The 72,089-nt window shown below is 34.8% G+C and overlaps 1 protein-coding gene across 1 annotated transcript; it reads left to right on the top strand.

Moving 5' to 3' along the window:
* Positions 1–30,820: 30,820 nt before the first annotated feature.
* On the top strand, positions 30,821–31,408 carry LOC131874319 (uncharacterized). The gene has a single exon (XM_059217636.1). The coding sequence runs from the start codon at positions 30,821–30,823 to the stop codon at positions 31,406–31,408; it is 588 nt and encodes a 195-aa protein (XP_059073619.1).
* The last annotated feature ends 40,681 nt before the right edge of the window (positions 31,409–72,089 follow it).

Raw genomic sequence — 72,089 nt, 5'->3', positions numbered from 1 at the left:
ATTCAAATTCCAACTTATGTGGCTTTAGGATCCTACTTTGCAGGCTCTTGTAGCGGAGTGGTGGAGGAAAGGGAGGCCGGCCTTTGGCACTGCCATGCACTCTTTTGCCAAGCAACTGCAATTTATTAAGTTTCAGCTCAAACAGTGGAACTGACAGGGTTTCAAGAACATTTTTTAGGCCAAAAAAGATGCTCACATTGTGCTGAATGGGATCACCAGAGTAATCAGAGAGCAAGGTTTGTCTGAGGACTTTCTCAAGGAGGAAGAAAGGTTTGTCAAGGTGGTAGAGGAATGGGAGCTCAGGGAAGAAATTTACTGGAAGCAGAGAGCTTGTATTGATTGGTTGAAGGAGGGGGACAAAAACACGGCTTTCTTTTTAACTCAGTGAAAGCTATAAGACATGGAAATTCCATCCCTATTCTGGTTAATGATAGAGGAGAGCAGTGCTTATCCTTGCAAGATATATCTAGGGAGGCGTCTCAGTTTTTTTGGTCCCTCTTCAGGGAGGACTCCCAGGGGGAAATGGGGGAGGAGAACTAGGTTCTCGATTGCATTCCTTCTCTTGTCTCAGGGGAGATGAATGAGAAGCTTTTGTATCCTATTTTGTTGGAAGAACTTGAGAGGATTGTCTTTCAAATGAGAAAAGAAAAAGCTCCAGGACCGGATGGGTTCGCAGTTGAATTCTTTCAAGAATTCTGGGATATTATCAAGCTGGATTTACTAGAGGTGGTGCAGGAATCCCAGAGGAACAAGTAGATGCTTAGGGCACTAAATGTGACTTTTATTGCTCTTATCCCCAAGTGTGAGGGGGGCTGACCGATTAGGCCAGTTCCGCCCCATCTCTCTCTGCAATGTTATTTATAAAATCATCTCTAAGTTGATAGCGGATAGATTAAAGAAGTGCTTGGGGAATGTTATCTTTGAGGAGCAGAGTGGGTTTGTGGAAGAGCATCAAATTTTGGATGGGGTGGCTATTGCTACGGAGACTATTCACTCTATGGCAACCTCCAAGGAGAAAGCTATGTTTATCAAGCTAGATATGGCTAAGGCATACGATAGAGTTCAGTGGTCCTTCCTTCAGAAGATCCTTAAGGCATTTGGTTTTGTAGACGAGTGGATCCAGTGGGTTATGAGCTGTGTTATGACTACTTCTTTCTCTGTGCTTATCAATGGAGATCACACTGAGCTGTTTGGTGCGTCTAGGGGCCTTTGTCAGGGGGACCCCCTCTCCCCTTATTTATTCATTCTTATGGCTGAGGGTCTGGGGAGGCTGATTAAACGTAATGTGGGCCTGGGTATTATTTAGGGTTGGAGATGGGGTAAGCACTTGCAGTCGTAGTCCCATTTGCAGTTTGTGGATGACACGGCTCTTATGGGGCTTGCTCGGATAAGAGAAGCTAATACTCTACGTAAGGTCTTGGATTTTTATCTTGCGGATTTGAGCCAACTAATCAACAAGGACAAATCTTCTATCCTCTTCTTCAACACTCCTGAAACTATTCAAAGGAGGATTTCTCTTATCTTGAGATTCCAAGTTGGCTCCCTGCCCTTGACTTATTTAGGTATTCCTATATCTCCTGGTAACCCTCATAGGGATTCTTGGCAGGGTATCTTGGATAAATTCCGCATGAAGGTTGAACACTGGACTCATAGATGGCTATCCTTTGCTGGGAGGGCTTAGTTGATTCAGTCAATGGTACAAGCTCTTCTGATCTATCGTTGTATGCTTCAAGTGGCTTAGTTGATTTACTACGGGGGGCTACATATAACTTCCAAATCAATTTAGCCCCCAATGCCTTATTTTGAATAACCAGATCTCGAATACCCGCACCCCCCAGCTCCTTGGGACGACAAATTTTATCCCAAGCAAGAAGAGGAATCTTATGTTTCCCACCTAAATTATCATTCCAAAGGAAGGACCCGAGGGAAACCTTAATCTTCTTAACGACTTGAGAGGGAGCATGTAGGATAGACATGAGATATGTAGGTATGGTATTCAAAACTGATTTGATCAGAAGGATCTTACCAGCCATTGTTAGCCACTTATGATTCCAGGAGGAAATTCTGGAGGTGATAGAATGGACAACTTTTTTCCAAAAGGACATCTTATCTGATCCCTGAAAGAAAGGAATGCCTAAGTACATACAGGGAAAAGACCTAACTTGAAAACCCCAAAAGCGAGCAAGTTTGTCCCAAACTAAAGTGGGGACATTCACAAAAAAGATTTTGGACTTCTGCTTGTTAACCTTTTGACCAGAAAAGGCTGAATAGTCAGAGATAATTTTCTTAATAACTCGAGCTTCCCTCATAGAGGCCTCCCCAAACAAAAGCATATCATCAACGAATAAGCAATGAGATTGTGAAGAAGGGAGGCCATCCACTTTGATACCTAACCATAAACCTGATGTTGTAGCATTAAATATAGCCCTACTTAATGCTTCCACCAAAAGAATAAACAAAAAAGGAGATAAGGGATCTCCTTGCCTAATTCCCCAGGAGGAAGCAAAAAAACCCGAGGGAGACCCATTAATCAATACTGAAAAATGAGCAAAGGATATACATGAAAAGACCCACTTAACCGAACACCGTGAAAACCCTAAAAGGGTCAAGACTACGAGCAAGGACTGCTAATTAACATGATCATAAGCTTTGAGCATGCCTAGTTTACCTTCAGGAGTTTCCCATCTAGGCACAAACCCACCTTGCTCTAATGAAATTATCTGAGGAAGGAGTTTAGATAATCTAACCGAAATTGCCTTAGTAAAGATTTAGTATAAGGTGGTACACAAGGCAATTGGACGAAAATCTGAAAAAGAGGTAGGGTTATCTACTTTCGAGATAATAGCAATAAGAGTAGTATTAATTTCCCTTAGAATCACCCTATTCCTTCTAGACTCCTCCAAGGCTTGCAGCACATCTTTCCCAATAAAGTCCCAACATTTCTAGAAGAATAATGCCGTAAATCCATCCTGTCCCGGTGCCTTTTACGGGTGCATGGAAAAGACTATCTCTTTCAATTCAGCTAACAAAAATGGGGCCATAAGCATCTTATTATCTTCTTGAGAGACTAAAGAAGGGATCGAATTTACAAACTCGTCATCAGCCACCACCGGCTCAACTAAGAGAAGAGATTTAAAAAATCTAACAGCTTCGGTAGCTATTTCGTCCTCATCTATCAGAGTATTACCATTAGAGTCAACAATACAAGAGATTTGATTACGAAGTCTCTTGAGCTTAGAGGAGGAATGAAAGAATTTGGTATTTTGATCACCTCCAGAAAGCCAAAGATCCCTGGACTTCTACCTCCAATAAGATTCTTCCCTAGCTAGGGTCTCGCTCAACTGTATGTTTAGCGACTTAAGCTCATCATACATTGCAGAAGACATACCTGAAGCAACAATTTTTTTATTAAGTTTCTCAATTTGCTCCCGAATCCTAGCCTTTTCACCAAAAACATTCTTAAAATGCCGCACATTCCAATCCTTTATTCTTGACTTCAAAAAACCCAGCTTCTTAACTAGTTGAAACATCCTAGGCCTAGGAATAAAAGGGGTTGAATTCCACCAATATTTTAAGGAAGGCAAAAAAGATTGATCCCTAAACCACATTGGCTCAAACTTGAAAGGTAACTTTCTAGGAGCCCTATCCTCAAAAATATCAAACTGAATAGGGAAATGGTCAAAACTTAACCAATTTTTTATATTAGGCAACTTTCAATTTTAATGTGATATAGATATTTTTGTTAAAGCTTGTATATTTAGATTATTATTTTCATAATTCAATTCTCTTATTTGGTCATTGCAAAAATTTATATATATAGCATATTGTAAATCAATCTATTGTCTAAAACTTTTTCTAGGTAAAATCTATCATGAAGGGTTTGTTTTTAGACATGAAATGATAGTGTTGAGATGTGGAATTCAAAGTTAAGAATGGAAGAAATAAATTATATTCCTCCCTAGCATTGGATTCACATCATCAAGATTTTGTGGCTTCTCCTCCAACTCTCCTTAGCATCTTTCTGACCTTGAAGAAATCAAAGGATTTCATCCATGATGGTAACATTTCTCTTCTTTTACTCATTCCATGGCCAATGTTTTTTCAAGCAAGATGTTCAATTTGGCCCATAAATTGGTCACATTTTGCATGGAAAGGCCACATCTGAGTAAAGAAAATTAGTCATGTTAAGTTTTATTTTGAGAAATTCTCCTTCATTGAATACTTTAATAGTAAATTCGTCATATGCTGGAGTTAAAAATGAATAAATTAATAGATCTAAAATGGGCATGTGAAGAGGCAGAAATAAAAGTGGTGAATTACTCTCAAACAAAATTTTGTATTTTTTGTTTATTTTAATTTAAAAGACTATTTTTTAATTGTGGTTTTAGAATACGTAAAAATCTATTATATTTTAATATTTGAATATGAAATAGATCAATAAATAATATGATTAATGAACATGATAATTAATTAAAATTAAATAGTTATTCATACATTTATCTTGATTAATTGAATTGCACGCAAGACCTTCCTCCATCACCATTATGCAAATTGTAGCTACAACACTTGCAACCAGAGCATAGATTTGGTTTGCACATCAATAGGCAACCTTTATTGTTATTGTATTTCGTAAAAAGCAACATCTTTAACATTTAGCGATCAATGACTATTGAGGTTGGACAAATTGGACAAATAATTGTAGTCTAGAAAGGATTTTTTTTCCAAAAAGGTGGGTTCAATTTTGGTGAAATGGTGATATTTGGAATAAATTCCACTTTAGTAGAAAATTAATAATAATTTAAGATTATATTATTTTTTCCTTTTAAATATTATAAATATTAGACCATAATTTATTTTTATTATCAATTTAGAAACTAATTTTTAATATATATATATATATATATATATATATATATATATAAGTAGATATACCACTAAATTATATTAATATTTTTTAATTTTTACAAGGTGTCTGGTTCAATGAGCATTGAAGGGTAAGAACCAGTAAAAAAACCCTTCAATATTGCTCCAAAATTATAAAGCCTACCTACCCATTACAAAGAGGCCACCTAGGCACATTCCAAATACTCCTCCCAATATTACATAATCTTTGAATTAGATACAAAAGAAGCTACCATAGAATGCATACAAAAATATAGAAACAACATAATCTTCCCTTCAGAACGGTGTGAAGAACAACAACCAGTTACAATTGTAGAATCAGCAAAAAAGGACATCCTCGAACAAACCCAAACTACAAAGAACAATTCTCCAAATCATTTATTAGTATGAGACAAAGTACAAGAAATGAAACCATTGCAAGTGAGCCAGCCAAAATGAGAACCGTGATCAAACAAAGGATAATCTAGATAAGAAAGAGAATAGGATGCTAGAAACCCGAAGGAACCAAAATGAGGCCAAGCCAAAAGACCACCCATAAAAAGAGCCGAGCAAACAAGAGAGAAACAAGAAACCATCGCATGTACCAAGTCACCTAAAATTTTCTAGATCTCGAAGACAACGACCACCTACCAAGCCTCAACAGGAGAATTCACATGAAAGATATCGCACCCCCACCCACAATCCTCATCTTAACATATGAGAAAGACAAAACAATAAGGATAGAGAAAAATAGAACCCGTATATAACTCAAGCTAGGTGAGAGAGAACATCATGCCAACAACACCTTGAAGTGAAGCACGACATCACACAGGAGCTGCAAAAACCAACTCATCGAAACATAATGACCAAGCCCATGATCCAAAGGAATGATCAATCAACAATATAACAAGAACATCCCAACATGATTACCAAACCAAACAACTACACTGCATAAAGATTAATGCTAGAGAACAATAATTACTGAAATAGAGCGAAGCAAAAACCATCCAACTATAATTACCAAATGAGTTACCCAAGTGGTGTAGCATGATAACATCATAATCCAATAAATAACCAAATAAGACCGATCTATCAGACAAGAGGCATACCATACGGGTGAAACTCCATCACCAACCCATTTTGTAGAGGAAATACTTACCAAGTATGCCATCAACAAAAGTATTAGCACAAGATGAGATAACATCCTCCCTAATGTAATACAGGAAAGAATGTCCCCGACGAATAGGTAATGTGATGAAAGAATCAACCCGAAAGACAAACATAAAGGATACCACCAATCCAAAGAAATGAACAAATCGATCACAGATCAGATTACATATCAAGAAAACACATGCCAGATCCTATAAAAAACAAGAAGCCCTTGAGCCAAAGAATAAGCATGAAATAACGACCATAGAAAACTAAAAGGGAATGTTAATACAAGAAGAGGGAATATCCATAGGAGACTTCCAAGAGTTCCACGCCCTCAACTACAGCCTTATTAGCAAGAAAATCAGTGATACAATTAATTTCCCTATAACAATGTGAAATAGAAAAGGAATTGAAACACTTTAATTGAGAAAGAATGCAGTCTAAAAGGTATTGTAAGTGCCAGGAGACACATTTCTTATTGGAGACTAAATGAAAGACCAACATTGAATCCCCTTCAATGATAATATCATTAATACTAAGAGAAATAGCTAAATCTAGCTCGAATGATAAAGCATATAATTCAGCAGAATTATTACAACCAACACCAATAAATTTACAAGCAGCTTTAACAATCTTTTAAGAATGGTCAAAAATGACAACAGCAATCCCAAATCTACCTGGATTTCCCTTGGCAGCCCCATCAAAGTTTAATTTAAAAGAAAATTGCGGAGGAGGGGACCATTTAGCAAGGCTATGCTTGACAAGAGAGGATAAAGCTAATGATACAACCCCATGAGATGGTATGACTCAAAGAGCGTCCCATTTCCATGTCACCCATTTACCCCAGTGGGAAAAGGAACACAATTGTTTCATATTTTTTTAAATATAAGAAAGCACCACTTCGGACATGGAAGATTGAATCCTGTCAAGCACATCCAACAATGAAGCAGATTTATGCTTGAAAATCCTAGAGTTCCTCTCAAGCCAGATATTCCAAATGACAATAGATGGAGCAACAATTCAAAGACAGGAGTAAAATAGAGATGAATACAACAAAGGTCAAGCCAAAAAGTGAGTTAATAAGTTAGGACCAATAGCAGAAGAGCATCCAAGCATACCAAACAACCAATACCAACAATCTAGAGGAAATGGGAAATGCAAGAACACATGGTCCATGGGTCCATGAAGAAGCCACAAAACACACTAGGAAATGTCATTTTTATCCCAAGCCTATCTAATCTTATCCCTGTAAGGAGTTTATCTTGAACTGCAAGCCAGGCAAAGGAACTATCTTTAGGGAGACAAGTTGAATGACAAGTTGAAGGCCAAGAGGGGATGGTAGAGGAATGAAACAATACCTTGTACCCCTCCTTTACCATATAAGAACCAGAAGCACTCTTAGTCCAAATCAAAACATCCTCCTTATACTGATGTACTAGCAATTTCTTCTGAAGCTCCTCTAAATAAGCATCTTCGAGTTCTTGACTTATCAACATAGAATCAATGGTTTTCCAACAAAAAATAGGATAGGGACTAGAAGCATCAACCACACAATAATTAGCAACAAAAACACCCTAAGATCAGTGAGGATTTTAGATAAAGGAAACCAATCCCGAATGGAAGACAAGGTGACATGACCATTCCAAACTTCATCCCAAAAATGAGCCTTTCTCCCATTATGAATTACCCAAGAAAGGTGAGGAAAGATAATCAATCTACAACTAGAAATAAGATTCCAAAAAGTTGATCCATTCAGGAGAAATGAAGCAGTAAATAACCGTTCTTTAGAATCCCCCCTCAAATACTTAGATAACATAAGGGAAGCCCATTTACTTGAAGGGTCCTTATACAACTTCCAGACAAGTGTATCTCCCAAAGCTTTATTCTGAGAAACTAAGTTTTTGATACCCAAACCCTCCAACTCCTTAGGAAGACATACCCCATCCTAGGCTAAAAGAGGGATCTTCTTCTTACCCCCAATATTAACATTCCAAAGAAAGGATCGTAAAGACACCTTAAGCTCATGAACAACCTTGGGAGGAGTTTTCAAAATAGACATCAGATAAATAGGAATGACATTAAGAACTGACTTAATTAGAAGAATCTTACTAGCTAAAGTAAGCCATTTATGATTCTAAGAAGAAATCCTGGAAGATACCACATGAACCACTTTATCTCAAAATATTGCCTTATCCGATCCAACAAAAAAATGAATTCCCAAATACTTACAAGGAAAATAACCCACTTGAAAACCCCAAAAATGAGCCAACCTACTCTGAACTAAAGGAGAAACATTCAGAAAAAACACCTTAGATTTAAGATTGTTAACTTTCTGCCCAGAGAAAGAAGAATAATCAGCAATAACCTTCTTGATAACTCTGGCCTCTGCAATGAGGCTGAACCAAATGGTAGAGTATCATCCACAAAAAGACAATTGGATTGTGAAATCAGATACCCATCAATCTTAATACCTTTCCAAATGCTTGAAGATCTAGCAACGAAAATAGCCCTACTAAAAGCTTTAGCTAAAAGGATAAACAAAAAAGGGGATAGAGGATCCCCTTTCCTAACACCTCGAGAGGAATAAAAAAAGCTAGAAGGAGAACCATTAAGCAAAATTGAAAAAAGAGCTGAAGAAATGCATGAAAACACCCATTTAACCCAACTATGAGCAAAACCAAAACGATTCAGATCAGAAACTAACGAGTGCCAATATACTCGATCATATGCTTTAAGCATATCAAGTTTAAGAATCATAGCCGAAATCTTCTGGAGTGAGATAGAATGCAGGATCTCATGAGCAACAATAGCACCCTCTGAAGTTTCCCTCCTAGGAACAAAACCACCTTGATCAAAAGACACAATTCTAGGAATGAGCTTAGCCAACCTAACTGAAATTGTCTTAGTGAATTTTTTTAAAAAGGTATTACATAAAGCAATAGGACGAAAATCAGAAAAAGAATTAGGATTGTCCATGATGGGGAGTGTCTCACAAAAGAGTTACACCTTGCTCAATAGGTAGGTAAAAGATGTTTTAGTAGGCTTCCATCACCCTACTCTTGTCCATTTACAAGTCAAACAATTAAACTCCTTTGGAGTGCTCCCTAACAACTTGTTTGCTCCTACTACTCACAAGCATGGCTGGGATTCACTAGAGTAAATCCAACCATTCAGTTATCCAAACCTCCAACATACACTTGCAGGGGTCTCAGGGGGTGTGTAGAAGGTGTTCCAATTCCACTCATGTGGTTCTTTGATTAGCTTCACTCCATTTTTCCATTGCTTCCTCTTATTCCTATTTTCTAGGACTAGTAGCCCTAGAGCCCCTATTAGCCCTAAGTTACCAGATTTTTGTGCAATTACTCAAAAAACCTCCAAAGGACCTCCCAAAATATTTGGTGATCCAAGTACCCTTTTGGACAGAATTTTAGATTTATTAGGGTAGGCTATTTGGTTTGTCCGTACCAGTACGGATCCCAAAAATGTCACTTTTGAGGGTTTTAATAGTTAATAGTCTTCTCCAATGGGGTGTACTGACTTCCCCACTCTGTCACACCTCCATCCTTTCACTGAGACTGTTCTATGCTTCATTATTCCATTCCAAACACTTGGCACATCTACATTTGTTCATCCCTACAAGTAAAGACACAAATAACAGTCATATCCCTAGTTGGGCTATGGTAGAGCTTGCCTAAGATATGATGGAAAATAGCTTCCAAACAACCTCCAAGACAATCCAAAGAATATATACACTATACAAAGGTTCCATGACTTTAATCCCAAGGGCCATTGAACAAGCACAATGGGATTTCAATTTGGAACCATGTCTAGGGTCTTCAACACTTTCTTAGACCAAGAGTAGTGCAATATAAGACAAATTGTAAACACACACCAAATCTGCACTAAGACAAGATACAAACACTTCTTGAGAAAGACAATATCAACTACTAAACCACAATGGAAGGACAATAATAAGATCAATCCATTTGGTACGGACTGCTGCTACCAAAATGGCAAAATATTAAGCAAAAATCTAGAAATTGTCTTCTAATGTTATTCAAACTTGTTCTTGGATCTTCCAACCCGTTTACAATCATTGAAAAATAATTTTATATGTTTCCTTGGTCATAACCAATCCCTCATCAGTTTCCTAACCACGGATTTGCTCAATTTTGCGAAGTTGCTCAAAAAGTTGCAAAAAGTTGTCAAGCAACAATGACGACTTTTGCTCCATTTTGAATTTTTGCAACTTAAGCATTTTTATTCATTCTAAACCCTCTAGGTTGGTTCCCTAACATCAAAATAACATGAACAAATGCCTATTAAGGCCTTACAATGAGTTCTACACATTTTTGCAAAATAATGCCATTTTTGGCTTACAAGGGCACATTGGCCAAAACTAAGAAGACAAACAAACCTTGATGACAAACATACTCCAAATAACTCTAAACCACACTTGTGGACCTACCCATAATCCATTATTCATTCATTGATCCTGAACATGAACAATCACTCCAAAATGTGAAAATGCATCAAAACCAGGTAGAACTAGGTGCTTCTGCACCAGTCCACCTTAGAGATGATGGCAATAAGGTTTGTATTAAGCTCCTTCAAAATAGTTCTATTTCTCCTAGAATCCTCAAGAGCTAGTAATACATCATTCCCCACAAAATCCCAACATTTTTGAAAAAACAAAGTCGTAAACCCATCTAGACCCGGAGCCTTCTCTGGAGACATGGAAAAGACCACCTCTCTTAACTAAAGGCTAGTAAAAAGATCCATGAGCATCTTATTATCATCCTCCCTAACAAGTGGAGGGATTGAATTAACAAAACTATTATCCGAAGAGACTGACTCGATAGAAAGCAAGGACTTAAAAAAATTAACAGCCTCTGAAGTGATGGCACCATCATCAGTCAGACAATTCCCATTAGAATCATGAATGCAAGATATTCTATTATGTTGTCTCTTAAGTTTAGTCGAGGAATGAAAAAACTTAGTATTCCTATCACCTTCAGATAATCATAAGTCCCTAGATTTCTTCCTCCAATGAGATTCTTCATGAGCCAAAACTTCCTCAAGCTGAGCTTTTAAACATTTAATCCTATTAAAGGACAAAGAATCCATACCAGAATTTAAAATAACCTCATTCAACTGTTCAATTTCCTCCTGAATCCTAGCCTTTTCACCAAAAATATTCTTAAAATGCAAGGAGTTCCATTCTCCAATCTTACCTTTAAGAAAGGCTAACTTCTTAACAATTTGAAACATTCTAGATCCACTGACATGAGGATGAGACATCCACCACATTTTCAGCAAGGGAAAAAAATATTGATCCCTAAACCACATTGGCTCAAATTTGAAAGGAAGCTTCCTAGGGGCCCTATCCTCAAGAATAGAAAATAAAATAGGAAAATGATCTAAGCCAGTATAAGGCATAATTGAGGGAAAGAAATCCCAATCCAAACTAAACCAACTTTCAGGCACCAAAAAATGATTGAATCGTTCAGCAATCTGACATAAATCCTTTCTCATATTAGTCCAAGTAGAAGGGCCATTCTAGGTTTTACAATCAACCAGATTCAAATCCTTAATAAAATGACAAAAATCACCAATAATGTGCTTGTTTGGGATGATATCCCCTACTTTCTCATCAAGACTAGAGATAGCATTGAAATCACCTCCAAAAACCAAAAAAGAACCCATCAATGGAGAAGCAATTACAACTAAACTCTTCCAAAGTTTCATTTTCTCAACTATACTAATAGGACCATAAATATTGAAAAGCCAAAATTTAGCATTAGAAACTCTACTTTTCACTAAACCAAGCATCCAATTTGAGGAAGAAGAAACCAAAGAAAAATCCACACAAAAATCATTCCAAAGGAAAGCAAGCCCTCCCGAAGCCCCCATAGAAGAAGAAATGCAAAATTTCTAGGGCTTCCAAAAGGAAAACAAAAACTCTGCAAAAGACGAATTTAACCTAGTTTCTTGCACCATCACAATATCACACTTCATTAAGTCCAACTGGGACTTACATTCCAAGATATGATCCTCATTGGCCTAGAGGGGAGGCAGAGGCTCCCTTCTTTACACAATTGGAAGTATGAGAGATCTTCCCCTCAGAAAAGTCCTTTTGAAGACACCTTTTAGAAGCCAAAGCCCTTGTAACAGGAAGACTAAAGGGCTTCTTTTTCCTCTTCATATTAGAAGAATCCATTGGAGAAGGAAGAGTTGATTGAATACCCGCATCAATTTCTAGTTGAGTTTTAACATGCGTAGGTTTACGACCCCTCTTTAAAGGAGTATTAAATGGAGATGCAAGAGAGAGTGGAGACTGGATTAAGGGTAGTCTGCCAGTGTTACCTAAAGGATCAGAACCATTAGGAAGTCTATTCTTATCCCAATCGAGAACCTCAAAACCACTACAACCCAAAGGAACATCAGTAACAGAAGGATTCATAACCTTATCCAGATCAAGCACCTCAAAAGGATTAGTTATAAGAAATGTAGACAAATCTTTATCTAGCTTAACTAAATCATTATCAGTCAAGGTAATCACTCTGTCTACTATATCGGAATCAAGGGCAATATTATTCATGTTAACAATATTTTGTACCTGAGCACTAAGATGGTCATCTGGAATAATAAGAGGACTATCCAAAACCTTATGAGAAGATTTAGGAAGGGGACCTCTTTTTCCTTGCCCATGAGAAGGCATAACTAGAGTATCAGTTTTTGAAGAAGGAATATTTGTTCTACCTTTCTCATGAGAAGGATTAACCAGATTATCAGTTTTTGAAGAAGGATTAACAGAAATAGTAGGCATAAAATTCAGAGGATCTAAACATTTAACCTTATTAGCACAATTACCATTATCAGTAGCCAAAGAAATTACAGGGATGGAGAAATTAGTCTTATCTGGAACAATATCTACCCTAGATGAGGCATTCATTCCCAAGGGATGTAAAGGTGGGATAAAAGAAGGAATATCAGATTCCTTTAAAATATTCTGCATTTTATCCCAAGAGAATGAATCCAACTTAGCAAAATCCCTTCCAGTAGAGGAATGAATCTCTTTAGAAGCGGATTTAGATGACACCCTTTTCATATCAAAAAATAAAGTAGAATCTATAGAAACAGAGGAGCGACCAAATCCATCAGAAACCCTAACAATATTTTGATGCCATATACCAACAATAGACCTAATATTGCAAGTCTGAGGAGGAGAAGTGTTTGATTTAACTAACACACAAATTTTAACAAGGAACAAATCATCCTCAAACACTGAGTAAGATAGTCAAAACTTTCCAAAAGAATCCCCAATTTTTCGCAAGATATCAGAATCAACAAATTCATAGGGCAATTAAGGGAGCTTAAACTAGAGCGGGACTTGTTTGGAGGAGACACAAGAAGGCTCAAAGAGGGGTTTCCATAGCTCCACAAAAATTAAATTCCTTCCCAACCAAAAAATGGGAACTTCCAAAGCCTTATCTGTAGCTTGAGTTGAATAAAAAAAACTATAAAAGAACTAGTAGACAACACATGGAAATATAAAGTGCCATACCAGTGTGAATGAATCCTATACTGTAATTTTGAGAGAGGAATATCATCACCCCAAACTTGAATAATGAGTGCAAGCCCCCGAAGATCCCGAGCTTTCTTACCCAACGAATTAATAGTGGCATCAATTGAAGGCACCGAGAGCCAAATTGTATGCGGCTTTGCAGAGCCCTTATTTTGATTATTAGCCAAAGGACTATCAACACCGGTAGCACCCACTGAAATCTCCCTTGGTGAGGACAAATTAGGGTTTGCCGCTGACTGCAACTCTACCGAAGCTTGTTTAGTGGAGGAAGTCGTAGCCCAAACATTCTAAACGACATTAAAATTAGGCTTAGACATAATAGAACCATCTTTAGAAGCCCTAAATTTGTCAATCCCACTAAACCCTTGGCGCCAAACAACAAAAACCCTATTCGCAGACTTCGGAACACACTTTCCCCTATGCTTACAAAAACCACGGAAATAGCTAGAAATAGGATGGTAATGAAAATCCCTCCACTAGACATCCAACCGAAGAAAACCCTCATCACCCCAACCATATTTCTGAAGCACCTCTGGCACACAATATAACTAACCCCATGCCTTTGCCCACTACGAAGTGGAGTCGAACTTGTGACCTCGAGGGATGCAAACCGCAAGCCCCAGCCAACTCTGCTACAAGTGACATCTAAAATATATATTTTTTTAATTAATAGTAAATTTATGATTTTTAATTTTATATGCAAGTTTTTTTACTCATTCTATCATATTTATTAAATAAAAACATACTAATTTATAATATTTAATATCAATTTAAAATTTTCTTATTGAAATGATCTAAGGACTCTAGGCATTCCAATCCTCTTGGAAAGCCTCTCCATAAACATTAAATATTAACGGTCACATAAAGTAATGAATTAAGCATATATAAAAGATGCCTTGCACATAATAAATAAAATTACTATTAAGCATATACAAATAAAAAGGTTGTCTTCTACAATGTTGGTACAGAGCGTCATCTTTCAAATTACTTAATTTGGACTCTAGCTCGATTTAGCAAGATTTCGAAAAGGCGATATCTAATTACCCAACGTTTCCTAATATTTGAGTGAATTTCTATTACCCTTACGTAGAAATAAAACAAGTTATCAGTTTGTACTGACTGATTTTTAGATTTCCTTCTATAAACGATTTTTGGATTGAATTTCTATTATCCTTACATTCTAATAAAACAAATTGTGAATTCGTACAGAGCGATTTTTATATATTGAGTGAACCCTATAAATTGCCTATTTAAGCCTTCCGTGATTTTCATATTGATGAAAGAAACAGCAAATCACGTTTGAACTGTGAGATAAAGAAATGGCATTGTCTTTTTCCAGAATTGTCTTCGTTTCCATCATGTTGATCTTTTTCTGTTTCTATTCATCGAATGCTGAAGAGATTAGAGGTAAAATTAGTGTACTTGCAATGTTGTATTGATTGATCGTAGGACGGGCAAACATTGTTTATGATTGGTGTGGTGTGTTATTGTTGTGTGCAGGAGTGAGAGGGGATATTTCTACCAAAACTAGACCATGGACTCCCTGTGTCTGTTGCCAGCAGTCTAAAAACCCTGGTTGTTGCCAAGCATGTAATTCCCCTCCTCCTTCAGCAGCAACATCCTCACTGCATCCCTAAGACACAATCATTTTATAACACTACTGGAATGGAATACTTGTTTTTAGTACAAATAAAACTCGGTTACAATACTGTTTTGGTCGTATCAAGGACCTAAATATAATAGCCATTTTCACTAAATAAAGCATTATATGAAATTAAATTTGTCTCTCTTTTAAGCTTATTATTGCCTGTGTTAAGACCTTTTATGTACCTGGTTTCTGCAGTTGTTTTGTGTACCTGTTTTCTGCAGTTCTCTTGCTTGTTCTATATTTTGTGCATATGTTATATACCAAGTGATGGGGGCAGATTCCAATTCATGTTGGGACTTAGTTTTGTTTTACGAATGTCAAAGGGTTTGTAGGGATGGACTTTATTCTGGATTTAGTTCGACCTTATGATCTAGAATACTAGCACAAATTATATATTTTCAATTTTGGTGTATGATTGGATCTACAATTGAAGCAATTTCGATTAATTAATACATGGAATATTAGCTACTCTCCATAAAAAATCTATCTCTAATGGAATGTGTACTATGCATAACCATTAGTTTCAGCTTTCATTCCATGATCTACTCAAAATCTAGTTGAAATTATCTTTAGACAGAGCAAAGTACTTTCCCTTGTACTTAATAATTAATTAGATAGTATTTATTTTTAGAGGCAAGAGACTCTTTCCAATAGATATATGTTGAAGAGATTCAATTGACGTAAATTCATCAAATCTGTGATAGATATAGAAACTTGTGCATATATTTAAAAAGCATGTTTTAAAGAAATTTTTAAAATAGATATTCAAAACCCAAGTTTCTATTTGGATGAAATCCTTTCAAACTATCTTTAAAAATATAATAAAATCCGAAGTTTCTATTTTGATGAAATCCTTTCAAACTACCTTTAAAAGAAGTTATTATATTATCTTCCTCAAAATAGAAAGGAACAATTTGAATACAAGTTTTAATACATTTGTTTATAGAAATATGATATATGTCCAAGTCTCTATATATTTGTAAATAGAGGCACTATATCAATTTTTAGATTTAGCTTTTTCTTTAAAGGATCTTATTTTTCTTAATAAATTATAGGTTTTTTATTGTGGGCTATTACAAATAAATATATATATTTTTAAATATTTAATAATAAAATTTATGGATTTATATCTTGTTATGCTTTGGGTTTATTTAATTAAAATACTTTTATTATAAAAGACATTTTTTTATGAAACTTAGTTCATGAAATTATTTTAGTTTGATCTCATCATAATTCATCATGTTAAATTAATATTATATCAAAATTATATTTCATATTTATAAGTAACTGTGGCAAAATGATCATTTTAAAAAAATCTATAAAAGCTTTTTGTTGTCACAAAAGTTTGTACTTTTTTTGAACATTAATGCTCAACAACCTTGTGAAACATGTAAACAACTTGAAGTGTGGGATCTTGCGCATGTGAGGATGAATTTTTGGAGAAGGTTGGCTTCCTTTCCAATCAAGGTGCAATGTTAGACCAACCCAACACTTGTAAAACCTACTCCCAAGGCTATTCTACCACTTGCAGAGGAAAAAGGAAGTTAGAATGTTGAAAGGGAAAAGAAAGGCAATGCACTAAGATTGAAATGTTGAAAGGAAAAAGAAAGGTGACACACTATGCTTGAAATGATCTTTCCTGCCTATGAGTGCATAAGACATCAATAAAACTATCCAAGGACATACACAAATCTCAATCTATTATCTATCTCCAATGAAAACAAAGAAGTTAGAACCTATTCTTGCAAAACTGGCAATGGAGAATGAGTCGATAGGAAGACACCCTATGTACAAGTGCAATGAAGTGTAGGTGATGTTAAAAGTTCAAGGCTTTTTTTCAGCCTAATGTGCTCTATTTCCCTTGAAAGTGAAAATGGACAATTTGACAACTTTAATATGATAATTTATCAAGTAGAAAAACAAGTACTGAATCCACAGTGATAGAAGCTAACAATTAATGAATCCACAGTGACAAAAGCTAACACTTAATTAGATAGTTTGTTGGCTAATTAGCTTTTGCAGACTGTTTGAAAAAAATGAGTCCTTTGTATTGTGGCATATTTATGAAGTGACTTTCAGATTTATTTTTTTGATTTTTGATTTAAATCATGGTGGTTTATTTGCATGCCACTCCATGACAAGAAAGTTTCTGAATATTGTTTGTAAAATGTATCTTTTCAAGGAGTAAAGAGGGTTAGATAAAACAATACATAATTACAAGAAAAGCTAATAACTAGAACATGAATTTTGACTCATTGTTACCATTACCTTCAGAATCATCATTGAACTCTACAGTGCAGTGATGAAAAGTGTCACACCTAATCTAGCACTTAAAATGGTGGTTCCTATTTCAGTGATATATCTTACAACATTATATGAGGAGCCAGGACCAGGCTATACTCCAAATTTTGGTAAAGAATAACATTCATTATGAGAAATTTATTAGAAGAGAACGAGAATAATATATCAATATCAAGGAGAATGATCAATATTGAACCTGCAAATGCACCCTGAGTTAGTGGTTATCATTTCAAATCCTTTTGTTTTTATTTAATCATGAATTCAGGTCAGTCAATTGTTTGTAGATGTATGACATTGATGTGAATATTAATGAAATAGAATGGGATACACCATATACTTAATATTGCAACGACTTCCTCCCTCTATCTTTGCTTGTTGATATCCAGATTTGTTGTAGGTGGTGATGATTTTGAAAGAACAGTCTTCAGAAAATTGTACTTATTATTCTCTGTGGAATAAAACATTTTTTCACTTGAATTATTTAATTATAACAAGGAAACAACAAGGCATTTATTTTTTCGCATAGATAAAAAACTTTGTCTACTTAATATACATACTACATGTCAAAGTTGATTAACAAATAGTGCGGGCCTATTTCAGAACTCTATTTACCTATTGTTTCATTGTCTAAAGACTACATACAGAACCTTTTGCAGATCAATGACAGGTCATTGACCATGCCTATATGTTGAAAAACATAGAAAAACAGAGCATGCAAGGGAACTAGAAACAAATCCGGTTAACAAAAGCTATAGGAAGAGATACATTTAACTATTTTGATGATAAAAATATATCTTGGATTGAATTAAATACAAATTTTAGGGCCTAGTCTAGACAGATGTGATCCCCTTTATGGGTGGAAACATGGGGAATTTTTCATGTGTACTCTAGCTATGAAGTTGTCTTATGTTGTCCAATCTATATGTTAGTCGGTGCCAATGCTACATAAAGAAACATAATATATGCATAGAAAATTATAGTTTCTTTCCTTTACCAAGGATGATGGGCTATCATGGAGCCATGTCTCATCTATCTATTTTCTCCTTGCTTGCGACTGCAGTAGTTTGTGTTTTTGTATGTTTGCTAATCGAGGGACTCCCCAAAGTTAGTTCAATAAAACAGAGTGACAAAGAGACCAACGATGGGTATGATCTTTGATTCTGGTATGAAGTTGAAGCCTTACTATGGAGTCCCATCGAAGGAAAAAAATATGTTTCACGAAGAAAACCATTTTCTTGCCCGTTGTTTTTATCACATATACTTCATAGATGATCTCCAAGAATATGATGGTCGTGAAGGTTTGCCGCCCAAAATGTATGACACATTCAAGTAGAGCAGATGGCAATTTACTCCATTGGAAAATGATGGGAGCCATCTCAACAATAGATCATTGTATTGTCATCGGTCTTACCGATTCACCCAAGATTAAAGTTGTGTATAGAGTGTCATTCATTCCTCATTCCATCAATCCATGTAATAGAATTATTTGAAAAACAAATTTGTATTTAGATTAAAATTTAACTGTTGATTGGTAAATAGGAGGCTGCAATCTTGACACTGTTGATTTGATGGCACTTAGACTATTGGGTAAGCATTGTGATTAGTAGATGACCCACCCCACTTAAGGTATAAGCAACAAAAGTGGGTGGTGGCGTGAGTAGGAGAGAACTCTCTATCTAAAGACCCTTTTTCGGAATTCAACATAGAAAAAATTATGTTAACATTTTAGCTATATACCATTAGTCTAAGTCACTCAATAGTGGAATTTGAGGGAAATTGATGCAGAGATTCTTGGAGTAGTTCCTAATCACCTAGTTGTCTTTGTTGCTCTCATCAACCTTCTAACTCCTCAAGCCCATCCAATGGTACTTGGTAGGGGTTTTTCTAGTTAGACCTTCAAGGCCTAATGCACTTTGGCTTGTCTCCAAGGTATAGCCACTGATCTTTAACAACCAACTCTTCCTATTGAGGATTCCACCTCAATCCCTAACACACTCCCTAGTGCTCCAACAAACCTCTACAAAGGATCTTTGATCTCAAACTGGTTCCAAGGGTGTAGGATGGAGTTATACTCTGTCTTTTATGACTTTTCGAGGTTTGATCACCTTCAAACCCATCACCAACATTTCTCAACCTCACTTTGTCTCTACCGGGCTCCAAATAGGCCTAATACAATTAGCCCTCCTAACACGATTTTCAGGGCTTAGCTTGAAATCTTCCCACACAAGGCCACAAATAACTTACATTTATGGACACCCTTTTCAGAGTTACATACAATATTTCAAAATTCCATTTGGGTTCTTCGTACACATGGGGTTTCCAATACTGTCCTATTTTTAAGGGTTTTAGGCCTATCCGGGTGACTTGCAAACATGGCTTTGGAAAGCTTCACCAATCAAAACATCTACCAAGACTAATCATGGATTATTTAAGGGCATTCATAGGGGTCTCCAACCATGTCTTAACTTTTCTTCTACCAATCCACATGTGCTCTGAAATCGTACATCTTCTACTGTCCTAGACTCATCGACTCCTAGCTGTGAGCCTAGGGTATCATTGTAACTCCATAAAAAAGGTTTACAAAATCACACAACCTACTCTAAACATATTTACAGACCCTAACCTAGCATTCCACATGATTTCAACCGGTGCCATCGGTGGATGCTTAGGTTAGAGCCATTTTTCCTTAAACCCTACTTTACAAGGTTTTTGCACCTAATCATAGAGAATGGTTCTAATCTCTGCAACTAGAAACAACCAAGCTTGGATATCTACCTTGTTTGAAAGTAGATTCAACTATGCTTCATCCCCTGCAAGTAAGTTCCTCTGACAAGTCCGTACTGGATCGTACAATGTAGCAAAAACAAAGGTAAACAGTCAAAACAGTGTCAAGACAAGATTTCTTCTTGCAACCAAAACTTTCTTTTGCATTCAAAAAACCTCCAACCTATACAATGATGTTGTTTTTGGCTTATATCATCATGATTTAGTCAGTTGAACCAACTTTCACTGCCAATCAACAAAAAATGCAACTTTTTACAAAATTACAAATGTTGCTTAGCAACTTTACATCTTTTCATTATGAGGATGCAAATTTGCACTCAAATGCACTCCAAGGCTCAAAAAGGCCCTCAATGCATCCTAGGAGACCTAAAACAATACATGACACCCTATTGCATGATGACACTAATCTAGAGTAGTGATGTTGTGAACAACATCAACATTACATCTTCTAGGATATCAACATCCTGAACACAACAAAAGCTTGGACAACACAACCATGGCTTCATTGAGTCCTAAATGGTTGGTCCATTTATTACAAATTGTAAGACAACACAAAAAACTTAGAGAAAACAAAAAAAAATTGCATGGAGTAGTAGGTGCCTTGCACCAGAAATGCTTGATGGAACTCAGACCAATGAATACAACAAAGGCTTAAAAACTAGCTCATGTTTTTTCCACTATCTTTAGAATACTTTGAAAATGGGAGTGATGATGTCCTCAATGGTAGGTAGAGGAGGTAGATAGGGGCGATATTTTCCTTCATTCTGGCAAATCAAGCAACAAGCACTAGTGTCAGGCTCCCATGACCACCTCATCTTTTAAACATATTTAACTATCTTTCTTGATGTAGAGTTGATTGTATGATTGTATCTCTAGATTGAGTTGTTTATTTGTTACTTTCCATACTTTCTTAATAACTTGTGCATATGTTCCTTTCTTACAAATTGGTATATATCTCATGGTGGTTGTGAGGAAATGAAATTAATAACATGTTTTAGGTGTCAATGAGGTTCCCCGTTATCCATGGCTGGTAGGGATGCTACCTTAGTTTCTTTGTTTGAGTAGTTTTGCTTTGCTTAGTAGCCAAAAAAATAGTTCTATTTATAAATTATTACTACACCTCAATGTATGGTCACGATCTTCATATACACAATGATTTTCTTCAAGAATCTATAAATTTAATTATTTTAAAAGCAAAGCCATCTAGCCTAAAAAGGTTGTTGGTAAAATCATCTTATGGACAAAAGAAAACATATTTTATTATTATTATATTTATTGTTTTTTATTTATTTCAAGGAACCCAGATCTCAACAATCTTCATTTGTTCGAAGTATGTTTTGTACACATAGCTCGTAGTCGTCAAGGTTAACTGATACTTAACCTTGCGATGTTGCGATTGAATCATTGGAGGCTACCATTAGATGCAAATTTGCATCATTGCAACAATCGGGGAAATTTGGTTTTCTAGGTTGCCTTGTTGCGACTATCCATTTATAATCAAATGGATGTTAGTCGCACCGTCAAGGCTTCTATGTCACTATTTTGGCCTAGGTTGCGATCTTGCGATTGATGGGCTATGTTAGCTGGTGCGGCCTTCATATTTTGCATGCAATGATAGCCATCCAATTTCACTTAAGGGTGACATCAAAAACTATGTTTTAATCTCTCATTAAGGGCCTTTGGGGTTCTTCTAAGCACATCTTAGTCGTTCATCTGTGCACGAAGGTAAGATCTAATGGCCAATATTCAAATTTTGGTGATGAACATTTGAATTCAAATAGTGCCATGATGGTTGTCAACCTACCAAGTTGAAATTGAATGCAAGTCCCATCAACACACCATTTCTGATTCGGTTGTGTTCCAACCACCTCCAATCGGTGCAGAATGGTTGTCATTGCTATGTTGTGGCTTTTTGGACATTTTCGCGAGTCCCCGATGCTTACTTATTGTTCATAGAAAACTTTTGGTCTGATAGAGGATGTTTGACATCATCCAAATGTAGGGGCCTTCTTGATTTTTGGAGATTGTTGTTCTTTCCCAGCTCTATAGGACAATTTTAGAGACGCAAAAATCAAATCCAATCTAATTTCCTTTCCTCTATAACCTAACCCTAGTCGGCTAAGTTTTTGGACTCAATGTAAACCAAAGTTATGCCTAATATATAAATGCAATTTTGTAACATAATCAAAGAGTCTTTGTTCTCTTACAAAATTTTCTTTTGTAATTGTACTTTTGTTTTACCTATATGCTAATAAAGTTATCTACTTTACCTGACCTTCGCTATCAAATGCATTGCATGTATTTCACCTTCCATCTGTAGTCCTTCTTTATCTGTTTCTAAATTGCAGATTATGTTAAATGTACTTATATGTGTTGGTTGTGGATATCTTTCAATCCCTCCTAGCATTATATTAAGTTCTAACTTCTTTGTTTTCATTGGAGATAGATAATAAATTAAGATTTGTGTATGTCATTGGGTAGTTTTATTGATGTCTTATGCACTCACAGGCAGGAAAGATCATTTCAATCATAGTGTATCACATTTCTTTTTCCTTTCAACATTTCAATCTTAGTGTATCACCTTTCTTTTCCCTTTCAACATTCTTTCTTCCCTTTTCCTTTGCAAGTGGTAGAATAGGTGTAGGAGTAGGTTTTACAAGTTTTGGGTTAGTCTAACATTGCACCTTGATTGGAAAGGAAGCCAACCTTCTCCAAAGATTCAACCTCACATGCACAAGATCCCACACTCTGAGGTTGTTTCCATGTTTGGCAAGGTTGTTGAGCATTAATGTTCAACAAAGGTACAAACTTTTGTGACAACAAAAAGATTTTATAGATTTTTTAAAAATAATGATTTTCCCACAGTTACTTATAAATATTAAATATAATTTTCATATAATATTAATTTAACATGATGAATAATGATGAGACGAAACTAAAATAATTTCATGAATTAAGTTTCATAAAAAAATATCATTTTTAATAAAACTATTTTAATAAAATAAACCCAAAGCATAACAAGATATAAATTCATAAATTTCATTTTAAATATTTAAAAAAATATATATGTATATATTTATTTGTAATAGCCCACGGTTTTTACATTGCACTCACTTAACCTTTAAAATCATTGGGATCACAAATGGACAATATTGTGAGCCTATCCAATTAAATACAAAACTAGAAGTCATATTTAAGATTAAGTGGCTACTATTATTTTTGAGCAAGAAAGAATCATAATTGGTTGCTCTTCAATCTCCATTACAAGATTATTATTTTTTGTGAAAAAACCTACAATTTATTAAGAAAAATAAGATCCTTTAGATAAAAAGCTAAATAAAAAATTGATATAGTGCCTCTATTTACACAATACAACGGAAACTTATCTTTCAAAGATATTTTAAAAATGATTTCATTAAAATAGATACTTAACTTTTAAAAGTTGCTTAAAACACGTGTAAGTTTCTATATCCATAAAAAAATTGGTAAATTTTAATTAAGATATAGTAACTTGCACATATATCATATTTCTATAAAAAAATGTATTAGAACTTTCATTCAAATTGTTCCTTTCTATTTTGAAGAGGATAGTATAATAACTTCTTTTAAAGGTAGTTTGAAAAGATTTTCCTAATACTAACTAATGTTTCAAAAAGGACAAAAGATAAGGGATTAAAGAGGATTATGCTAAAATAAGCCTATGAATGACTAAATGGAGGGAAATGTTAGTGAAACTCTACCAATATCAGTATTGCTATAGAATAACAACTCTACTAGAATTGGTGCGACCTTCTAAGGGAATTCAAAGATGTTCAAATTATTAATGAGCATAGATACCATCAATAGGGTGCATATCAACACTCATGTAGTGATTGAACTCTAAACAATTTCAATATCTCTAGTTGACCACACAGGGCACACTTACAATTAGTAAGAGGCTAGTGGTTTGGACTATGAGCTTCACTAAAACATCAAGCATAACATTTATCACTCAATCTAACTTTAACATCTAAATACCATCTTGAATAAAAGTAATTCAAGAAGATAAACAACCATGTAAGAAGCCACAAAGATTGCAACAAAACACCATAACTTCAATGTTTTGTTAATCTCATAGCAAAATGTAACAACAATTGCTCAACTTTCTCTCTTCACCAAATTTGTACTCTGTACGATTAACTACTACTTCTCTTATGTTAATAACCTTATTAACCCCACAAATGAAATGAGTGAGAGCTTATATATCATTCTCAAATATAATGAAAACACTTCTCAAGCCTTCTTTTTTGACAGGTGGATTTTTTTCTTTATACAAGTGATCGTCCAAGGGAAGGGGATGTTCAATTGGGCCAGGATTATTAGTAACAACCTAGACGTGCAGTTGAGAAGGTTAGTCCCTACTAAATCATTCCACATGAGCTCATATGTTATAAATTCTCTAGCCAGATGTTATGAGTATGTGGGATTACCACAAAGAGGCATTGTTGGGAGAGGGCCCAAAGAGACAAGAGTATGTGATTCCTATGCCCAATTATATCATCCACCTAAGAAGTACTACAAGCTAATCAATGATACTTTCACAACTCATATCACCAGCACACTACAAAGAGGAATTCATCAACGACTGTCTCTAGAAGCATAAGAGCTCGTGAAGAAACATGGTGTATGGTTCATTCAATTTCTTAAATTCACCTACATCAGAATTCAAGGATGTCCCTCACCTCTTTATATGTTGCCAAGGTATCCTATGGATAGAGTGGTAAGTTAGGGCTAATAGGGGCTTTAGGGCTACTAGTCCTAGAAAATAGGAATAAGAGGAAGCGATGGAAAAATGGAGTGAAGCCAATCAAAGAACCACATGAGTGGAATTGGAACACCTTCTACACACCCTCTGAGACCCCTGTAAGTGTATGTTGGAGGTTTGGATAACTGAATGGTTGGATTTACTCTAGTGAATCCCAACCATGCTTGTGAGTAGTAGGAGAAAACAAGTTGTTAGGGAGCACTCCAAAGGAGTTTAATTGTTTGACTTGTAAATGGACAAGAGTAGGGTGATGGAAGCCTACTAAAAACATCTTTTACCAACCAATTGAGCAAGGTGAAACTCTTTTGTGAGACACTCCCCATCATGGACAATCCTAATTCTTTTTCTGATTTTCGTCCTATTGCTTTATGTAATACCTTTAAAAAAAATTCACTAAGACAATTTCACTTAGGTTGGCTAAGCTCATTCCTAGGATTGTGTCTTTTGATCAAGGTGGTTTTGTTCCTAGGAGAGAAACTTCAGAGGGTGCTATTGTTGCTCATGAGATCCTGCATTCTATCTCACTCCAGAAGATTTTGGCTATGATTCTTAAACTTGATATGCTTAAAGCGTATGATTGAGTATATTGGCACTCGTTAGTTTCTGATCTGAATCGTTTTGGTTTTGCTCATAGTTGGGTTAAATGGGTTTTTTCATGCATTTCTTCAGCTCTTTTTTCAGTTTTGCTTAATGGTTCACCTTCTGGCTTTTTTATTCCTCTCAAGGTGTTAGGAAAGGGGATCCTCTGTCCCCTTTTTTGTTTATCCTTTTAGCTAAAGCTTTTAGTAGGGCTATTTTCGTTGCTAGATCTTCAGGCATTTGGAAAGGTATTAAGATTGATGGGTATCCGATTTCACAATCCCATTGTCTTTTTGCGGATGATACTCTCCTATTTGGTTCAGCCTCATTGCAGAGGCCAGAGTTATCAAGAAGGTTATTGCTAATTATTCTTCTTTCTCTGGGTAGAAAGTTAACAATCTTAAATCTAAGGTGTTTTTTCTGAATGTTTCTCCTTTAGTTCAGAGTAGGTTAGCTCATTTTGGGGGTTTTCAAGTGGGTTCTTTTCCTTGTAAGTATTTGGGAATTGCTTTTTTTGTTGGATCAGATAAGGCAATGTTTTGGGATAAAGTGGTTCATGCAGTATCTTCCAGGATTTCTTCTTGGAATCATAAATGGCTTACTTTAGCTAGTAAGATTCTTCTAATTAAGTCAGTTCTTAATGTCATTCCTATTTATCTGATGTCTATTTTGAAAACTCCTCCCAAGGTTGTTCATGAGCTTAAGGTGTCTTTACGATCCTTTCTTTGGACTGATAATATTTGGGGTAAGAAGAAGATCCCTCTTTTAGCTTGGGATAGGGTATGTCTTCCTAAGGAGTTGGGGGGATTGGGTATCAGAAACTTAGTTTCTCAGAATAAAGCTTTGGGGGATAAACTTGTCTGGAAGCTATATAAGGACCCTTCAAGTAAATGGGCTTCCCTTATGTTATCTAAGTATTTGAGGGGGGATTCTAAAGAACGGTTATTTACTGCTCCATTTCTCCTGAATGGATCAACTTTTTGGAATTTTATTTCTAGTTGTAGATCGATTATCCTTCCTCACCTTTCTTGGGTAATTCATAATGGGAGAAAGGCTCATTTTTGGGATGAAGTTTGGAATGGTCATGCCGCCTTGTCTTCCATTCGGGATTGATTTCCTTTATCTAAAATCCTCATTGATCTTAGGGTGTTTTTGTTGCTGATTATTGTGTGGTTGATGCTTCTAGTCCCTATCCTATTTTTCGTTGGAAAACCATTGATTCTGTGTTGATAAGTCAAGAACTCAAACATGCTTATTTAGAGGAGCTTCAAAAGAGATTGCTAGTACATCAGGATAAGGAGGATGTTTTGATTTGGACTAAGAGTGCTTTTGGTTCTTAAATGGTAAAGGAGGGGTACAAGGAATTGTCTCATTCCTCTACCATCCCCTCTTGGTCTTCCTAGCTCTTTTGGCATTCAACTTGTCTCCCTAAAGCTAGTTCCTTTGCTTGGCTTGCAGTTCAAGATAGAGTCCTTATAGGGATGAGATTAGATCAGCTTGGGATTACAACAACATTTCCTAGTGTGTTTTGTGGCTTCTTCATGGACCCATGGACCATGCGTTCTTGCATTTCCCATTTCCTCTGGATTGCTGGTATTGGTTGTTTGGTATGCTTGAATGGTCTTCTACTATTGGTCCTAACTTATTAACTCACTTTTGGCTTGACCTTTGTTCTATTCATCTTTATTTTACTCCTGTCTTTGAATTGTTGCTCCGTCTATTGTCATATGGAATATCTGGCTTGAGAGGAACTCTAGGATTTTCAAGCATAAATCTGCTTCATTGTTGGATGTGCTTGATAGGATTCAATCTTCCATGTCTGAAGTGGTGCTTTGTTATATTTATAAAAATTTGAAACAATTGTGTTCCTTTTCCCATTGGGATAATTGGGTGACATGGAAATGGGAAGCTCTTTGAGTCATACCAGCTCATGGGGTTGTATCATTAGGTTTATCCTCTCTTGTCAAGCATAGCCTTGCTAAATGGTCCCCTCCTCCGCAATTTTCTTTTAAATTAAACTTTGATGTGGCTGCCAAGGGCAATCTAGGTAGATTTGAGATCGGTGTTGTCATTTTTGACCATTCTTCAAAGATTGTTAAAGCTGCTTGTAAATTTATTGGTGTTGGTTGCAATAATTCTGTTGAATTATATGCTTTATCATTCGGGCTAGATTTAGCTATTTCTCTTAGTATTAAAGATATTATCATTGAAGGGGATTCAATGTTGGTTTTTCATTCTGTCTCCAATAAGAAATGTGTCTCCTGGCACTTACAATACCTTTTAGACTACATTCTTGCTCAATTAAAGTGTTTCAATTCCTTTTCTATTTCACATTGTTATAGGGAAATTAATTGTATCACTGATTTTTTTGCTAATAAGGCTGCAATTGAGGGCATTGAATTGTTGGAAGTCTCCCCTATGGATATTCCCTCTTCTTGTATTAACATTCTTTTTTAGTTTTCTATGGTCGTTATTTCATGCTTATTCTTTGGCTCAAGGGCTTCTTGTTTTTATAGGGTCTGGCATGTGTTTTCTAGATATGTAATTTGATCTGTGACCAGTTTGTTCATTTCTTTGCATTGGTGGTATCCTTTATGTTTGTCTTGTGGGTTGATTCTTTTATCACATTACCTATTCGTCGAGGACATTCTTGCCTGTATTACATTAGGGAGGGTGTTATCTCATCTTGTTCTAATACTTTTGCTAATGGCATACTTGGTAAGTATTTCCTCTATGAAATTGGGTGGTGATGGAGTTTCACCCGTGTGGTATGCCTCTTGTCTGACAGATCGGTCTTATTTGGTTATTTACTGGATTATGATGTTATCATGCTACACCACTTGGGTGACTCATTTGGTAATTATGGTTGGATGGTTTTTGCTTCACTCTGTTTCAGTAATTATTGTTCTCTAGCATTAATCGTTATGCAGCATAGTTGTTTGATTTGGTAATCATGTTGGGATGTTCTCGTTATATTGTTGATTGATCATTCCTTTAGATCGTGGGCTTGGTCATTATGTTTCAATGAGTTGGTTTTTATAGCTCCTATGTGATGTCGTGCTTAACTTCAAGGTGTTGTTGGCATGATGTTCTCTCTCACCTAGCTTGAGTTATATACGGGTTCTATTTTTCTCTATCCTTATTGTTTTGTCTTTCTCATATGTTAAGATGAGGATTGTGGGTGGGGGTGCGATATCTTTCATGTGAATTCTCCTATTGAGGCTTGGTAGGTGGTCGTTGTCTTCGAGATCTAGAAAATTTTAGGTGACTTGGTACATGCGGTGGTTTCTTGTTTCTCTCTTGTTTGCTCGGCTCTTTTTATGGGTGGTCTTTTGGCTTGGCCTCATTTTGGTTCCTTCGGGTTTCTAGCATCTTGTTCTCTTTCTTATCTAGATTATCCTTTGTTTGATCACGGTTCTCATTTTGGCTGGCTCACTTGCAATGGTTTCATTTCTTGTACTTTGTCTCATACTAATAAATGATTTGGAGAATTGTTCTTTGTAGTTTGGGTTTGTTCGAGGATGTCCTTTTTTGTTGATTCTACTACAATTGTAACTGGTTGTTGTTCTTCACACCGTTCTGAAGGGAAGATTATGTTGTTGCTATATTTTTGTATGCATTCTATGGTAGCTTCTTTTGTATCTAATGTAAAGGTTATGTAATATTGGGAGGAGTATTTGGAATGTGCCTAGGTGGCCTCTTTGTAATGGGTAGGTAGGCTTTATGATTTTGGAGCAATATTGAAGGGTTTTTAAAAGGAAAAAATAATATAATCTTAAATTATTATTAATTTTCTACTAAAGTGGAATTTATTCCAAATATCACCATTTCACCAAAATTGAACCCACCTTTTTGGTAAAAAAAATCCTTTCTAGAATACAATTATTAGTCCGATTTGTCCAATCTCAATAGTCATTGATCACTAAATGTTAAAGATGTTGCTTTTTATGAAGTACAATAACAATAAAGGTTACCTATTGATGTGCAAACCAAATCTATGCTCTGGTTGCAAGTGTTGTAGCTACAATTTGCATAATGGTAGATGGAGGAAGGTCTTGTGTGCAATTCAATTAATCAAGATAAATGTATGAATAACTATTTAATTTTAATTAATTATCACGTTCATTAATCATATTATTTATTGATCTATTTCATATTCAAATATTAAAATATAATAGATTTTTACGTATTCTAAAACCACAATTAAAAAATAGTCTTTTAAATTAAAATAAACAAAAAATACAAAATTTTGTTTGAGAGTAATTCACCACTTTTATTTCTGCCTCTTCACATGCCCATTTTAGATCTATTAATTTATTCATTTTTAACTCCAGCATATGACGAATTTACTATTAAAGTATTCAATGAATGAGAATTTCTCAAAATAAACTTAACATGACTAATTTTCTTTACTCTGATGTGGCCTTTCCATGCAAAATGTGACCAATTTATGGGCCAAATTGAACATCTTGCTTGAAAAAACATTGGCCATGGAATGAGTAAAAGAAGAGAAATGTTACCATCATGGATGAAATCCTTTGATTTCTTCAAGGTCAGAAAGATGCTAAGTTTGATTTCTTCAAGGTTAGAAAGATCCTAAGGAGAGTTGGAGGAGAAGCCACAAAATCTTGATGATGTGAATGCAATGCTAGGGAGGAATATAATTTATTTCTTCCATTCTTAACTTTGAATCCCACATCTCAAAACTATCATTTCATGTCTAAAAACAAACCCTCCTTCATGATAGATTTTACCTAGAAATTTTTTTAGACAATTTATTGATTTAGAATGTGCTATATATATAAATTTTTGCAATGACCAAATAAGAGAATTGAATTATGAAAATAAAAATCTAAATATACAAGCTTTAAGGAAAATATCCATATCATATTAAAATTGAAAGTTGCATAATATAACAAATTGGTTGAGTTTTGACCATTTCCCTATTCAGTTTGATATTTTTGAGGATAGGGCTCCTAGAAAGTTACCTTTCAAGTTTGAGCCAATGTGGTTTAGGGATCAATCTTTTTTGCCTTCCTTAAAATATTGGTGAAATTCAGCCCCTTTTATTCCTGGGTCTAGGATGTTTCAACTAGTTAAGAAGCTGGGTTTTTTGAAGTCAAGAATAAAGGATTGGAATGTGCGGCATTTTAAGAATGTTTTTGGTGAAAAGGCTAGGATTCAGGGGGAAATTGAGCAACTTAATAAAAAAATTGTTGCTTTAGGTATGTCTTCTGCAATGTATGATGAGCTTAAGTCGCTGAACATACAGTTGAGCGAGACCCTGGCTAGGGAAGAATCTTATTGGAGGAAGAAGTCTAGGGATCTTTGGCTTTCAGAAGGTGATCGAAATACCAAATTATTTCATTCCTCCTCTAAGCTCAAGAGACTTCGTAAGCGAATCTCTTGTATTGTTGACTCTAATGGTAATACTCTGATAGATGAGGACAAAATAGCTACCGAAGCTGTTAGATTTTTTAAATCTCTTCTCTCAGTTGAGATGGTGGTGGTTGATGACGAGTTTGTAAATTTGATCCCTCCTTTAGTCTCTCAAGAAGATAATAAGATGCTTATGGCCCCATTTTCATTAGCTGAATTGAAAGAGATAGTCTTTTCCATGCACCCGGAAAAGGCACCGGGACCGGATGGATTTACGGTATTATTCTTCTAGAAATGTTGGGACTTTATTGGGAAAGATGTGCTGCAAGACTTGGAGGAGTCTAGAAGGAATAGGGCGATTCTAAAGGAAATTAATACTACTCTTATTGCTATTATCTCGAAAGTAGATAACCCTACCTCTTTTTCAGATTTTCGTCCAATTGCCTTGTGTACCACCTTATACTAAGGCAATTTCGGTTAGATTATCTAAACTCATTCCTTAGATAATTTTGTTAGAGCAAGGTGGGTTTGTGCTTGGACGGGAAACTCCTGAAGGTGCCATTGTAGCACACGAAATCCTGCACTCCATATCCCAGCAAAAGGTTTTAGCAATGATTCTTAAACTAGACATGCTCAAAGCTTATGATTGTGCTAATTGGCAGTCCTTGCTCATAGTCTTGACCCTTTTAGGGTTTTCATGGTGTTGGGTTAAGTGGGTCTTTTCATGTATATCCTCTACTCGCTTTTCAGTATTGATTAATGGGTCTCCCTTGGGTTTTTTTGCTTCCTCCTGGGGAATTAGGCAAGGAGATCCCTTATCTCCTTTTTTGTTTATTCTTTTGGTGGAAGCATTTAGTAGGGCTATATCTAATGCTTTGACATTGGGTTTATGGTCAGGTATCAGAGTGGATGGCCTCCCTTCTTCACAATCTCATTGCTTATTCACTGATGATGCGCTTTTGTTTGGGGAGGCCTCTATGAGGGAAGCTCGAGTTATTAAGAAAGTTATCTCTGACTATTCAGCCTTTTTTGGTCAAAAGGTTAACAAGCAGAAGTCCAAAATCTTTTTTGTGAATGTCCCCACTTTAGTTCGGGACAAACTTGCCTGCTTTTGAGGTTTTCAAGTTGGGTCTTTTCCTTGTATGTACTTAGGCATTCCTTTCTTTCTGGGATCAGATAAGACTTCCTTTTAGGATAAAGTTGTCCATTCTATCACCTCCAGAATTTCCTCTTGGAATCATATGTGGCTAACAATGGCTGGTAAGATCCTTCTAATCAAATCAATTTTGAATGCCATACCTACATATCTCATGTCTATCCTACAGGCTCCCTCTCAAGTCGTTAAGAGGATTAAGGTTTCCCTCAGGTCCTTCCTTTGGAATGATAATTTAGGTGGGAAACATAATATTCCTCTTCTTGCTTGGGATAAAAATTGTCATCCCTAGGAGCTGGGGGGTGCGGGTATTCGAGATCTGGTTATTCAAAATAAGGCATTGGGGGCTAAATTGATTTGGAAGTTATATGCAGCCCCCCATAGTAAATGGGCCTTCGTCATGCTTGCTAAGTATTTAAGGGGAACACCCAGGGAAAGGATTTTTACTGCAACATCCCTTCCGAGGGGCTCTGCATTTTGGAATTTTTTGATTTCTTATAGGGAGGTGGTTCTGCCACATTTATCTTGGGTTGTCCATATTGGGAGAAAGGCCCATTTTTGGGATGAAGTTTGGAATGGGAATCTTGCTCTCTTAGCTATCTATGATTGGTCCCCTTTGCCGAATATCCTATCAAGCCTTTGGGGACCTTTTGTTGCAGACTATTTTACCATTGACACCTTAGGTCCATGTTTAGTGGCCAAATGGAAGGATATCCCTCCCTTGTCTATTAATTTTGATATCATTTTAGCTTTTGTAGAAGAACTTCGTAAGAGACCTTTAGTTTTCCATAATAAGGAGGATTCTTTGGTTTGGTTGAAAAATGCCTCAGGCTCCTATTCGGTAAAAGAGGGGTATAATTCTTTGATCCAGACCCCTATGTCTTTTTGCTGGCCTACTAAGTTATTCTGGCATTCTGCTTGTCTTCCAAAAGCAGGGGCTTTTGCTTGGCTGGCAGTCCAAGATAAAATCCTTATTGGAATGCGATTGGATAGGCTTGGGATTACGTCAGTGTTTCCTTGTGTCTTCTGTGGTTATTGTATGGAATCGGTGGATCACCTTTTCCTGCTATGTCCCTTTGCCTTTGAATGTTGGTATTGGCTATTTGGTATGTTAGGGTGGTCTTCTGCTCTCTGTTCAAGTCTACTTTCACAATTTTGGTCTTGGCCCTTGTTGTTTCCCGCTTTGTTTTATTCATCTCTTTGGATAGTTGCTCCATCTCTGATGATTTGGAATCTTTGGCTTGAAAGAAATTCAAGAATATTCAATCAAAAGTCTGCATCTTTGGCATACATTATTGGTAAAATCCAAGCCTCCATTAGTGAAGTAGTGCTTTCTTTCATTCACAAAAATTTAGATCATCTTACAACCTTTTCCCATTGGGATAACTGGGTTACTTGGAGATGGCCTTCACTTCATTTAATGCCTTCTCATGGGGTTATATCAGATGCATTTTCTTCGCGTCTTAAGTGCAAGATGGCTAAGTGGAGTTCTCCCCCTTTCCCTTCATTCAAACTCCAGTTTGATGGGGCCTCTAAGGGAAATCCGGGGAAGTTTGGAATTGGGGTAATTATCTTTGATCATTCTTCAAAAATCATCAAGGCAGTTGGTAAATATATTGGCTATGGCACTAATAACATTGCTGAATTTCAGGCTCTATCCTTTGGACTTGATCTTGCACATTCTCTAAACATTAAGGATATTGTTATTGAAGGTGATTCAATGCTGGTTTGCCAAGCGGTTGCTGCCAAAAAGTGTTTCTCTTGGCACTTGCAGTATCTTTTGGAGCACATTCTCCTCCAACTTAATGGTTTTTCCACTTTCTCTATTTCACATTATTTTAGAGAGATTAATGTATTTGCTGATTTTCTTGCAAATAAGGCTATTAGTGAAGGTGTGGATTGTATAGAACTTACCCCTTTAGACTTTCCTATCTCCTGCATGAAACTTCTATCTTAATAGTCCTTCTTGGTGTGGTTGTTCTTTCGTAAGTGCCTATAATGAGGGTGTTCGCCTTTGGGGCAATATCATTGCTATTGACATTTATTGGGAGAATCTCCTCATTACGAAAGGAGTTTTGTTGTTATCTTTGGAGAATCTCCTCGCCTCATGGGGAGTCTACTTCCTTGAATGGCTATAGGGGGGGTGTTGTCTTGCCTTATGACAACATCTCTGTTTTAGTCATTCCTGGTAGTAGTGCCTTATTGAGGAAGGAGGTTGGAGGGACATTTTAAGCCCAATTGATACTTATTTGATAGTGATTAGAGGTGGAGTTGATTCTCATGTTTGTTCTATGATCACATTTTTAATTTTGGATACCCCTTTTGGGGGATATTCTCGTTCTTCTTCTGTTATTTGGTGATTTCCTTTTGATCTCTCCTTATCTATCAGCCTGTGGTATATTGGTTGGCATTTATGGTGGAAGTGATCGTTTGGGTTTTGTGTCACTATGTTCCCAATTGGACAGGGAGGGGATGCCCTTTGTCCGGTAGACAGTTTTGGTAATTATTGGTTTTTTGCTTGGCATTGTTTGGGTTTAGCATCATGGCAGTTGGTTACTTCAGTTTTTCTTGGACTTTTTGGGACTGATTTGATATTGGATATTCTATGCTACTGATTATGTTTCGTAGATGAGTTTGGGTATTATGCTTGAGTGCTCTGCTTTTCTGGCAGTCATTTCTCCTTGCGGATAGATGTGGGTGATCTTGTCATGAGTTTTTATTTTCACATTTTGTGCATTATTCCTTCAGATGAATCATTATGCTTTGTGGGTGTTGTGCTGGTTAGTCATTTGTTTTAGTGATTGGGCCTGTTGTAAGTTATGCGAAGTTTTCATAATTTGTATGTGATCTCTTGCTGGGCATTTTCTCTTATGATGGCTTGATAATCATGCAGTGGTTATCCTCTTCTCTGTTATATATTCTGGATTGGTGCTCAAGTATGACACACATTCGTCTATTCTTTTTCTCTGTTATGCTATGCTCTGCATTATGTGGAGTTTCTTGGGCAGAGTTGGTGACTGGTGGCTTTTTCTAAGGAATTGGAAAGTCCAGTTTGTTTGGTGGTGTAGATGGTTCCTTATTATGTTGTTATTGACATGGCTATTGCTTTGGTTTATTGTATGGATTGGTTTCACCCTGTTTCCTGAAGGTTGTCTCCATCTTCCTCTACTTCTTATATGGATAGGCCTATGTATGCTAACCATTTTCATGTTGTCAGGTTTACTTTTCCTTGGTTCCCTTTTGGCTATGTTTTTTGTTCTCTGTAGGACCTTGGACTCATGTAGTGCATAAGTGGATTGATGGTTTGGTGCTCGCACTGTTCTTGTTTAAAATATGGTGGTTGCATTTTTGGGATGATACCTCCTCCACTGGATCACTAGTTCATACAAGCTTTTTAAAGCTTCCTTTATATCTAATGTATTTGATAATGTAATCAGGGTATTTGGGTTGCCTATGGGCTATTGTATTGGGTAGATAGGCTTATGTTTCTGAGCAATACTAAAGGGTTTTCTTACTGGTTCTTTCCCCTCAGTGCTCATTGAACCAGACACCATGTAAAAAATATAAAAATTTAATATAATTTTAGTGGGCCATCCACTTTTATCAAAAAAAACAAAAACAAATTGGTTGAGTTTAATTTTTTATTGAATAATTATTAGATTTTTATGTTTAGGGAGAAATCTTAGATACATTTTATATTTATTGTAGTTTTCATTAAGTAATACTATTGTAATAATTTTTTACTTAATTAATTACTACTAATTAATTTTAAATAAATTAGAAGTAATGTTTGTAGTTGATTTATATTATAAAAAAACAAGTAATACTATTGTAATGAGTTTTTGCTTAATTAATTACTACTAATTAGATTTTGAATAAATTATAGGTTCAATTTTTTTATTTGATTTATATTTAAAATTATTTATTAAGAATTTGATTTGCTACTTGCCTTATAAAATTTATTTATATCATTCTTATACTTTTTTAATATAACATAGTTTTTAATATCGATAAAATAATATCTTTTTTAAAGTTGCCAATTGTATAATAAAATATTATTAGATTATTTTAAGGGAGAGATCTCATATCCATTTTATTTTTACTATAGTTTTCATTAATTAATGTTATTTTAATGAGATTTTGTTTAATTAATTACTACTAATTAGATTTTAAACAAGAGTTGTGATACAACTGCAATAGTAATTAGGTATTCAATATTGTCTGATGTAGTTATTATGTATATTTTTTAATGCATTAGATATACATTATTAGTTATAATTTTTAATGCATTAGTTATATTACAAGTTATATTAGTTACATTATTTATAATTTATTTGAAGTATTACATATATTTAAAAATAAACAAAATTATATAAGACAAATTTAATCCAATTTTTTTTTTCAATTTTTCTCTTGTCGAATTTCATCTTAAATTCCGAATTCGAATTCAAATTCGAACCTTGTGACTAAGTTCAAGAATCCAAATTTATGCTAGCATGTTGTGTTATTTGTAAATTAAAATGATAGAAGGAGGAATCTTTGATCAAAGTAAGAAAACATGCTGCAATACAAAATTCAACACATTTTATCTTTGAGTCCTCCTGAGAGGGGAAAACCAGCTTTATGGTAATACCAAGCAGCATACGGCCTATATTTACTGTAGTAACATACCAATTACCATAGGTTGGTTGGATGCAAACTGCCCCTTTCTCCTTCAATGGCAATTTCTTTTGTTTGAGTCCTTCAAAAACACTATGAATAGCTGAATATTTTTACTTTGATTGGTACAACCTACGAGTACAACTTTGTTCATCCTCCCATGTGTACAAAACATACTTCGAACAAATGAAGATTGTTGAGATCTGGGTTCCTTGAAATAAATAAAAATTAATAAATATAATAATAATAAAATATGTTTTCTTTTGTCCACAATATGATTTTACCAACAACCTTTTCAGACTAGATGGCTTTGGTTTTAAAATAATTAAATTTATAGATAAGAAGAAAATCATTGTGTATATGAAGATCGTGACCATACATTGAGTTCTGGTAATAACTTATAAATAGAACAATTTTTTTGGCTACTAAGCAAAGCAAAACTACTCAGACAAAGAAACTAGGGTAGCATCCCTCCCAGCCATGGATAACAGGGGACCTTATTGACACCTGAAACTTGTTATTAATTTCATTTCCTCACAGCCACCATCATATATATACTAGTTTGTAAGAAAGAAATATTTGCACAAGTTCTTAAGAAGGTATGGAAAGTAACAAATAAATAACTCAATCTAGAGATACAATCATAAAATCAACTCTACATCAAGAAAGACAATTAAATATGTTTAAAAGATGTGGTGGTCATGGGAGCTTGGCGCTAGTGCTTGTTGCTTGCTTTGCCAAAATGAAGGAAAATATCGCCCCTATCTACCTCCTCTACCTACCATTAAGGACATTAACACTCCCATTTTCAAATTAGTTGAAGATAGTGGCAAAAACATGAGGTAGTTCTTAAGCCTTTGTTGTACTCGTTGGTCTGAGTTCCATCGAGCATTTCCCTCGAATTCCACTATTGAGTGACTTAGATTGATGGTATATAGCTGAAATGGTAACATAATTTTTTCTGTGCTGAAGTCCGAAAAAGGGTCTTTAGATATAGAGTGCTCTCCTACTCACGTCACCACCCACTTTTGTCACTTATACCTTAACTGGGGTGGGTCATGTACTAATCACAATGCTTACACAATAGTCTAAGTGCCATCAAATAAACAGTGTCAAGACTGCAGCCTCCTATTTACCAATCAACAGTTAAAATTTAATCTAAATACAAATTTGTTTTTCAAATCATTCTATTACATGGGTTGATGGAATGAGGAATGAATGACACTCTGTACACAACATTAATCTTGAGCGAATCGGTAAGACCGATGGCAATACAACAATCTGTTGTTGAGATGGCTCCCCTCATTTTCCAATGGAGTAAATTGCCATCTTCTCTACTTGAATGTGTCTTACATTTTGGGCGGCACACCTCCATGACTATAAGATTCCTGGAGATCATCTATGAAGTATATGTAATAAAAACAACGGGCAAGAAAATGGTTTTCTTCGTGAAACATATTTTTTCCTTCGATGGGACTCCATAGTAAGACTTCAACTTCATACCAGAATCAAAGAACTTTGAGGCCAAATGTTAAATTTATGGATCAGAATTAACATCTATCTTGTTCTATGTATTATTGATAAAAATATAAATTTGACTATCTTCTTTTGTATGGCAGGTGAGAGGAGTATTTATTATTTCAATGTCCATTCTCACACATTTCATTTGGTATATGTAGTGGGCTGGGTACGGTCAAGCGATGCCTTGACCAGCCATGTCTTTTGGACATGGCCGATCAAGACATCACTTGATCGTGCCCCCTCATGATAATAAATGTTTGAATGAGAGACTTCATTTATCTCTCATTCAATCATTTATCTTACCGAGGCTATCATGCATTAGCACTCCCTCTTAGCTAGGTAAGATAAATGTAAAAGGTATTGGGAGAAATATTCATAAATCGTATGATGCTTATCTTGGGACCATAGTTTCAAGATGTGAATTGCCTCTGTCGGCAATTCTATTCACAAACTCTTGAGTGGATTGGCTCTATCAGTGATTCTATCCATAAGCTCTTGTGTGGATTGCATCAGTCAGCGATTCTATCCACAAGCTCTTGTGTGGATTGCCTCAGTCAACGATTTTATCCATGAGCTCTCACATGGATTGCCTCAGTTGGCGATTCTATCCATGAGCTCTTACGTGGATTGCCTCAGTTGGTGATTCTATCCACAAGCTCTTACGTGGATTGCCTCAGTCGACGATTCTATCCATGAGCTCTTGTGTGGATTGCCTCTGTTGGCGATTCTATCCACAAGCTTTTACGTGGATTGCCTCAGTCGGCGATTCTATCCACAATCTTGAGTTATTGTAAGATCGTCACCTTCCAATAACCGCAAAAATACAAGTGGAAATCATTTGGAAGTTGTCACTTCCTTATGATTTACATAGGGCCCATAAAATAATTATTAGTATTAATAATAATAATCAATATTTACAATTTTTACCTTAGAAGTGCTCAATCTTTATTAGTAAGCTCCCTCTTAATCACAAGGTATCTTGAGTTTCTTCTAGAGAACATATTTTTCTGAAGATACGTCTGAATTTCTGACTTTAGCAAGGGACGCTTGTAGTTTAAGTTTGAGACACCTTCAAGTCTGTCTTCAAATCTGATTCCATTCGTCATTTTAATATACAAACTTTCAAGGAGATATCAATCTGATCTTAATCAGATCTTCCTTCAGGTGGTTAGGCTTTATAGAAGGAAACCTGGCTCTAATACCATGTTAAATTTATGGATCAGAATTAACATCTATCTTGTTCTATGTATTACTGATTAAAATATAAATTTGACTATCTTCTTTTTGTATGGTAGGTGAGAGGAGCATTTATTATTTCAATGTCCATTCTCACACATTTCATTTGGTAGATGTAGTGGGCTGGGTACGGTCAAGCGATGCCTTGATCGTGCCCCCTCACGATAATAAATGTTTGAATGAGAGACTTCATTTATCTCTCATCCAATCATTTATCTTATTGAGGCTATCATGCATTAACACTCCCTCTTAGCTAGGTAAGATAAATGTAAAAGGTATTGGGAGCAATATTCATAAATCGTATGATGCTTATCTTGGGACCATAGTTTCAAGATGTGAATTGCCTCTGTTGGCGATTCTATTCACAAACTCTTGAGTGGATTGCCTCAGTCGGCGATTCTATCCACAAGCTCTTGTGTGGATTGCCTCAGTCGGCGATTCTATCCACAAGCTCTTGTGTGGATTGCCTCAGTCGGCGATTCTATCCATGAGCTCTCACGTGGATTGCCTCAGTCCGCAATTCTATCCATGAGCTCTTGTGTGGATTGCCTCAGTCGGTGATTCTATCCACAAGCTCTTACGTGGATTGCCTCAGTCGGCGATTCTATCCATGAGCTCTTGTGTGGATTGCCTCTGTCGGCGATTCTATCCACAAGCATTTAAGTGGATTGCATCAGTCGGCGATTCTATCAACAATCTTGAGTTATTGTAAGATCGTCACCTTCCAATAACCTCAAAAATACAAGTGGAAATCATTTGGAAGTCGTCACTTCCTTATGATTTACACAGGGCCCATAAAATAATTATTAGTATTAATAATAATCAATATTTACAATTTTTACCTCAAAAGTGCTCAATCTTTATTAGTAAGCTCCCTCATTATCACAAGGTATCATGAGTTTCTTCTAGAGAACATATTTTTCTGAAGATACATCTGAATTTCTGACTTCAGCAAGGGACACTTGTAGTTTAAGTTTGAGACACCTTCAAGTCTGTCTTCAAATCCGATTCCATTCGTCATTTTAATATACAAACTTTCAAGGAGATATCAATCTGATCTTAATCGGATCTTCCTTCAGGCGGTTAGGCTTTATAGAAGGAAACCTGGCTCTGATACCATGTTAAATTTATGGATTAGAATTAACATCTATCTTGTTCTATGTATTACTAATTAAAATATAAATTTGACTATCTTCTTTTATATGGCAGGTGAGAGGAGCATTTATTATTTCAATGTCCATTCTCACACATTTCATTTGGTATATGTAGTGGGCTGGGTACGGTCAAGCGATGCCTTGACCGGCCATGTCTTTTGGACATGACCAATCAAGACATCACTTGATCGTGCCCCCTCACGATAATAAATGTTTGAATGAGAGACTTCATTTATCTTTCATTCAATCATTTATCTTACCGAGGCTATCATGCATTAACACCAAACCCTCTATAAATGTGTTAAGATCCTGCCCATTGCTGGTCTTTTTGTCACTCTGTTTTATTGAACTAACTTTGGCGAATCCCTCGATTAGCCAACATATAGAAACACAAACTAATACAGTCACAAGCAAGTAGAAAACAAATAGAGGAGACATGGCTCCATGATCGCCCATCATCCTTGGTAAAGGAAAGCATCTATAATTTTCCATGCATATATTATGTTTCTTTATGTAGCATTGACACCAACTAACATACAGATTGGAGAACATAAGATAACTAATTAGCTAGAGTACACATCATGAAAAAGTTCCCATGTTTCCACCCATAAAGGGGACCACATATGACTTGAAGGGCTCTGTCTAGGCTAGGCCCTAAAATTTGTATTTAATTCAATCCAAGATATATTTTTATCATCAAAAAAGTTAAATGTATCTCTTCCTATAGCTTTTTTTAACTGGCTTTGTCTCTAGTTCCCTTACATGCTCTGTTTTTCTATGTTTTTCAGCATATAGGCATGGTCTATGACCTGTCATTGATCTGCAAAAGTTTTGTATCTAGTCTTTAGACAATGAAACAATAGGTAAATAGAGTTTTGAAATAAGCCGTCACTAGTTGTTAATCAACTTTGACATGTAGTATGTATATTAAGCAGAAAATGTTTGTTATCTATGCCAAGAAAAAATAAATGCCTTCTTGTTTCCTTGTTATAATTAAATAATTCAAGTGAAAAAATGTTTGATTCCACAAAGAATAATCAGTATAATTTTCTGAGAAATGTTCTTTCAAAATCATCACCACCTACAGCAAATCTGGATATCAACAAGCAAAGGCAGAGGGAGGAAGTGGTTACAATATTAAGTATATGGTGTAGCCCATTCTATTTCATTAAGATTCACATTAGTGTCATACATCTACAAACAATTGAGTGACCCGAATTCATGATTAAGTAAAAACAAAAGGATCTGAAATGATAACCATTGACTCAGGGTGCATTTGCAGGTTCAATATCGATTATTCTACTTGATATTGATATATTATTCTCATTCTCTTGTGATAAATTTATCACTGCACTGTAGAGTTCAATGATGATTCTGAAGGTAATGGTAACAATGAGTCAGAATTCCTGTTCAGTTTTATAGATCTAGTTATTAGCTTCCTTTAATTATGTATTGTTTTATCTAACCCTCTTTATTCCTTGAAACTATGCATTTTACAAACAATATTCTAAAACTTTCTTGTCATGGAGTGGCATGAAGACAAACCACCATTATTTAAATAAAAAGATCCAAAAAAAAAAATCCTAAAGTCACTTCATAAATATCCCACAATACAAAGGACTCATTTTTTTCAAACAGTCTGCAAAAGTTAATTAGCCAACAAAATATCTAACTAAATGTTAGCTTCTGTCACTATGGATTCAATATTTTCATTTCTACTTAATAAATTATCATATTAAAGTTGTCAAATTGTCCATGTTCACTTTCAAGGGAAATAGAGCACATTAGGGCTGAATAAAAAGCCTTGAACTTTTAACATCACCTACACTTCATTGCACTTGTACACAGGGTGTCTTACTGCCGACTCATTCTCCATTGCCAGTTTTGCACGAATAGGTTCTAATGCTAATGCCAACTCTTTTTGGCGAGGCAATAATAGCATTGAGCATGTCTTTACCTAGAAATGAGACAACTGAGTAAATAAAAAAAACTCAGTTAGAACATGTAAAGGATCAAGTGTATTCTCTAATTGCAATTACAAGGTAAGACAAAGAAGAAATCCATTAATACAAATAAATATTAGAAAAAGGCATTTTCCACATGGAATGACATTATCAAGCATAACTAGGAAACAACAAATCATATTTGGTACTAAAACTCTAATCTGAAGATAAAATAATCCAATAATGTAAAGCTTATTCAAATAACAGTAAGACTCCATCCAATTAAAGACAGAACTCTACTAGGTGCCATTTAAATAAATGCTGGCAAAATGCTTAAGGGGCCTCATCCATGTCTTACGTTTAACCACAACAACAATTCTTTGAAAGCATTTAAATTTGACAAACTCTGACAAAGAAAAAACATCCAACTTGTGTTCATTATTGTCATGACACTCAAATACTTTATTATATCGTATACATCACTTTGTGTACATTTCAAGAACTTCCATTGATGTCTGACAAACTAATACCCCTCTTGAGAATGCTAATGCCCCTCTTGAGAATTCATAGCACAATCCTAAGAAGGCATTTCCATCTTGAAAGCCACACCAGTTTCAATGTTTAGTACAACCAAGTCACAACACCATTGCATGTGTTTACAAATGATCTATGATTTTTTTTAAGTGTTCAACATCTAAGGCTGTTTTTGTGCTCTAACCATTTCAAAAATTTAGAAGCTAAAACAGTAGTTTGAGTTTCTGGGCATTTAACATGAATATGTTTTGGGAGGCTTTTCAAAATATACTGGGGCATCACATGCTATTTAGTCCAAGAACATGAGTTCTGAAAAGGAACGTAATATTGCTTGGAGATACGGTTATTTGTATGTTGAAAAACTCCAAAATCCATTGTGTGTGACTTCAACATAGACAAATCACAAGTGGATCTCACATTAACAAACAAATTTTCTTACCTCAAAACTTGGTATTAATTCACATGCAACACTTACCCACTGCCCTTTTCACAAAATTTTGTGTATTACAGAAAAATAGCACAGATTCTTGGACAGTACATCTGTAATAAACGATTCTATAGAAAAGCAAATATCAAATCACATTCTACAAAATCGTATTCGGGGAAAACAGTTTTTGTTTTTAAAACTGGTTGATTCTGACAAATCCAAGGAACTGCTATCGCTGAAAAATGCATAATTCTTCATGAATATTTTTGACTTGTTGAGCATGCCAATTGCAGAGGAGGGAGCTTCAAATTTTACCCTTTAAACCCTAAAATCCTTGACCCTACCAAACTTTGCAAGAGGATTGTCGATAAAGAGACAGTACAAAGCGTTGAAGAAACAAAGAGAGTATGATTATCTTGAGTTAAACCATTGTGCTTTTTAAGATTATGCGAGATTTCATGAAGCTCTCTGGCGATCATCCACCTCAGAGAAGCATGCAAAACAACGTAAACCCTAATCACCAACTATGACCTGCAGCCTCATCAGAAACACACACCCCAAGAGATTGTTTTGCCTACCTTGTCCTCTGGAGTTGTGCGTTCTCTTGCATCGTAGTCTGGAATGCCTGTACATGCGCCAAGGAGAGCCTGCCAAGACTCATACTTTACAGCAAACTGCTAAAGGCGATGTTAGTGGCTATGTTAGTGGCTGTTGAAACATATGAATAATAATTGATTAATGCAAACCCTCGCCAATACTTCCATGCGGGTCAGGAACTAATAGGTGAAGATATAAACTATCATGAGAGAATGAAAGAAAGTTTATAGTCCTCTCCAAATGTATGCCCAACACCTTGGTACCTAGCAGAGAGATCAACTATTTCTCCAACTATCATCTCTCCTACATGAAAGCATTTTATGACCGACAAACTCCTTCGACTTATGACCATTGTATGTGATTTCTCCCCTCACCTGATAATTCAAAGCAGGTTAAGTAAACACATTTTACAAAGATAGCATCGAGTTGGACTATAATTTCCCAGCCAAAGATGGCAAGAATGTTGTCTTTCCAGACGCAGGGGGACCCAGCATCTAGTTTGCAAGACATCACTTCTGGTTTGAAATTGGAAGTTATTAGTAGCTATACCTATTGTAACACGCTTCTTTTGTCCACCAGAGATTCCACTCATCATTTACAATTGTATATCCAATTCCACAAATATCCAAATCCAAACTCTGCTTAGACACAAGGGTTTCAAGCCCATGAATCCCTTACCTAAGTTGTTTTATTAAAACTTTTTCTCTGTCAGTGTGTTTACCTTGAAGGTGTAGTCCGTCTGAAGGCTGCTCTCCACACCTTTCATTGCTATAACCTGCACAAAACAAACCACCATAATAGCTGAGAAAGCAATTTATATTGATTAAATTCCTAATTGTTCGCGGTAACACTAAAGAATATATCAAACCTTTTCCAGCATAGTGAAGCTTACAACAGTCTAATTGCCCAACCATATCAAAACATATCAAAACCGTAGGATTCATAATCTATGAAAGACGCAGAAATCAAATACAACATAGTTACAATATTAGGCTGGGCTTAACCAGCACACACTAAGCACTGATTCAGGTGGCTGATGTGGGATCTGTTGCCCTTTTACTTGCCCTTAACTCACGCTGTTCGGTAAAGGCCCCTGAATTTGAACTTGTAATCCTCTCGCTCACTTGCTTATGACTAGTAGCCGTGCTGCAGAGTAAATGGGCTAAAAGCACGAAGGAGATGGGAATTTAGTAAGAGATTGTAGTTGGAAATGCTCTGCTAAATGCGGCATGTAAACTGCTTGGCCGAATGCCCTGCTTCAAAAATGTCTCATGGCATGTTACGATTGCAGGAGATGTAGAAAATGGATTTGTTGAAATGGCTTTAGAAACTTTCAAGCAAATGTAATTTGCAAGTCTAAAGCAAGGATCATCAACCCTTGCTAGTCCTCACTGCCTGTGCCGAAATGGGAGCTTTAAAAATATGTTGGGCCTTTTATAAACACACTATTTTTCTATAAAAAATGATGAATACATTTTTTCTTTTCAATTTTACTAATCAAATGTTCTCCTAGCTATAAGTGTTCTACTTTTCATTGGTTCTTGATGAGTTTATTAGATTGTGAGATATAAATACATGAGATAGTTTAAAAATATATATGAAAAGTGGTATTAAGATTTGATTTGGGTTCTAATATCAACTTCTTATTGTTAGTTTTTTTCTTTGTTAGTTTTTTATATATTAAATTGGGAGAGGCTCAAACTTTTACATAACCGCAATTAGCAAGCAAAAAAAACCAAAGGCTCATGAGGGGTGAGGACCTAAGACAGAAAGCATATTGCCAAAAAAGGAATGAAAGCCATTAGGCTTCAACCACCACTAACAAAACCTAGAAAACAGAACAACCAAACCCTACAACGCAAAAAAAAACACAATAGGACATTCTACCATTGAAAGCATGAACAGGTGGCTTACGTGGTGGGGAGAAAACCAACTTCTTGTAGCATCGTAAATTGTACACCTTTAATTGGGTGGTACAATTCCACGCTTAGGTTAGCACCCGCCTTAGTGTGTGTGCATCTTGTATTGTAATTCCCTTTAAGCATTTAATTAATTAATTGAATTGAATCGAAAGTCTTCTTTTATCACTCTACACATCATAAAATTGGGCCCTTTACCCTAAGTGTGCCCCTTTTTATTTTATCCTCCCAATTAATCATTTCATCAAATATGCTAATTATGTCTTATTTAGACCTTCAAGGCTCGATTTTGCATATCTAAACACAACAAATTCCCATATACTCTTGGAATTTGCTTTAAGATCACAATAGCTTGTTTCCTCGAAAAGTTGCTTGGACCGTGTGTTCAGACCATGTTGGTACCAACATGGTCTTGACTTTTTCTCCCTGAATTTCGGCAGCATGTTTTGGCAGTATTTTAATATTCAAATCCAAGAGATTGGCAAAAAATATTATTTCTAAGTTGGCCTATGACTCAAAACAAAGTTAGGGTCTCCTACATAAACCCTTCCTTTCCTCATTTGAAGATCTAAGATCTAGCAATTGAAGGAGATTCTTATTAAGTGAAAGTGCAGGTTTTATGAAGTCTACAACAACAAATCAAGCATTCACCAAGTCTACATCAAGCATTTTCAACATCCTTTAGGATCTTTGAAGACATTGAAGAATAATAGGAAATCACAGACTGATGATTGGCTTGTACCTCTCCATTAGGGTTTGGTATGGTTTCATGTTGTTTTCATGTCTTTGTATGAGTTTCATTTTCAGATTTACATTCATGCTTTAGATCTAGATCATTTGTGATTTGAAGCATTTGCATTTACATTTACAAGCATTTAGGGTTTGCTCTCCAAAGCATAGGGTAGAACTATAGATTTACTTTCTTGTTCATTTAGGATCTTGTATACACACAATATTCCTACACACACATTTTTAGTACATTATTGGCTATTTGTGGAAGTGGAGATCACCAAAACAAGGGGTTTGACTAAGGCAAAACCCTATATAGCCACCTAGACACCCTTTTTCAAGTTGCAAGTGTAGGTACAGAAATCTAGCAGATACACAAATTTCGAAATCGATGGAAGACATAGAGACAATCTCAGGGCCAGAATCTGATCTCAGATCACAGAGATAGGGGCATGGTGCCCTGGTCCTCAAGGTTTTATAGTTTTCTGTGTCAGATCTGCATCTCAGATCCTCGGGACCTTAGATCCAAAAATCCATCTTTCTGTCTACACAGAGAGCAAGGTGATCAATGCCCTGGTCCCACTCATTCTGCATCAGTTCTCAGCAATAGGTGCACCTCTGATTCCATTTTTCAGTCCTTCTTTCTGTATCTAAGTTTCAGTTTACATAAAATCTGCATTTTCAGTTTAAGTGTGCTTCATTTCTCATCTCTTAGTTTAATCGATTGTTGCATTAGATTTCACATATCTACTTCTTATTTACAACAAAGGAATATAAACCCTAAGAGATATTCCTTGACTCTCTCTTCCCTACAAGAAGTAGTCAAAGCGAGATATCTCCCTAGGCTCTTTCGTATTCCACTATGTGTACATAAGAGTGGGATTAGGTCTTAGTTACTTGGTTCCATTTTTGTGCATCACATTTTGGTGAACCCGACGTGAACCCAATCTTCTTTAAACTTTCATTTTTTAGTTAGATCTAGTTATTGCATCTTTCTTTTTATTAAAATGCATAAAAAAAGATGTTTTCATTCATTGCATTGTTTATTTTAAGTTTCATATGCATTCTTCATTTAAAAAAATGTCGGATCTTTATTTGCAAGGCTTTCATTCCTTTGATAATGCATTTACTTGTGATGATTATGAGTTTAGTAAGGAAGAACTAGAAGAGGCTCTTGATGAGTTTCTATACCCTAAACCTTCTAAACCTACATTTTACTGAAAGCTAACTAAGCATATTGCTATGTCATTTCATAGTGATGAGAAAGATAAGTTGAATGGTTCTTCTCATGAATACATTCCTATGAACTCGTCCTCTAAATCTAGTAACATGGTGCTTTATAACAATCCCTTTTATGAGGACCCATCTCCTTTTGAATCTAAAGACAAACCATTTAATCGATATGATCATGTTATGTTGTATGATGCTCTTGATGATTTTATGTCTTTACCAACCTCTTCAAACAAAGATCACACATCTAAAAGATTGAATAATATAATAAATGTGAATGAACATAACAAACCTCATTTTGTAGTTCAAGGTGCTTGCCCTTCTCCATCATCCTCACCTCTTAACAAGCCTCTCTTTACGATTCAATGTGGTTATGGTAATGATCCATTTTGCACTCCTAGTAAACGCGTTATCATGGTGCAAGGAGGATATCCCACTAAGAGTCCTTATGAGTATGCTAATAAAATAACTAGAGAGAGTTATCACTCGGTTGCTCATAATTATAACACAAGAAACAATAGGCAACCTAACCCTCCTCCGGTTATTCCAACTACACATCCTAATCTTGAACCCATTCCTCTTCAAGAACCTCGCATTTCACAAGCCCTTGGTAAGGAGTATGATCTCATTGAACAAGTCAAGGCCACTCTTACCAAGATCTCCCTTTGGGATTTAAATAAATTTTTTTCTACATATCATGGAATGTTACAAGATGCCTTGAAAACCTTAGATGTCCCACCAACATTGGCATCCAATAATGTGGCTTCTTTGATTAACTCTATAATCACACCTAAATCTCAAATTGTGTTCACCCAAGACGAGTTACCTCCTCATAAAGTTCAATGTCAATATGACTCTCTCATGATTGTTGTTATTATTAATGAAAAATATATAAGATGAACCCTTGTGGATAACGAATTTGGACTTAATGTTTGTAGTGTTAACTTGTTGCATAAGATCAACGTGGACACTTTTCTCATCAAACCTGATTCCCTTACTATATGTGGCTTTGATAATTTGGTTAGGTCTTCAATAGGTATCATAACCTTGCCTGTTAAGGTAGGACCGGTTATCTTATCTACACCTATTCATGGCATGCCCAATAATTTGACCTACAATTTGTTGTGAGGAAGACCTTGAATTCATAACATGCAAGTTGTCCCTTCTACTTTGCATAGGCAAGTCAAGTTTATTTATAACAACAAGATGCATACCTTGATCACCAATACCAATCTCCAAGCTTGTTTAAAAACATCTACTTCTAAATCTTCCTCTACTAGTTCCTCACCAACTGCTTCCGAAGTCCCTTCTAGCATCCCTTCTCCTTCTAGAACAACTTCCTCTTCTACTAGTCCTAATCCTCCTAGTGATCCTTAAGTCCTTGAAAAGGATTCTTCTCAATCTGAATTTCCTCCTGAATATATCTTTTCCCACAAGAAGGTACTCTTGGATGATGATTGGGGGTATTTAGTATTTAACCCTACCTTAGTAGGAGAATACAAAATCCCTTTGAGAGAATGTATGGTTTAAAAGAAGAAAGACGAGGATGAACCTAAAAAGCAACCCACTTTATCTAAACTATTAAGTTACAACTTTGTGGCTACTTGAAATTCAAAACATTCATCTACATCTACTTCAACTGATTTTGACATTCAAACCTGTGAAAAACCTCCTTCCTTACTGAAATGGCTAACCTATATGGTCTCGGTTTCCATATCCTAGCTAAGAGTGGATATAATGACAATGGTTGTGGTGCTCAAGAATAAGGGATCAAAGTTCTTATAGAAAGCAACTATCATGAGACCATCCAGTTCAGTGCCCGTTGTAGATGAGACCATTGAAGACATCATGATGGATGCAAGAAATGTAGAACCAAACACGGGTATGGCTGTTGATGCAAATATTCATGTTGATGTGAATCTTGGTATGTTTTTAAGTTCCCATGACTATGATGCCAATCAAATTGCTGATTTAAATGAAGCTGGATATAAATTTCATACACCAATACGAAAAGAAATAAAAATTGAAAATATTACACCACCCTCTCTGAAAGAAAATGAATGAAATTTGTTTACTATTGATAAAAATGTGCTAGATAATCTTAATGGGTTAGTTTCTTGCAGACAAATCAGAACACATGCGAACAAATTATATAAACAATTTTTCTATAATAAAAAGTTAGGATTCCAATGTCAATTAATACTACAATTAATGAAAATGTTAAAAATGCGTAAAGTCATGAAAAAATAGGTATTTATGCAAAACCAAAAAGAAAAGATGAATCATATAAGCAACTTGTATCTACTGTTGCCAGTGCCATCAATTCTATCAGAAAAACAAGTCGATCTAAAGATAAGAATGCAACACGTAGAGTTATAACGACTGCTATAGTTGACAAAATGATTGCTAGTAAAATAATGTTAAGTGATATAAGTGGCTATTTGAACTTACATCGTAGAACCTTGTCAAGAGCGGCCAAAAGAAGAGACACAATTGAAATTGATCCACTAAACCATTGTTGGAGTTTTAGTGGTAGACTTCAAAGGTCGGACATGAAATTAAATGATGAAACTAAACAATTAATTGCAAAATTTTGGCATGATAACACTAGAGTTTCATCAAATGCTAGAGATATTTTAAAGTTAAGGGTGGGATCGAAAATTCATGATCCTCATGCAAAACATCTTGTTGACATGACTCAAACTGAATTCTTTAAAAAAATTAATGATGAATCTGTGTTAATGAATTTACGAATTAGTCAAAGATCATTTGAAAAATACAAACCCTGGTATGTTAAAATTAATAAACAAAGAATATCTTGTTGTTGTAAAACTCATGTTCAGTTTAATTACTATTATGATGTTTTTCGATATAAACGTTGTATGTTGCATGGTAATGATCTTGTGCAGGATTGTGGTGTTTATGTTCCACCTGAAACTATAAAAGATTTTATTGGAAGTTTATTTTGTAAACCACCTAATGAACAATTATTTCTTTCCAGTTCATGCATTTTTGGCCTTTGCAATTTATGTGGGAACTATTCTTTGATAGGTGAATGTTTGTATGAATATGTTTCATCCGAGTTTGGACAAAAAATGGTTGATGTTAGGAGATTTAAAAATATAGAATACCCTCTAAAGGATGGAAAGATGGGGAAACATTTAGAATTGATTACAAAATAGAATAGTGTGAATGCATTTATTAGTGAGTTTAAAAGTCATATTGTTCCAAAATATGTGAAACATTCCCAACATGCCTGATGGCTTGATGGACAATTTCACATATGCAAGAACACATTTCTAGTTGGAACAATAGTATCAGTTGTGGATTTTGTAGAAAATTATACTCTAAAACCACAAGAGGAAACTCAATCACAATACTACAACTCAGTGCAAGTAGCCATATTTGTGCACATTATATATAGACATGACCATGACAGTACAGAAGATAACATAAAATTTTTGAGGGGGTATCATTTCTATGTTAGTGATAATCAATTACACTCTTCAAAGTTTGTTCAGCATTGCTTTTAGGTATTTCATGATAATCTCAAGGAAAGAGAAATTGACATGAAACAACATATGATATAGTCAGATAACTGCACTGGACGATTAAAAAATGCAAGAATGTTTTATTGGCTATGCAAAGTTCACAAGATAACCAATGTCCAACATTTATGGAGTTTTTTTGAAGCGGGACATGGTAAGGGGGAACACGATGGAGCTGGTGCCTGTGTAAAAAGAGCTCTTGGTAGAGAACAATTGAAATTCGAGGCTGCAATGAAATTCAGAGATGCTCGTGCAGTTGTAGATTGGTGCAATTCAAAGTTGTCAAAAGGATCAACTGAAAACTCTACAATTTGACATTTCTTCTGGTTGATAGAGGAAGATAGTATTCCTATTCAGCATGATTGTAATACCATCATTGGATCAGCTAAATGACATTCGTTTAAGAGTTCTAATTCAAGCACATGGACTATATTCACAAGGTAGCTTACTTGCTTTTGTCAATTTTGTGGTTTCAGAGATTGGGAATTTTGTGAGAATAAAGAATGGGTTGAAGAATGACAACAAAGATCATTGACACCCATAGATGAAAATGATCTGCATGAAAGAAATGATGAAGATATGGATCAGATGTTTGCATCAAATGACTATGATCACATTTCATATCTTATACAACAAGTTAAAATTGTTTTGATTTATTAAATAGTACATATTTATGAAATCTTATATTGTATATTTTTGTTTTTATTTCTCATTAAATATTAAAATAAAATTGTTTTGTGCACAAGACATGTCTATGCTATTGTTGCACCAGAGGATAATGAAGAGGGGACATAGTATTGGTTGGCTCGATGTGTAGAGACAAAACATAAGCTAACCACTCCTCGAGTAGATGATGATGGTTATGACTATCCAACAGGATCTATGGTTGTTGTTGGCACTTGGCTACACAAATATCTAACAAGAAAGAATGGATTGCCCACATTTGAAGATTATGAATAAGAGAAGAATATTATACATTACTCCCATTTGGTAGTGGCAACTAATATAAAATTGGATAGATATCGTGGCAGGCCTGCTAATAAACAATTATAGACTCTCTCTATGGAAGAGCACGAGACAATTATAGATGCTTTGCAAAAGAGAGAGGATGCAGATGGTATAACAGAATGAATATCAAGTAAGTTATAATTTGGACCCTTAATCCACCTCCCTTTTAAAAGTCGCGATGCATATTATATATAGCATTTTAAATCATGCATCATAATTATAAAATCTAATCTAGTGAAATTTTGTTTCAGGTCTACCACAAGTAGAAGGCATCAATGAAAACAACGTTATTTGTGCATACTTTATGTTTCATTTTGAATAATTACAAGTAAGTTAAATTTTTGTACCCTTAAGGCAAATCCCTTTGAAGAGTCATGATGTATGCTTTATGTTGTATTTTAAATTCAATGCATCCTGATTATAAAAACTAATCATATGTATTTTTTTTTCCAGGTCTCTCAGAGTAGACTTGGCCTCAATGACTACTATTGTTTGTGCATACTTTATGTTGTATTTTGAGAGATATAAATCCTTATTATTATAATTTAAATAGACTATTTATTTTATTTTAGATATGTCTTCTTGATTACATTTTGTGTAATATACATAAATGAGAGACCATTGGTCAAATTTATGAATGAGATAATTATGTTTTAATCAAGTTCTATTCAATATATTTGTTTTGATACTTTTCTAGATTATCATCATTATTATTGTAATGGTAATTATATATTTGATTATATATTTTGCTTATCTATGATTATTAATACTTTTTAATTTAGGATATGTTATAATTATAAGATATGTTTCAATACTTAGTTCATGATGTACACCTTTAGTTTATCTAATCACAAGAACTATTTAAATAAAATTCCAAAAATAAAATTAAAAGTCCACATAATCCATATAAAGTTATTTAAGAATAACTTCCATAAATAAAATTTCAAGCCCACATAATATATAAAGTATGCACAAAATATATATGATCTAATGTGCACAAAATATAATTTCACATAATTTCAAGTCCACATAATATCTAATGGGCACAATGCACATAAAGTATGCACATAATATATATGATCTAATCCTATTATGTAACTATCCATATATATAAAGTATGTGCACATGTAAACAAATGTGTAAAGTCCATAAAAAAGTACATATCAGAGCCAAATAAACTGTAAAATTTCAAGTCCACATAATCCATATAATATCTAATCCATATATATATTAGGATGGTAACATGATGAACTCCACATAATATCTAATGTGCACAAAATATATATGATCTAATCCTATTATGCAACTATCCATATATATAAAGTATGTGCACGTGTAAACAAATGTGTAAATTCCATAAAAAAGTACATATCAGAGCCAAATAAATAGTAAAATCTAAGTGCTATCATCAATAACATCTCGTGGTCTCTTGTCCCTGGGATGTGGTCCAGATCCACCCGTCTCATGCTATACAAGGAAAAAATAATATTAAAATACTTGAAATTAACTATTAAAAGAATCATTTATCAAATATAGTTAGAATTCATAAATTAAGTTACAAACTTACCATATGCTCATCAGATCCTCTAGTAGTATCTCCTCTAGTAGTATCTTGTGTAGTATCAACACCAAATGTAGTGCTAGCTAACTCCTGTACAAGGTCAAATTCAAAGTGTCCAATTAAATCTTAAGTTAAGAGTCAAAATAAGATCAAATTAAGTATTACATATTAATACCTCAAAGGATGTTGATGTGCGTTCAAATTGGCTGTGATCAAAATTATGAGGATAACCTATCCTAATGGTAGTGTCCACCTGCATACATGCATTTAATGAAATCATATTTAGTGAACATATATATGTGTACTAAATAATTTCAAGTTAAGTTACAATGTTGTAAGAGTTCATATTTAATTAATGAATTCTAAGATACATACCATAGATGGTGTCACAGTAGTCAGACCCTCTTCTCGATGTGATGTAGAGGGTCCCTCCTGATCTGAATCCTGGAGAAAGAAACATTCAATGTATCAACATGAAAATTTATATAGTATACGATGATAACATATTAACTTAAAAAGATAGTACAATGTCTAGATAGAAATTTATACTGTACCCCATAAGGTGTGCCGAGTTGTGTTCCAGTAGATGCAATATTGACTCTAATATTAGGTGTAGTCCTTATCTACGTAGACAAAATTTATTTAATGAAGTATTAGATTGTATAAAAAAAAGGCATGCACTTAATTTATACCTATATTTAATGAAGTATTTAAAAATTGACACGTACATGTATATATATCTATACCTGGTCAAGATGATCATCTGAGCAAAGAAAATCCATATATGATGTCATCATACTATCATCTGTTGCGTCATGCTTAGCTGGAACTGAAGTAGATCTTGCATCAGCAGTAGGACCTACACACGTCTCATGACAACTCAAACACATATGTGGCATCCATCGAGGAGTGAATGCCATGTGAGCAGCTTGCTCACTTAGGTTACCTGTGAGGGAAGTCAAAGCATCTAATGTCGAAATGAATGATGTATTTTGGACATCTGCAGGAATCGATGGAGCAACAAGTGGAACTATGGGTGGATCTGGTAGGGGATTATTACTCCGTGCCCCTAATCTATGTTGTGGCATTCCATGACCAACACCTTGGAATGACTTAATGTCAAAATAATTTGGTTTTTGGTTCATTACAAACTCATAGTATAATTTCTTCAAAAAATAAAAAGGGACCTCATAATTACGATGTGGTGGATAATCAAAAACCATCCACCATCTATCCCAAAAGTGTCCAGCCATTTATGGATGCACACACCACCTAATTGAAATTCTTTTCTAGTTAGGTTGCATTGGTTCTCTTGTTTTTGGGTTAGTAAAATATGGACATAAATGGGCTTTGGTTATTTTTAGATTAGTGATTTGCCTATAAGTTAAACCATCGGCATAAAAATCACACAACTCTTGTCATCGTCTATGAAATTGATTTAATTGAGAATCAACACATCTAACTGAGTCGACAACAATTTGCATTGATTTTCCAAACTCTAGAAGATGGGGTGGCGTGATTGGCTCATTTTGGATAGCAGTAATATTTTGTTTTATCACTTGTAGGTTTTTATTAATTCATTCTCTTAAATGAATTTCATCCAATCTAGGGGGTGGAGGTGGAGGTGGTGGTGGTGGTGGTGGTGGTGGTGGTGGAGGAGGAGGAGGAGGAGGGTGTTGTGGTGGGGGATTTTCACCTAATAGTTCATCTATGTCAAAGACATCCATGATAACAAAGAGCTCCTGCATATATAAAGATATACATGAATTATATACAACTCTATGTCAAAGAAGAATCTATTTTAGTTTAAAAAAACATTTATAAATAGTAACATTTCTATGTTATTGAATGAGATACACATGAAATATAATATAATACAATTGAACTTAAAAAAATATACATGTACATACTATTGAATTTTAAATATAAAATTTGCGCACAAAACTTAATACAAACTTTCAATGAAACTTCATAAATGTATTATATATTCAATTTAATGCATTCATTTCTTGTAAAATGCATCAACTATTAAAATCAATATAAAATATTTCATACATAAGATCAATAAAGAAGTGGGAAATAAGATGATCCTCCTTAGTGTAAGAATATATAAGGATTGATGATAAGTGCTTAAAATAAGATATTGAAATGTAAGTTCATTACACTCTACAAACCAAGATATGATCAAAAGATCATGCAAGATTTAATTGCAATACAAGATCATCATGTGAGGCACAATCATATGATACTAAGATGCAAAAATGCGTGATCAAATAGTGATAATCTATTATATTCTCTAAAATAATAGACCAATGTATGAACATAAGATATAATTATATATAAATGGAAGGATATACAAAAATGATCTAAAGTGATAAATTGCCCAATGTATGAACATAAGATAATACTTTAAGAAGATAGATTAACCAATATACAAACATAAGATAATGCTTTAATAAGATAAAAAAAAACACTATGTGAACATACATGTGAAGCAAATAGTCTTGAAGATCATAAGATAGAACAAAGATTAAAGTATAAGACATAAATCATTATGGGAAATTAGTAGTTACTAATAAAGATTAGATAATGTAAAAATAGGAGATAAAACATATGAAGTAAAAGTAGGATTAAAAAAGGAAATCAAGTGAGAATTTATATTAAACATGCCCTACAAGTGGGGTAATAGAATATGAAGTAAACATAAAAGATTAAATTATGTGATATCTAGTGGTTTCTCTTTTATGTTATGTGTCAGCTTTGTCATAACCCTCTTTTTGGACCTTGATATGACTTTCTATTATTATTATTATTATTATTATTCTTACTAATACTACTATTATAATATTAATTTTATGAGTAATGTTAGAAAGAAAAGATAAATTGAAATGAGGTTGAAGTTTTTAAATAAAAAGGAATTTAAGTGCTGACACACACATGAGGTCATAATTTATTTGAAAATTGCTTATTTTCTCAATATTCTAATTGAGCACATGGTGTAGGAGAAATAAGAAGATTCTAGAAAAGAAATTTAAAATTTGAAATATTAAAGAATAAATATTATATTTAGCAAATAAATGACATGGGAGTTACAAAATTATTCTATGACAAGAATAATTCTATTTATGGCATTTTTATGACAAAGGAGTTACAAAATGCATTTTTGGAGGAGAATTCAAATTTGAATTTTGAATGCATGGTCAAATGTAACCCCCACTATGACAACAATCATTTTTGCATGAAATTAATTTAAAAATTGTTTATTTTCTCAATATGATATTTAGCACATGTTGTAGGAGGAAATGAGAAGGTTCTAGAAGAGAATTCAATTCAATTTTTGCGTGTAACCCCCACTATGACAATTAATCATTTTGCATGAAATTGTTTTGGGAAAAGAATATGGAAATCAATTAATTTCTTTTGTAGTGGGAAAATGACTCTCTTTTCTATATATTGAGTTCTAAATTTTTGAAAAATGGGAGTTCATTCTTTTTTGGATGATAAATTAGTCTTGAAATTCTTATGAATTTATTTTCAATACCATGTTAGTTGTAGGAGAAATTTTGTAGATGTGTTGCAAGATTTTAGAGAAGATCATTACCAAGTTTCAAGGAGGAATTGAAGGAGGTCAACAAGGTTCTTCATTCAAATCCAGGTTCCCCTCTTGCACATTCATTGCTTGCTTTTTCTTTTCAAAGAAAATCTTCTTCCTGTCTCTTTCATAATTTTGCACATAAGAAAGTTTATATTTTAATTTTAGTTTTTCAAAAGAAATCTCTTTTATCCATTTCAGATTTTTGCAAGGAAATCTTTTTCAGTTTTTGTTAATTGATAAAATCAAATACATGTAATAAATTGCTTTTCTATCCAAAAAAGAAAAAGAAGTCTTCTTTTTTATCCTACATGTAGGAAATAAATTGGTTAATAGATTTAGTTCAAAATATGCATATACAAATTCAAAATAAATTGGTTAATAGATTTATTTCAAAATATGCATATACAAATTCGAATATTGTTTAATCTGTTATCTTTTCCTCAATCAACTTTCTTTATTTTACAAAAAATCAGATTGTTTTTAGAATGGAATATATATTAGAATAGCTTGAACAAAAATAAATCTATTGCCAAAGTAATATAAAATCAGAATAAAGAAAACAAAAATAGAAATATATTCATCTCTGTGTATGTACCCACCAAATAGTTTGCATCAAACCATAGTTAGAAACCAGAACTACATACTTTACGCCTTGATCCTGTGCTGAAACGGGTATGTAGGTAGTCTAGGGATGAAGTTGTCCCTTGTACTTAGGCGTTCGGGGATGGGGATTAAAATTTGGTTATGGGTGAGTAGTTGGTTCTTGAAGCTCCTTGGTATTTTAATAAAATGATGCAAATAATAATTGAAAGGTTAAAATTAATTCAATGCATACTCAGAAGGAATCCCGTATGGATTCGCTTGACTTCCTGAGGCTTTAGGCCAAAATTTGAGGGGGAAATCAAGCTTTTTTTAATGTTATTATTCTTATACTCCTAAGGACGACGACCTCGGTGCACTCCTAGTAGGGGAGTGTAGTCTTTAGAGAGTGGCTCAGGACCCAGATGGTCCCGATGAGTCTAAAGTCTCTGGCCAGAGCATATCCTATTCTTATGAATAGATGCCTATCCCGGATTGGATAGATGAAACCTCTTGTCCCGTATGGTTAGATGCCTAACTTGTATGGTTAGATGCCTAGTCCCATATGGATAGATGCCTAATCCATATGGTTAGATGCCCATCCTGGTTGGATGGATGCCTATCCCATTTGGATAGTTGTCCCTGAATATGTGATTGAATAAAAAATAAATAAGAATAAGTAAAAATAAAAAATCAATATTTTTATATATTAAAAAAAAAAATTAAAAAAATCAGTTGAGTTTTTGGATTAAATAGTAAGTGGGTTATTACAACCTCAATGTGTACATTCACTTTGTTGGTGCATCATTATTTTCTTGCATTTAGCTAACTATTGTATTGCATATTTGCACCTAGAGGATAGGATAAGATTACTTGGGTAGATTACTTGAATCAAGGTCAAAAACTAGGAATGTGAGATACATGATATGGATGATGACAAGGATGGTTGAGAATAAAGAGAATTTGAATGGATTATGGTATACTCCTAAGTGTAGGGTACTTTTAAAAAAAAAAATATACATGATGCCAAGGTACTTGTCCAAGGTGTCATAAGAATGGTTTTCACCCATGAATAAAAAAATTATGTTTACTTTTCTCTCTTTTTTAATTTTTATGCAATACCAAATCCTTCAGGTGTGGCTATGTTAAATGATACACAGGATATTTATAAGTTTTTAAAAATCCTATAATAGAACCAACTATGGACCTATTATGCAATGTCATGGCATAATAGGACATATTATGACATCATGGCATAATAGGTCCATAACTGGTCCTATCATACTAAGTAAACATGTCGAATTAGCATAGTTTCAGTGTTGGAGATGAATTAGATGATGAAGTTGGCAATTCAAGAAAATCATGTCATGTTGTGGCTTAATAGGTCCTTTTATGGACCTATTATGCCATGATGGCATAATAGGTGGACTATTATGCCATGATAGGTCCTATTATGCCATGACATGATATAATAGGACCAACTATGGACCTATTATGCAATGACATGGCATAATAGAACATACTAAGTAAACATGTCGAATTAGCATAGTTTCAGTGTTGGAGATGAATTAGATGATGAAGTTGGCAATTCAAGAAAATCATGTCATGTTGTGGCTTAATAGGTCCTTTTATGGACCTATTATGCCATGATGGCATAATAGGTGGACTATTATGCCATGATAGGTCCTATTATGCCATGACATGATATAATAGGACCAACTATGGACCTATTATGCAATGACATGGCATAATAGGACATATTATGCCATCATGGCATAATAGGACATATTATGCCATCATGGCATAATAGGTCCATAATTGGTCCTATCATACTAAGTAAACATTTCGAATTAGCATAGTTTCAGTGTTGGAGATGAATTAGATGATGAAGTTGGCAATTTTTGAGAAATCCATTTCATGTTGTGGCTTAATAGGTCCTATTATGGACCTGTTATGCCATGATGGTATAATAGGTGGACTATTATGCAATGTCATGGCATAATAGGACCTATTATTCCGTGATGGCATAATAGGTGGACTATTATGCAATGTAATGGCATAATAGGACCTATTATGCAATGTAATGGCATAATAGGACCTATTATGCAATGTAATGGCATAATAGGACCTATTATGCAATGTAATGGCATAATAGGACCTATTATGCCATGATGGCATAATAGGACCTATTATGCCATGATGGCATAATAGGTCCTATTATGCCACGACATGATATAATAGGACCAACTATGGACCCATTATGCAATGTCATGGCATAATAGGACCTATTATGCCATCATGGCATAATGTGTCCTATTATGCCATGACATGACATAATGTGTCCATAATTGGTCCTTTTATACCATCACATGACATAATAGGACCATAATAGGACCTTTATGCCATGACATGGCATAAACCTAAGCCTAAACTCTGATATCTAAAATTTGAAGAGTAATGTTAATTACTTTTAAGATTATACTAATAGTGGTAACTTTTGTATTGCCCAATGAGGATTAAGAACAATTTTGGTACATATTTTCAGTTTTGTTTCGATTTCCTTTTCGTTTTTGTTTTATAGTTTTGATACTAAATGTAAGTACAGGTCCAATAGCCAACAAGATGAGAGGGGGGGATGAATCATACAAACTTAATCTTCCATAAAAACATCAGATTCAACCTCGGTAACATACATTTCAGTAATATAACCAAAACTGTTAAACATGCAAACTCAAAAGCATATAAACATCATAAACCTCATAACACCAGATTTAACGTGGAAACCCAAATAGGGAAAAACCACTATGGGATTTCAGACCCACTAAGAAATATACTCTTCTAGACTATGCTCGGTTAAAAGCAAATCCTATTAAAGATTACAAACACTTTGCTAGATGTGACCCGGTTAAGGGATTTCCCTCATATCTGTTAGGATCTTCACCTTGTTAGAAGTGACCTTGTTAAAGGATTTCAAACACTCAATCAGAATGTCACCTTGCTAGAGGATTTTACAAATAAGACTGTTAAGTCCACTTGGTTAAGAGATTTTCTGTCACTTTCACAAAATAATAGTAATAAAATCTATCTGCAACTTCACATCTAAAATGCTAAAGTAGATTCTTATTTGTTCAATACAATCTAGACATAGAACTAATCTTGTCCATCTACTGGGCTTCTATACTCTGTTATTCAAACAGGTCTTCAAGCCTCTGTGCTCGGTAATCACTATGTAGCATCCTTGTGCATACACTTGCCCGCATACATTGTTTATCAACAATTTCCTATTTATAAACAATTAGGTAACCACTTAATCTCCTTGATCACATTTCCCATGATCAATCATAGCCATCAGATCTTCGATCTTGTCCAGGTTCAATGCATCTTTCGATCTAAAAATGTTTTACCCCACCTTGGAACTTGCATATATTTCTTGGAACTTGTGCCAGGGTATAGTGGTTCAATCTGCGCTGTAGATCTTCATGCTGAATTTCCATTGCCTTAGATTCATTAACAAACTTCATGCATGACATACCAATCATTTAATCAGTTCCAGCTCATTAGCTTCCTTCATTAAATAACACATGCAAACATTTAATGCATTCTATTATAGCTTGGTTACAACTCGATAACAACTCGGTAAATACTAAACTTCACTCAGTAGACATTCCGCCTTCATTAACCGATAGTGATAACCTTAGGGTTTACCGACTAGGTTCCTTAGGGTTTACTGACTAGGTTCTTTGCTTGATAACATAGTATAGTATTAACCTTTACAATTTACAACATATGTATGATGTTAAAACAATTTGAACATCATGATCTCATCATTGTCTGACTCGGTAATAGTTGCCCATTGAATATCTTATTTATCCCCTTATTCATCATATTCTTTCCTGTGTCTTTTACCGACATCTTTATATTCTTCAAATCATACTTCTCAAGATATGGCAACATCATACTGAATTAAAAAATCAATTTCTTGACATCAATGACAAAATAATAATATAAAGATAGTAAACATCTTTAATTAGTTATATCCATAATCATCAACAACCTTCTCAATATCCTTATTGAAATGCCAACAATCTCCCCCTTTGGCATTGATGGCAAAACCAATTGATTTGACCTTAAAAGATTCAGATTGTTGTGATTCTGAAATGCTGAAATGCTCTCCCCCATACATTAGACTTCTCTTGTTTTCTTCAGTCTTCTTTCCAATTTGTAGTCTTCTTAGTTTTCTTTTAGTCTTCTCCCCCTTTGACAACAATGCCAAAAAGTAAAGAACTAAAGTGTATAAATCAATTCAGTCCCGGTCAAAGCATTTTGTCTTTAATTCTTGTTCCATGTATTGTTTCCTGTAATATTTCCTATACACCTTTAGAAAACATCCTAAAATTTATAAATCAGCATCAACTCCCAAAAGATATTCGATAGAGTCATCGGATTGATGCTTTCATTGAACTCAATCAATGAGTAGAGGATAGGGGTAGGACCCCTAACTTACTTCTGAGATATTCAAAAGTGTCCCTTGGTAGTGGCTTGGTGAAGATATCTGCTATTTGTTCCTTTGTGTTAACATACTCCAACACCACTTTCTTCTCTTGAGCTTCTTCTCTAAGATAATGATATTTGATAGAGATGTGCTTTGTCTTAGAGTGCATAATAGGATTCTTTGAAATGTTAATGGCACTAGTATTATCACATAATGTAATTACTGGCTCAGTAACTTTCTGATTTATACCTTCCAACAGTTGTTTGATCCATGCAATGTTGGTACAATTCAATGCTGCAGCAATGTATTCAGCTTCTGCTGTTGACTGTGAAACACATCCTTGTTTCTTGCTAAGCCAACTCACTAGTCTTTCTCCTAAAAAGAAAGCTCCTCCACTTGTGCTTTTTCTATCATCAATGTTGCCTGCCCAATCAGCATCATTATAGACTTTTAAATCAAAACCATTTCCTTTCTGATATACTAAGCCATAATCCTCAGTGCCTTTCAAGTATCTAAAGATTCTTTTGATTATTGTCATGTGTGTTTCCTTAGGATCTATAAAGAATCTCGCAACTATACCTACTACATGTGCTATGTCTGGTCTGCTGTGAACAACATATTGAAGTTTTCCAATCATGGATCGGTAAAGTGTCTCATCAACAGATGCAGATTCATCATTCTTTGATAATTTACAGTTGGTAGTCATAGGAGTACTTACTGGTTTTGAATCCTCCATTCCAAATTTCTTCAAGATTTCCTTTATGTACTTGGATTGAGTAATGAAAATCTCATTTTTCATTTGCAGTATCTGTAAACCTATAAAATACTTTATCTCACCGATTAATGAAATCTCAAATTCTTTGCTCATTTCATTTCCAAAGTTCTTGCATAAAGAGTCATTTCCACAAAATATAATATCATCAACAAATATGGCTGAGATCAGTATTCCATTTTCATCATTCTTCATGTACATATTGCTATTCTCACTTGTCCTTATAAAACCAATCTTAATCAAATAAGAGTGCAATCTTTCATACCATGCTCTAGGTGCTTGTTTCAAACCATATAAAGCTTTGTTCAATTTACATACCTGATCTTTATTATTGTCTTCAACAAATCCTTCAGGTTGTTCAATAAAAACTTCTTCTTCTAATATTCCATTCAGAAATGCAGATTTGACATCCATTTGATATACCTTGAAATTTTTGAAAGCAACATATGCCAACAATGTTCTTACTCCTTCAAGTCTAGCAACAGGTGCAAAAGTTTCACCATAATCAATTCCTTCTTCTTGAGGACAACCTTTGCAAACTAGTCTTGCTTTGTTTCGAATGACCTCTCCTTTTTCATTTAGCTTGTTTCAAAAAATCCACTTTGTACCGATTACATTTTTGTCCTTTGGTCTTGGGATTAGTGTCCATGTGTCATTCTTCTTGATTTGATCAATCTCTTTTGTCATAGCATTTATCCAATCTTCACTGTTAAATGCCTCTTTCACTATTCTTGGTTCAAATTCAGATATCAAACATGTTTTCTGTCTCAGTTTGTTCCTTGTCATCACTGGATCATCCTCATCTCCTATAATCTGACTTGGTGCATGATGTCTTCTGACATACTTGGCTAATACAGGCTCGGTAGGCTCTATATGATCTTCTTCATCACTCAGTAATTGGATATTCTCTTCATTTTCTTCAACAATCTTCTCGGTAAGACTTCTCAGTTGAACATAGACAAATTCATCATAGTCTTTTGGTTCCTTGGAATTTCCTTCATCATTTCTTTCTGCAAATTCATCAATTTTCACATTTGCACTTTCTACTATTTTGTTAGATGATTTGATCAGACATTTTAATGCTTTTCTTCTAGAAGAATAACCTAGAAATGTTCCTTCTTCACTCTTCTGATCAAACTTGCCATTTCTATCATCTTTGTGAACATAGCATCTACTTCCAAATATTTTAAAATAACTTACATTAGGTTTCTTATCATACCAGATATCATATGGTGTCTTCAAAGTACCTTTCTTCAATTGTACTTGGTTCAAGGTGTAAACCGTTGTGCTTATTGCTTCTCTCCAAAATGTTTGTGGTACCTTCTTTTCAATCATCAGTGTTCTAGCACAATCCACAATAGATTTGTTTCTTCTCTCAGCTATTCCATTCTACTGTGGAGTTCTCGGTGCAGAGACTTGTCTTTTAATACCATATGATCATTGCAAAATAAGTTGAATTCATCAGATGTGAACTCTCCTCCTCTATCTAATCTAAGACATTTCAGTTGTCTTCTTGTTTCATTTTCAACTCTTGCCTTATACCATTTAAACATTTGAAAAGCTTATGATTTTTCTTTTAAAAACATTACTAACATCATCCTTGAATAGTCATCCACAAATAATATGAAATATTTATCACCATAATAACTTTGAACTTTCATAGGACCACAAAGATCAGTGTGCACTAGATCTAAAATTCCCTTAGAAGTGTAAGACTTACTTTTAAAACTTGATCTTGTCATCTTACCCATCTGGCATCCTCGACACATAGCATTCTTAGGTTTTTCAAGACTTGGTAGACCTCTTACTTTGTGCTTCTTACTTATCTTGATCAAATTATCAAAATTAACATGACAAAACCTTTTATGCCATAACTAGGTGTTATCAATCTTTGCATGCAAGCACTTGTTGTGAGTAGAGTCAAGGTGAAATGTATTACCTTTTGTTTGTGTCCCGGTAGTAGCTAACTTTCCATTTTTGTCATGAACTTTGACAATTCCTTTCTGAAATTCTATTCGGTAACCTATGTTGTTTAGCTGTGCTACACTCAACAAATTATATTTCAAACCTTCAACCCAATAAACATCATTACATCTTGCATTGTCAAGAAGTGTTATGGATCCTTTACCTCTTACCGGACATGGTGCATCATTACCAAATCTAACATAGCCTCCATCATAATCTTCTAATATAACAAACTTGTGTTTATCTCCTGTCATATGATGTGAGCATCCACTATCTATAATCCAAGAATCATTAGTGTTTATGTGAGATATTAGGGCTTTTTCTTCATATCTTTCTTCATCTGATCCATCTTTGATAGCCACATAAACTACTTCCTCTGTATCAGTCTCATCTGATTTATCATCATTGGATTCCTCATCAGCTATTAAACATGTCTTTCTATCTCTTCTTCTAAAGTCTCGGTGTCCTCTATAATGATTGTCTTTCTGTCTGTCATCTCGGTAATCTCTCTTTTCAGTAGAATCTTTGTCAGGACACTTAGAAGCCATATGTCCTATCTTGTCCCAATTGAAACATTTCAAAGGTAGCTTTCCTTTATACTTACCTTTGCCTCTCAGTAACCTTTTGGCTAATAGTGCTTCAAACTCTTCTTGCTTTCTGATTTCCTCATACAGTTTGTGTACTGCGTCCATGTTCTTACAAAATCTTTCACTTGCTCCACTGTGATCTCCTTCAGAGTACTTATACTTTCTTTCATTGAAATCATTAGATTCATCAAGATGAAAAGAATTAAATGCAGATTCAACTTTATCTATCGAAGATCCACTATTATCAAAGTTACTTAATTCAAATGTGCATGTAGCTTACCAATAGTAGCATCTAAAGAAACTGACATATTAGGTACAGACCTCAATTCATTGATTGCAGAGACTCGGATTGCATAAGCTGGTAGAAGGGTTCTCAACAACTTACTTGTTATATGCTTTTCTTCAATAGTTCCACCTGCTCCTTTGATTTGATTGACAATCTCCTTTAGTCTTGTACTGTACTGAGTTATGTTCTCACCTTCATTCATCCTCATATATTCAAGTTGTCCTCTTAGACTATCTAATTTTTCTCTTTGAACATGTTCATCTCCTCCATATACTGATATGAGCTTATCCCACATAGCCTTTGCATCATTGCAGCCTTCTAGATCATTAAACTCTAAGTCAGTCAATGCAGATGTTATTTCAATCATTGCTTGAATATGTTCTTGCTTTGCCTTTATCTCTTCCATAGTTAATGGATAGGTGCTCGGTGTAACAAAATCATTCTCCAGATAGTATACAACATATTTTCCAACTCCTAATAGATGTAGCTTCATCCTTTTCTGCCATGTAGAGAAACTTGACTTGTTCAGCTTCGGTGCATCCGTCTTATACATCTTTGGATCTTTAACTCAAGTGCCTTTAAACTTTTCTTCCAGAGTCCAATGCTCTGATACCAATTGATAGTTCTGATACTAAATGTAAGTATAGATCCAATAGCCAACAAGATGAGAGGGGGGGGGTGTGAATCATACAAACTTAATCTTCCATAAAAACATCAGATTCAACCTTGGTAACATATATTTCAATAATATAACCAAAACTTTTAAACATGAAAACTCAAAAGCATATAAAAATCATAAACCTCATAACACCAGATTTAACGTGGAAACCCAAATAGGGAAAAACCACTGTGGGATTTTGGACCCACTAAGAAATATACTCTTCTAGAGTATGCTTGGTTAAAAGCAAATCCTGTTAAAGATTACAAACACATTGCTAGATGTGACCCGGTTAAGGGATTTCCCTCAGATCTGTTAGGATCTTCACCTTGTTAGAAGTGACCTTGTAAAAAGGATTTCAAACACTCAATCAGAATGTCACCTTGCTATAGGGTTTTACAAATAAGACTGTTAAGTCCACTTGGTTAAGAGATTTTCTGTCACTTTCACAAAATAACAGTAATAAAATCTATTTGCAACTTCACATCTAAAATGCTAAAGCAGATTCTTATTTGTTCAATACAATCTAGACATAGAACTAATCTTGTCCATTTGCTGGGCTTCTATACTCTGTTATTCAAACAGGTCTTCAAGCCTCTGTGCTTGGTAATCACTATGTAGCATCCTTGTGCATACACTTGCCCACATACATTGTTTATCAATAGTTTTCTATTTATAAACAATTAGGTAACCGCTTAATCTCCTTGATCACATTTCCCATGATCAATCATAGCCATCAGATCTTTGATCTTGTCTAGGTTCAATGCATCTTTTGATCTGAAAATGTTTTACCCCACCTTGGAACTTGCATATATTTCTTGGCACTTGTGCCAGGGTATTGTGGTTCAATCTATGCTGTAGATCTTCATGCCAACTTTCCATTTCCTTAGATTCATTAACAAACTTCATGCATGACATACCAATCATTTAATTAGTTCCAGCTCATCAACTTCCTTCATTAAATAATGCATGCAAACATTTAATGCATTCTGTTATAGCTCAGTTACAACTCGATAACAACTCGGTAAATACTAAACTTCACTCGGTAGACATTCCACCTTCATTAACTAATAGCGATAACCTTAGGGTTTATCGACTAGGTTCTTTGCTTGATAACATAGTATAGTATTAACCTTTACAATTTACAACATATGTATGATGTTAAAACAATCTGAACATCATGATCTCATCATTGTCTGACTCGATAATAGTTGCCCATTGAATATCTTATTCATCCCCTTATTCATCATATTCTTTCCTATGTCTTTTACCAACATCTTTATATTCTTCAAATCATACTTCTCAATATATGACAACATCATATTGAATTAGAAAATCAATTTCTTGACATCAATGATAAAATAATAATATCAAGACAGTAAACATCTTTAATTAGTTATATCCATAATCATCAACAACCTTCTCAATATCCTTATTGAAATGCGAACAATCTTTCATTGTCTGTTATAATGCAATATTTCCAATAGATTAAGAACAATTTTGGTACATATTTTCGGTTTTGTTTCGATTTCCTTTTCATTCTTGTTTTTGTTTCGATTTCATTTTCATTTTTGTTTTTGTTTTGAATTCATTTTCATTTTTGTTTTTGTTTCGATTTCGTTTCCGTTTTCGTTTTTGTTTCGATTTCATTTATGTTTTTGTTTTTGTTTCGATTTCGTTTTTGTTTTGATGTTTCTGAGATATCTAATTTGATATTTTGTTTTGTTAACTATCTAGGTTTGGTTTTGATTTGTAAATTTGTTGATTAGGGTTTAGGGTTAACTATTGAAGAATATTTCAGATCAAAATCAAGAATTTACAAATATAAAAACTAATTTATTTATAGGCTACTCTAAAAAAAACTAAAATAATACCAAAAAAAACTAAATAATAGACAAAAAAACTAAATGATACACAAAAAATAGGAAAAATATACAAGAACATTATGAAATATGAAAATAGATGATTGAATGTGTACCTGGGATAGTGGTGGAGGCTTGAAATGGAATCCACAACATGGGGGCCTGTTTTTGATCTCCTGTTCTCAATTTACTGTCATGGTGAAATTGAAATAATTCGCCCAAAAAAGTGGTAAAAATATAATTTAAAAACGGGGGCTTGTTTTTTACAAATGGGCCCCCATTTTATAAAAAAATGGGGGCCCATTTATTTTAGCTTCGGGCCCCCATCGCCTTTCAGCTCGGAAGTCCGAAGCATAAATGGGCCCCCATTTTTAAAAAATGGGGGCCCGTTTTGAGGAGCACATTTTTCAAAGCGCAACATGGTCTCGACTTTTTCTCCCCGAATTTTGGAAGCATGTTTTGGCAATATTTTAATATTCAAATCCAAGAGATTGGCAAAAAATATTATTTCTAAGTTGTCCTATGACTCAAAACAAAGTTAGGGTCTCCTACATAAACCCTTCCTTTCCTCATTTGAAGATCTAAGATCTAGCAATTCAAGAAGATTCTTATTAAGTGAAAGTGCAGGTTTTATGAAGTCTACAACAACAAATCAAGCATTCACCAAGTCTACATCAATCATTTTCAACATCCTTTAGGATCTTTGAAGACATTGAAGAATAACAGGAAATCACCGACTGATGATTGGCTTGTACCTCTCCCTTAGGGTTTGGTATGGTTTCATGTTGTTTTCATGTCTTTGTATGAGCTTCATTTTCAGATTTACATTCATGCTTTAGATCTAGATCATTTCTGATTTCAAGCATTTGCATTTACATTTACAAGCATTTAGGGTTTTCTCTCCAAAGCATAGGGTAGAACTGTAGATTTACTTTCTTGTTCATTTAGGATCTTGTATACACACAATATTATTGCACAAAAATTTTTAGTACATTATCAGCTATTTGTGGAAGTGGAAATCACCAAAACAAGGGGTTTGACTAAGGCAAAACCCTATATACCCACCTAGACACCCTTTTTCAAGTTGCAGGTGCAGGTACAGGAATCCAATGGATGCACGAATTTCAAAATTGATGGAAGACATAGAGATAGTCTCAGGGTCAGAATCTAATCTCAGATCATAGAGATAGGGGCATGGTGCCCTGGTCCTCAGGGTTTTACCAATTTTTGTGTCAAATCTGCATCTCAGACCCTCGGGACCTTAGATCCAAAAATCCAGCTTTCTGTCTACACAGAGACCAAGGTGCTCAATGCCCTGGTCCCACTCATTCTGCATCAGTTTTCAACAATGCACATCTGATTCCATTTTTCAGCCCTGCTTTCTGTATCAAAGTTTCAGTTTACACAAAATCTGCATTTTCAGTTGAAGTGTGCTTCATTTCTCATCTCTTAGTTTAATCGATTGTTGCATTAGATTTCACATATCTACTTCTCATTTACAACAAAGGAATAGAAACCAAGAGATATTCCTTGACTCTCTCTTCCCTACAAGAAGTAGTCAAAGTGAGATATCTCCCTAGGCTCTTTTGTATTCCACTATGTGTACATAAGAGTGGGATTAGGTCTTAGTTACTTGGTTCCATTTTTGTGCATCACATTTTGGTGAGCCCGACGTGAACCCAATCTTCTTTAAACTTTCATTTTTTAGTTAGATCTAGTTATTGCATCTTTCTTTTCATTAAAATGCATAAAAAAAGATGTTTTCATTCATTCCATTGTTTGTTTTAAGTTTTGTATGCATTCTTCATTTAAAAAAATGTCGGATCTTTATTTGCAAGACTTTTATTCCTTTGATAATGCATTTACTTGTGATGATTATGAGTTTAGTAAGGAAGAACTAGAAGAGGCTCTTGATGAGTTTCTATACCCTAAACCTTCTAAACCTACATTTTACGAAAAGCTAACCAAGCATATTTCTATGTCATTTCATAGTGATGAGAAAGATAAGTTGAATGGTTCTTCTCATGAATACATTCCTATCAACTCATCCTCTAAATCTAGTAACATGGTGCTTTATAACAATCGCCTTTATGAGGACCTATCTCCTTTTGAATCTAAAGACAAAGCATTTAATTGATATGATCATGTTATGTTGTATGATGCTCTTGATGATTTTATGTCTTTACCAACCTCTTCAAACAAAGATCACACATCTAAAAGATTGAATAATATAATAAATGTGAATGAACATAGCAAACCTCATTTTGTAGTTCAAGGTGCTTTCCCTTCTCCATCATCCTCACCTCTTAACAAGCCTCTCTTTACAGTTGAATATGGTTATGGTAAGGATTTGTTTTGCACTCCTAGTAAACTTGTTATCATGGTGCAAGGAGGATATCCCACTAAGATTCCTTATGAGTATGCTAAGAAAATAAATAGAGAGAGTTATCACTCGGTTGCTCATACTTATAACACAAGAAACAATAGGCAACCTAACCCTCCTTTTGTTATTCCAACTACACATCCTAATCCTAAACCCATTCCTCTTCAAGAACCTCACATTTCATAAGCCCTTGGTAAGGAGTATGATCTCATTGAACAAGTCAAGGCCACTCCTGCCAAGATCTCCCTTTGGGATTTAATTAAAATTTCTTCTACATATCATGGAATGTTACAAGATGCCTTGAAAACATTGAATGTCCCACCAACAGTGACATCCAATAATGTGGCTTCTTTGATTGACTTTATAATCACACCTAAAGCTCAAATTGTGTTCACCCAAGATGAGTTACCTCCTCATAAAGTTCAATGTCAATATGACCCTCTCATGATTGTTGTTATTATTAATGAAAAATCTATAAGAAGAACCCTTGTGGATAACAAATTTGGACTTAATGTTTGCAATGTTAACCTGTTGGATAAGATCAACATGGACACTTCTCTCATCAACCCTGATTC

Source organism: Cryptomeria japonica, chromosome 3 (assembly GCF_030272615.1).
Source record: "Cryptomeria japonica chromosome 3, Sugi_1.0, whole genome shotgun sequence".
Classification (NCBI taxonomy): domain Eukaryota; kingdom Viridiplantae; phylum Streptophyta; class Pinopsida; order Cupressales; family Cupressaceae; genus Cryptomeria; species Cryptomeria japonica.
Note: the sequence above shows the minus strand (reverse complement) of the source record. Positions and strands in the feature narration are given on the sequence as shown.

Bases quoted from the DNA above. Each gene is read 5' to 3' on its own strand.
- LOC131874319 (XM_059217636.1), top strand. From the start codon at position 30,821: ATGTTTCAACTAGTTAAGAAGCTGGGTTTTTTGAAGTCAAGAATAAAG.